At 43.8% G+C, this 72089-nt stretch overlaps 1 long non-coding RNA gene across 2 annotated transcripts; it reads right to left on the bottom strand.

Annotated features, from left to right (window-relative positions):
- Window positions 1-57673: 57673 nt before the first annotated feature.
- LOC140634781 (uncharacterized) lies at window positions 57674-64759 on the bottom strand. Of its 2 annotated transcripts, XR_012032162.1 has the most exons (3): window positions 64551-64759; window positions 59209-59303; window positions 57674-57810 (listed from the first exon to the last, which is right to left on the bottom strand). It is a non-coding gene; the product is annotated as an uncharacterized lncRNA (long non-coding RNA). The 2 variants fall into 2 exon arrangements; XR_012032163.1 differs by lacking the exons at window positions 57674-57810; window positions 59209-59303 and adding an exon at window positions 63387-63607.
- Between the last annotated feature and the right edge of the window lie 7330 nt (window positions 64760-72089).

Raw genomic sequence — 72089 nt, 5'->3', positions numbered from 1 at the left:
CCAAGTTTGCATTTTCCCCAGGTCTCGGGTGTGTCATTAGGCCAGATTGATTGTCCTCCTCCCCTGAACAGCTCCCCCATTAGAGGGTTATTGTATGGAAATTAATGGAAGGTTGGGAACATTTTTTTTGCAGCTGCAGTAGTTGGAGTCAGTTTTGATTAAGCGATAGAAAGCGGGCAGACGGGGGAGATCGCTTGGCGTTAGCGGCCTCCTTCATTATCACTGAGTCAGGCTTCGCGTGCGGATGTTTTGCTGCCTTTTGGCCACTGCTGTATACATTGATCCCTCTCTGGTTTTCAAATGTGTCCCCACTTGATGTCCCCCATCAGGAGGCCAATTGGATGTGAAACTTAACACTACTCTGTTCTTTGCTCACTTTCTGTTTCCCCGGCCCATGACCCTGTCTCCCCACCCCGGGCCCCATCACCAGATGCAGCAGGAAACTGGGAGGCAGGTCCACCCTCCATCCTTCTTGTCTACTCATCTCCTAAGAGAAACTACTGAAGGGGCCTCAACCAGCAATCAGAGCCCCGATGGCCTCGGGGGATTTCAAGGTGCAAATTAAGCGTTGGACGGGCTGCTCAGAGAGCTGACAAGTGAGAACTGACAGTTTGCCTCTCCTCCGGTTCAGTCAGGAGCTTTCAAACATCCCAGGGAAACTGAGGCGCTGGCAGATTAGGGGTTGATCTGCCTGCCATGGGGGGTCAACATCAGATGAAAGCAACTGAGGGCAACAAGACATGATGGAACAGAAAAAGAAAGGGCTAGGTGCAAATTGCCCAGGGAGGGGTAGGGAGGGCCACTGATGGGGGTGGGGTGGTGTGACCTTCGGTGGGTCCCTTCCATCTAAAAATGCTAAACCTCTGTGTGAGCGTCCCACTTGCTACATTCCCCCAAGCATCCATTCATGTTCTCTTCCAATATTTCCTGCGTATCTTTCTGCCAAGTAGCGCAGTAGGTGTTGAAGCTGGGGAAAAAAATGTGGCTGAGGCTGGGTTGCTAGTGGTCTTAGAAAACACCCCCTCCTGATGACCCAGTACACCCCCGTGTGGTGGAGAAGACACATGTGGAGAAGACACATCTGTAAATGCAAAATTACAATGTAGTCTGTACAGCCCGGATTCGTGTTCTAGCAAAATCTGTTGGAAAGGTTTTGGGAGAACAGCAGAGAACAGGGTGAAATCTGCCTGAACGGGGCAGGGCAAGGAGAAGGGTTGGGGAGGGTTACAGAGGAGGTTTCTCCAATGAGCTAGCAGTGGAACTGGTGCCTGAGCAGAGCCAGAGGAGCTGGGATTCTGATTAGACCAGCTGAACAAATGTTTGGAAGAGAGGCACACGGGCACAGAAAAGCAGGTGGCTTCTCGGAGAAGTGACATAAGACAAGGCTGGACAAGAAAGTTGGAACTGGATTGTAAGTAAAGGGAATAGATGTGCTAAGGAATGAGGACGGTAGCAAGGACAGAAATGGAGTGTCTGGTGGTTTTTGAGCAAAGGCCTTTCACACCGCGCTGTTGGAGAAAGCACAGACTGGCGGCTGTGTGGAAGAGGCATTGGTATGGGTGGGGAGGGCTCAGAGGACCAGGCCAGTGGGGTGAGATGGGTACTGTGATGGTCCCGGTGAGGGCCAGTGAAGCCTCTAACCCAACCAGCCAGCCAAAGGCCTGTGTTAGGGCTCCCACCTGTCAGAAAACCCATACTAAGATCCTCTCAGAGCTCACATGCCAAGGAGGAGTTGAAAAAAAAAAAAAAGTTAACTTAGAAAAATTGCCATCTAGTAGTTTAATAAGTTCCCTGACATACCAAATAACATCTCCTGCCTCCAGCAAGTGAGGATGGGGTCAACCTAAAATAGATATTTGCCAATGGTCAAGACTGGACGGCTGGTCCCCGGCTTGATGGATGCTTCCAGGACGGCCTCTGAGTGGGCTGCACGGCCCACACCATTGACCTCATGAATCTTCTCCTTAATCCAGGGAGAAAATTAGCTCCTGCCTTTGAAGAGTGGCGTCTGCCCTGAAGCTGTGTAGTCCCTCTCAGGAACAAGAGCAGGCCTGCTCTTTCCTCCCAGAATTCAGTCACAGAGAAGCAGAAGATCCTTGCATTCCCCAAACCTAACCCACCGACCCCGCACCCCCGGCCCGCCCACTTCACTCCTTTATCATCTTGCCCACATCTGAGGCTCCCACCTTTCACATTCCCCACACCTGGGTTAAGCGTCTGTCGTGAGAGCGCCAGCTGTTATCAGGAAGCAGCAATAACCAATTGGCCATTACTATCTCAAATTCCTCCTGCTTAAATCAGTCTGGGGGATTAACTTTGGACAACTCCAAAATGATATACTAGAAGCCAATTTCTCTCCCTCCCCCTTGGGCAGCCACCTTCCACCTGGTCCAGTAATCCTCTAAACTCATTTGGGAATCCAGCTCATCTTGGTCCCTTTAATAGCCTTAAAGGGACAAGCTGATTCCCTGGGGTTGGTAATTTATAATCCAGATAGCATCCTCCGGGAAGAAAAGAAGGGAGGCTCCATCTGAGGCCTGCCTTCTGCTGAGAGCTTTGACTGCAATTCCTACCTCCCTCTCTCCCTTTTTCTGTGTCTATCTATCCCTCCTGCAAACAGTGAGTACAAGGATGGCGAAAAGTCTTGTGAATGTCTAGCCCCATTTGGAGGTATTATTACAGGAAGGGAGTTGTGATTATTTCAGCTCCTGAAGTGCTTGGGGTCCTTATACTGTTTTTAGTTGCCAGCAAAAGTAAACTGTTGCTGGCTGCTTCGAAAGGCTGGAGTAATGCCAGGTCATGATACCTCATACGCTGGAGAAGCTAGCTCCCGTGTGAGAAGCACTCTAATTACATCATTTTGATGAAACGCTTCATAACTGAAGACCCCATCTCCATTCCCACTTTGGATAGTTTACTTCTACAATACCCTAGTCTAATAAAAGCATCACGGATTCAGGGTATCCTGATTTTTAGGCTTCTACGGCATCGACAGGATAATCTCAAATATATTTTCAACCCAAGATGTCATTACACATGACTTATCTCTTTTTGTGGTTGTTCCGTGCCCTCTGTGTGTGTAATTCTGGAGGAAAGGACTCAGGCCGTTGTTTGGGGAGGCTTCTGTGGATTCCCAAAAATAGATGATCTAAACAGCAAGCACAGACAGCCTATTTGAAAAATTCATGGCGACACTGATAACAGGGACACAGACAGACCAGGAAATGAGCATGACTTGGTGGACTGCCAGGCTGACAAGGGACAGCAGCCACAAAGATTCTAAATCAGTAACACCCAGGCCAAGACAGAGTGCCAGATGTGACCCGTAAGTACGCAGAGCGTTGAGTCCTTTCTTCTAAGAATAATCCTACCTAGGCACCCACATACTTCCAGAACTCAGTAGACTTTGAGACACTAAGAATCATGAATTCTCATGAGTAATAAACCCCGCCCCCCTTGAAAATTCCTAAGATCTACCTTAAAACTAGAAAGGCATAGACTTGTCTGAAAATCCTCAGGGGGAACAAAGCTATATACATAAGCTTCCCTTTCAAAAAACCTCACATATACAGAATCTTTGCTCATAATTTTAAGGGGTTCAGGAGATCTCTGAAGCCACACGACACACACCAGGATAGGAAGTCGCTAGTGTAATAAGCTGCAGTGGTGACACCCATCAGAGAAATGAATCCACACATGCATTCACTCAATGAAGTTGTATTAAATGCCTACGAGGCGCCTCGTCCTATGTTAGATGATATGAGGAGGTAGGGGAGCCTCTTCTCTGCCCCCAATAAAGCGACAGGTCTGAGGGAGCCAAGAGGAGATCCGAGCTGAACTAAACAATGAGAGCTGATGTTTTCCTTCCCCAGTGTTCATTTCCACAGGGCGCTTCATGTGGGAATGGGGACCATCTCCAGAAGAAAAACACCCTCACTTCTCAGTGTTGGGACTTCAGAGAGAAAGACACTTTTCTGAAATTTTGGGATGGGTTTGAGGAAGGAGCTGATGAAGGCCAAGCTGCAAGGGAGGACTATGGGATCCACTCCTGGAATGCAATCTACTCTAAGGGAAGAAAAAAAAATCTGTCTGGCATGACGAGGTGGTTCTAGCAACATGGCGAGGGGACCAGAGAAGAGAACTCAGCCCCCTGGATGCACGGGCATATTCCAAGAAAACAAAAGCTTGTATGTGAACATGGACAGGTGCAAGCAACACCACTGTGGCTAACCTCTGAAACCTCGCAGGTAGTGAGAGGTGACAACTGGAGATCTAGAACAGGGGGTACCGCCAGGGAGCAGCTCAGGGGGTGCAGCAGTGGGCAGAGCCGCTGCATGGACAAGCACTGGCAGCCCACGTGGAACAAGTGCATGCAGCCACAGGAGGAAGGTCAGTGGCAGGGGAATGGGGCACATTAGCTTCGGGCAGACTCCCAGGAAGAATGGCAGGATGGTGGCTGGCCGTGTCTGACTGCAGCAGCAGCAGCAGAGGCAGTCACCCCTGCCCCTGATGGGTGAAGGGAGGAGGGTGGAAACTGAGGAAGGCACCAGCACCAGTAACAATGCACACGCTCGTGGAGCTGTGACTAAGAGGTGAGTGAAGGCTGTGGCATGAGCAGTATGCTGGATGACTGGCTCCTGTGCTCAGAGTGCTCTGGGAGGGGGGGGGGCAAGAGAAATCTAAACAGGTATTGCTGAAATCCAGTAACTTTGTGGGTAGAAAGTCCCAAGTTGGGTGTACATACTAGTCCCATTTCCCTGGCCGCACAGGCTGGTGAGCCCTGCAGCTATTTACATGATGATCACACAACGTCATGACTGTTGTTCAAAATGTCTATTGACCCGAATGCCGGGGACATCGACCAGTAAAAATAAACACCAGCCACAGGACTGGAGTAGGGTTTGGAAGCCTCTTACTGGGCTGGGTGAAAGCCTAATAGCAAGGTGACAAGGAGGTCTGGGAAGGTCCTGGGGTGGGGGGTCAGTACAGCCAGTGGGGGCAAGTCTACTTAGGGATTCAAAGTCACGGTTATTGACACAGCACCACAGAAGCCTTTCGATATATTCACAACCTGTATGACCACGCTGGAACAATGCCAGCTGAACATCAGCTCTGGACAACGTTAACCGAGAATACAGAGCACCGTTTGCTCCAACGTCACTTGAGAATCTAAAAGAAATGAATGCAGGGAAACTGGAGTGGAGGAGTGGTTACCAGGGGCCGGGGACAAGGGAACCGGGGAGATGTTGGTCAAAGGGTGCAACCTGGCAGGGAGAAGATGAGTAGGTTCTGGGGATCGAACACACAGCATGGTGATTATAGTTAACAGCGCGGCAGTATATCCTTGAAAGCTATTAGGAGACTAGACCTTCAATGTTCCCACCACAAAAAAAAAAAAGAAGTGCTAATTATGTAATGTGGTAGAGGTGCTGGTGGGAGTAATCACATTGCAACATATATCAAATCAACCCGTCGTATGCCTTGTACTTATACAGTGTCTATGTCAATAAGAAAGGATAACAAAGGATTTTTTAGGGGAGTACTAGAACTCTTTTGTATCCTAGGTGTGGTGATAGTCACACAAACCTCAACATCTATTAAAATTCTTGGAACTGTCTGATTGCTGAAGCTAGGACTTCCAGTACTATGTTGAATAGCAGTGGTGAGAGTGGACATCCCTGTCTTGTTCCTGATCTTAGGGGAAAGGCTCCCAGTGCTTCCCCATTGAGAATGATATTTGCTGTGGGCTTTTCGTAGATGGCTTTTAAGATGTTGAGGAAAGTTCCCTCTATCCCTACACTCTGGAGAGTTTTGATCAGGAATGGATGCTGTATTTTGTCAAATGCTTTCTCTGCATCTAATGAGAGGATCATATGGTTCTTGGTTTTTCTCTTGCTGATATGATGAATCGCATTGATTGTTTTACGAGTGTTGAACCAGCCTTGTGTCCCGGGGATAAATCCCACTTGGTCATGGTGAATAATTTTCTTAATGTACTGTTGGATCCTATTGGCTAGTATCTTATTGAGAATTTTTGCATCCATGTTCATCAGGGATATTGGTCTGTAATTCTCCTTTCTGGTGGGGTCTTTGTCTGGTTTTGGAATTAAGGTGATGCTGGCCTCATAGAACGAATTTGGAAGTACTCCATCTCTTTCTATCTTTCCAAACAGCTTTAGTAGAATAGGTATGGTTTCTTCTTTAAACGTTTGATAGAATTCCCCTGGGAAGCCATCTGGCCCTGGACTTTTGTGTCTTGGGAGGTTTTTGATGACTGCTTCAATTTCCTCCCTGGTTATTGGCCTGTTCAGGTTTTCTATTTCTTCCTGTTTCAGCTTTGGTAGTTTGTGGCTTTCCAGGAATGCGTCCATTTCTTCTAGATTCCCTAATTTATTGGCGTATAGCTGTTCATAATATGTTTTTAAAATCGTTTGTATTTCCTTGGTGTTGGTAGTGATCTCTCCTTTCTCATTCATGATTTTATTAATTTGAGTCTTCTCTCTCTTCTTTTTAATAAGGCTGGCTAATGGTTCATCTATCTTATTAATTCTTTCAAAGAACCAACTCCTGGTTCTGTTGATCTGTTCCACAGTTCTTCTGGTCTCGATTTCGTTGAGTTCTGCTCGAATCTTTATTAACTCTCTTCTTCTGCTGGGTGTAGGATCTATTTGCTGTTTTTTCTCTAGCTCCTTTATGTGTAAGGTTAGCTTTTGTATTTGAGTTCTTTCCAGTTTTTGAATGGATGCTTGTATTGTGATGTATTTGCAAATGACGTATCAGATAAAGGGCTAGTTTCCAAGATCTATAAAGAACTTATTAAACTCAACACCAAAGAAACAAACAATCTAATCATGAAATGGGCAAAAGACATGAAGAGAAATCTCACAGAGGAAGACATAGACATGGCCAACATGCACATGAGAAAATGCTCCACATCACTTGCCATCAGGGAAATACACATCAAAACCACAATGAGATACCACCTCACACCAGTGAGAATGGGGAAAATTAACAAGGCAGGAAACCACAAATGTTGGAGAGGATGCGGAGAAAAGGGAACCCTCTTACACTGTTGGTGGGAATGTGAACTGGTGCAGCCACTCTGGAAAACTGTGTGGAGCTTCCTCGAAGAGTTAAAAATAGACCTGCCCTACGACCCAGCAATTGCACTGTTGGGGATTTACCCCAAAGATACAGATGAAATGAAACGCCGTGACACCTGTACCCCGATGTTTATAGCAGCAATGTCCACAATAGCCAAACTGTGGAAGGGGCCTCGGTGTCCATCGAAAGATGAATGGATAAAGAAGCTGTGGTCTATGTATACAATGGAATATTCCTCAGCCGTTAGAAATGACAAATACCCACCATTTGCTTCAACGTGGATGGAACTGGAGGGTATTATGCTGAGTGAAGTAAGTCAATCGGAGAAGGACAAACATTATATGTTCTCATTCATTTGGGGAATATAGATAATAGTGAAAGGGAATAGAAGGGAAGGGAAAAGAAATGTGTGGGAAATATCAGAAAGGGAGACAGAACATAAAGACTCCTAACTCTGGGAAACGAACTAGGGGTGGTGGAAGGGGAGGAGGGCGGGGAGTGGGGGTGAATGGGTGACGGGCACTGGGGGTTATTCTGTATGTTGGTAAATTCAACACCAGTAAAAAATAAATTTATTATAAAAAATAAAAAAATAAAATACTTGAAACTGTACACTGGAAGAAAAAGAGGTCAATTGTACTGTATGACCATTGAAAAAAATAAGATTACCTCCTCCCTCAGAAAAAAGCCACAGGAGAGGCCTAGGCAATGCACGCTATAGGATATCATCAGGAAGAGATGTCCCCATGGGCTGCAGAGGAAGGCTGCAGGTAGACCAGATGGTGAAAAGAGACTCACATGGAACAAAAAATCAGAGCCGGGTTCTGGTCCTGACCCAGCTCCTTACCTCGCCCTGCGCTGTGAGTGCCAGGCCAAAAAGTGGGAACTTTAGAGCCATGTCCCGGAGTCCATGTTGCCCAGGGGTTTGGGATAAGAATGACAGAGAGAAGAAAGGCTTCAAGTTTTTCAGCAACATATTTCCTGAGCAGGTGTTTGGCTAGAGATCTGAATGTTGTTATTGTCATGTGGCCAACAAGAAAATGTCAACAGCAACATTTAATAGCTTTTGGTAGGAATAATGTAAGAAATCTATGCAGAAGGAGAAATAGCTGTAGTTTGAGTCCCGTCCAAGCGACTGCCACCTGCCATTAGGCAGAAAAAGAAAACAAGGATGAGAAAACAGCAAGGCGTCAGAGGAAGACGGAATACAAATCAAAGAGATGACAATAGATGGGCTGGTCTGTAGCCTGAGAAATGAACAGAGAGCAGGAGAGGGGAGCGGATGGCCACATTCCCACAAAGCTTCTGGTGCCCGGGTCAGAAGATTGCCGGGCAGATGATCACGACTCATCTTAGTACTGGATCCAAGCAGGGAGTGGCAAAGCATACTTAGTGCCCTGGGACTTGCCTCCTCTTGGCTAGAGGCTGGAAGGAAGGCAGGTCATGTAAAGAGCGTTGCGTGAACAACAGTGACAAGGAAGTGACAGGTCCACCTGGCCCGGCCAAAGGTCTCGTCCTTCCTGGAGCTGCTCCAATACTTAAATCCAGCAACATCTCCCTTCTGAGCACTTCGAAGCCTGCATTCCGACATGTCTTCTCTGAATACTGTCTTGTATTGTTCTTGAGTTTTGTTCCCTGTGCTGCCTTAATTCCCTCACGAAACTGTGAGTTCCTCAATTGGATGTGACTTTTTCGTTGTTAATGTTCTCGTGTTCCACGACACACGCCACTTTGTATTCTCCTGGGCACCTAAGTAGAAAATACATACTACACAATTATGAAACTCGTTTAAATGGAACCATCCATTCCACAAGCATGTATCGAAGACACACTGTGATCCAGATGCTGGATCAAAGCAGGAGAGAATTTAACGCACGGTAGCTACTCCGTAAATATATGCTCTGATCTGAGGAAGCGAAGGCTGCCAAGAAAGTGCGTGCAACTTCCTAGCCAAGACTTCTGGGAAAAGAAGGCAGCAGGTTCTCAAGCTGCCATCACGAGACGTGTCGCCCCAAGAGGCAGTGGTAGCAGAAACCATCACACTACCAGGGAAGCACTGGGGACCACGTCAGTAGAATTCACTGTCTACTGTACCAGAACCAGACGCCTTTGGCTTTACATCTCTGACTTCCTCCAGCCCGGGCCAAACGTCTCCAAAGAGGTTCAGAAAAATACTGGATTTATAAAACAAGGGTAAGATGCTATGAAAAAAGAAGCAATAAGAAAACTATTGGAGGGGTGCTTGGGTGGTTTGGTTGGTTAAGCATCTGCCTTCGGCTCAGGTCATGATCTCGGGGTCCTGGGATCGAGCCCCATGTCAAGCTCCCTGCTTAGCGGGAAGTCTGCTTCTCTCTCTGCCTCCGGCCTCCCCTCCCCACCACCACTCTTGCTCTCTCGGTCTCTCTCAAATAAACTTTTTTTTTTTTTTTTTTTTTTAAGAAAACTATTGGAGGGAGTGCCCAGCTGGCTCTATCAGTAGGTCATACAAATCTTAAATTCAGGGTCATGAGTTCAAGCCCCACATTGGGCATAAGAAAGAAAGAAGAAGGAAGAAGGAAGGAAGGAAGAAGGAAGGAAGGAAGGAAGGAAGGAAGGAAGGAAGGAAGGAAGGAAGGGAGGGAGGGAGGGAGGGAGGGAGGAAGGAAGGAAGGAAGGAAGGAAGGAGAGGACAGGGAGGGAAAGGGAAGGGAGGGGAGGGAAGGGAAGGGAACTATTAGAAATTGAAGGTTGGGACAGTCTCAAAAAATGAAAAAAATGGAAAAAATGGAAAAGATAAGAGACATAGGCATTCAATCCAGGAGGCCCAGCATGGAGTTTCTGAAACTGAAATCTGAAAAACAGAGAAGAGGAGATTGTCAAATAAATAACAGTCGATTTCCCAGAAATGAACAAACACATTCATTTCAAAATTTAGGTGGGAACAAAATCCTAAGAAGTGCCAAATAAAGACTCACGCTTACACAGACCTTTTTTGAAATTTCAGAATACTAAAGCTAAAGAGAAAAGGAAATCTTCCCAAAAGGATGGAGGAGCCAAATAAGATGGGAAAATGATAAACATCAAGAATCAGACTGGCATCAAACTTCTCATCAACAACACTGAAAGCTAGAAGATGATCAAGTAATATTTAAATTGTCCATTATATTTTATTTTCACACAAAACCTTTGAGACACTTTTCCCACTTCTGCACTTTCCTTCCATGTGGAGGAAATTCCGTGTGTAAAACACCCCTAAACTCTCCGCACTTCCCCCCCGCTCCCCAACCTCACAGAGATAGAGCGACTTAATCTGATTTGTGAGTTTGGAAGAAGGAATTGGATGTGTAATCTAGCTCCTTCTTCCGTGTCCCTTTTCTGGGGAATAAGCTTCCCACAGGAAGCATAAGTTTGCTCTGTCTCTACAGAGTATGAAGCACCCAGCTGTTGTTCTCATGGATAAATTGGCTTAGCTATGGTTCAGCTTTTGGAAGCCTTGCTTGCTGCCGGATACATCATATTTCATCTCACGGAAAATATCATCAACTGTAAAGCATTATTTCATGTACCACAAAGAAAGTAAAACACTAACAATTAGGCAATGCAGTCCTTTCTATCACTTTGAATTTTTTAGTACTTATTGAACAAGAGTGTTTCATTTAGACATATTGTAGTGTTTATGACACATCACTCTTTTGTACCCATGAAAAGGAGAAGAAGTTGGCTATCATTTTTCTTAAAAAATTTACATTCCACGTCAAGTTCGTTCAAATCACATTTGACTCAGAGTTATCTACATCTTTAATTTACAGTATAACATTTTCGTCTTTGCCATCAAGATATAGCATGTGACCTCATATTGCTCGGAGAGTGTCTTCCAAGCTGCAGACATCCATTCTGCAGATTTTAATGCTGGCATTTTACCTTTTAGAAGGTGTCAGTGGAAGGTTTCTAGACAACAACCAGGACTTATAGTCCTCCCTTAAATGGTCTTTAATAGTTTATTGACAGAAACATCAGGAGGTTCAGTGGCCTGGTGTTGCCACCAAGAATAACCTAAGTTCATGTGTGGGTAGGCGCCAACAACTCTGTCATGATCGCCACCTGGCCAGCAGCAATTGTAAGATGCCAGTGATTATGAAATGCACCTTTGGTTAAATGATGTTAAGTGTGAACAGAAGGTACATCTTAGAATCAATAAAATACGGTAACAACCATTTTCTTTAGTACCAGCTTAATCACTAAGGAAAGGGATGTTCAGTTTCTCATCTGCTTTATTATTTTGTCATGTATTCCAGTTCATTTAAAGCTTGAGCAGGAAGGAGGACCACCATGTATTAGGTCCCATCAGATGCCAATAATAAGTACTTTCATTATCCCTATTTTGCAAATTAAAAAAAGGGGGGACTCAGCAACGTGAAATAACTGGCTCCAAGGATTCACAGCTCAGGGGCAGAATCAGACTGAATCCTGGTCCGCTGGTGGCTGCAATAACCACTAAGCACATTGGCCTTTGTAAACTACCTGGGGCAAAGAGTTTTAAAGGACAGACAGGAACTGACTTGTGAGAAGGACACACCAGCATAAAAAGGCTCAAAGATATGAGTGAGCTGGGTCCTTTCAGGAACCTCTAAGGATGTTCTCAGGGCTGGGGAGCAGGAGACAAAAGGAAGGGGTGAGGGTGTGGTATGCTACTGGAGAGCTAGCATTGCCCTTTCAAAGGATGATGAGCAATTTTGTGAAATAATCCATTTTTCCCCCCAGCTTCAACACCGTTGCCCTGGGAAGTTTTCTCACACTTGTCTAGCTGGAGAGTCTCTGCTGTTTGCTCCCATGGTTACCTGAACTTCTTCTCCCTTAGAACTGGCCACACTTCACCATAATTGCTAATCTAACTCTCTCCACCCCTAACCATAAGTAAGCTCTGTGAGCAGAAGACTGAGCCCATGTAGGCCATCACTCTATTCCCAGAACTCATCACAGAGGAGGTGCCCCAAAATTCTTGCACATAAATACACAACTCAATTAGTGGGAGACTCCCAGCCCTCACTCTAGTCGAGGCCACTGGAGTAGACTAACAGAGAAGTCTGGTGCTGGCTCACTTTCGGAGACTTGCTAGAGCTTGACAGGAGGGGCCAGGGGCTCTCAGAAGGTGAGTCCCGCTCCATTCACTTGAACAGGCTGAAGAGAATATCTCCATTTCGAAGGTGTGGGCCTAAGAGCAAACCCACTGGGCCCTATCAGGAGTCAAGATCAATCCTCATAAGCCATCCACAGGCTATATGCATAAGGCCTGATCACTGAGTGATTTCACATCCCAACCCCACAAAACGTTTGTGATTTCCAGCACATTTTTGCAAACCATTTGATTTCACTTGGAACAGATTGCTATCAGGAGGAACATTTTCCAGGTGGGGAGTTCCCCTTTGTTTCACCCTTGGCAGCCCTTCATGACATTCCCTGGCACATATCTGCATCCTTATGCTATGAACCTTTTCCCTCTAACCTCTTTCCTGGGCTAATGGACCCCTTTTCAGCAGCAAATCATTCCTTGAGCCTGTGATACATCTCTTCTTCTCCGGGTTTGCTCCATGGGTATAATTGGCTGCATCTAGCTCCCCTCTGTCCATAACACCATAGATCATACAGGCAGAGATGGATCCCCGGTGAACCAAAACAGGCTTATGGTTTCAGGAAGGCATTAAAATATGCATATTTTATTTTAACATCCTTTGGGTATAGGGCAGCCAAAGCTGTGTCTTCCTAAAACAACCTCCCTGGCTAAATAGTCAATGGGTAAAATAATGCGTTGTACAGGTTACATCTAATGAAAACTAGAGGCCACTTATAGGGGCAGACGAGGCCAAAGCCTCCCTTCCTATGACCCCCCTCTTTGAGTGATGGATGAAGTCTGTGCTTCTGTTACAGAACACGAAACTCAATTAAAATAGTTCCCATACATTGCTGCTGGAATCACTTTTGAGTGTTCCCATCCTATAAACATATCATATTATAATATTAATGTGGAACCTACTCACTTTATTGTCTCAGTCCCTTCACAGTTCATTGATTAACCAGATGCCAAGCATACATCCCTTTTATGATGTGTGTGTGTGTGTATGTGTGTGTGTGTGTATTTTATTGTGGAGGACGCATTATCAATCCCATCCAAAGTTCCTCGCTGGGTTTTTCCTATCAATTGTTTCCTTATGGTTCACAGCATATGGACAGTTTATTCTCTCATCAATCCTCAATGGGCCATTCGTGTCCTTGATAATAATAACAGCATTAATGGATGTGTTCCCATTTCAGGATATACCACTCTCTTGAGCTAATTTAATTAAGCTGCACTACAGCATTGTATCCCCGCTTCCTATTGTCCATCATGCTGCTCTCCGACACCCCAAACAAATGTGTTCCTGAGCCAGTGAGGCTCATTTTTCTCCTTTGAGAAGCGTAGAAGGTCCTTGGGTGAGAGTTCAAGGACAGCAGGATTGGTGAATGGGATGGGGATGACAAGGGGGACACAGGAAAAGACCATGAAAGGGAATAAAGATGGCTCTTGTCAAGACTCCCATGGTCTAATAAAATGAGCATTGACAGAGGTTCAAATCACAGCTCTGCCATCTACCGTCTTTCTGACCTTGGAAAATTTTACTTCTTTTAGTTTGATGTCTTCATCTATAAAAGGGACCCAAGAGTAGACTCTTTATATGACTCTTTAGAAGAAATAATAAAATAATGTATCTCCCCGTAGCACATGGTTGGAACTTCATTAATATTAGCTCCTTCAATTTCTTCTTGTTTAAAAAAAAATTTCTTCTTGTTTCTTAACTTGAGTTTCTGCAGCCAATGCTGTTAATATATATTTTGCAGGTGTGTGCTCCTCTAACAAAAGGTGCGTTTCTAAATAAAGGGTGTAAATTGGGTTGGAGAAATGAGTCATATTTTAAATGTAGAGGAGGGTATGGCTGTTTAAAAGTCTCCTGTGTTGCATTTTTTGTGTGTGTGAAGCAAAATCATCTCCCTCCCCAAAAGGAGTATACATAAAACAATAGATTGCTATACAAGATAATTTCTCTGGCTGAGTTATGGCCCCCCTCTTCTATGTGGTCATTGAAATAATAATAATGTCACTGAATAACATTTACTGAGAGCTTACTAGGTATGCTGTGCCTTACACATATTCCTCACATCCTTTATGAAATAAATACCACATTATTTTGCCTTATTGATGAGCAAATCAAGACATAGAAAGGTCAAATGAGGGACGCCTGGGTGGCTCAGCGGTTAAGCATCTGCCTTTGGCTCAGGGCATTATCCTGGAGTCCCAGGATCGAGTCCCACATCGGGCTCCCTGCATGGAGCCTGCTCCTCCCTCTGTCTGCCTCTCTCTCTCTCTCTCTCTCTCTCTGTGTCTCTTATGAATAAATAGATAAAATCTTTAAAAAAAAAAAAGGTCAAATGACATGTTCAAGGTCACATAGTGAGTGGCAAGCCTAGATTTAAACACAGGATCTGCTGCCGGGATCTTCTGAGTCAATTCAGGGGAGAGGCTCACTCTAATAGGAACCAAGGAGTGTTTGGAAAACCTACCTTCTCTAATCCAAGAAGACCTTAAGAAGGACTTAAATTGCACTCTCAGCATTCCCTTTAACACTGCAGTTATCCCTGGTGCCACAAATGAAATCTGCCACCTGGATCCTCATCCCACCTGAGGTGCAAGATTGATGTCATTCAGCTTAAAATTGTACAATTCCTTGGATTCTTCCTAAGGACTAAAAACCTCACTCTTTCCATCCACACATGGACTTGTGCTGGCTGAGACCCTGGTTGGGCATCAGACCTGGAGACCTAGACGAGAGTAGGAAATACTGACAGGCCTGGGGTGGAGCATAAAGGTTAGGGTGTAAATCATCTAATCAATTCCATCAGCTGAAATCAAAGAAGAAGGTCGGACTCTGAATACTGATTATCTACTTCTGTGCCAAACCTCATGCTGGGTATTTTTAACAGGACTGAGAAAAAGAAATTTTGGGTGCAAAATTTGAGGAGGCTCTTAATTCCAGGCTTGTGTGTCAACCCTGGTTTTCACATTCTCATTTCACTTAACCATCATGAAAACTTTGATAGGGCAGTGTTAATAGTTCAAGAATGCTTGCATTCCATCTGGAAAGAGAGATAACAACTCAATTCCAAAGCCAACCTAATTTATCAACCTTATTCTTAGAAATTTATCTTTTTAGGTACACCCTTATGTTACTCCAAATTTAACTCCCCCCCAAAAAAAGTAAATGATTCTTGGCTTTATAAAAAGCTAAGTCATTTATGCCAGGATCCAGCCAAACAGTAAAAGTATCTCTACTGTACCTGTCACTCAAAATGACTCATCCCAACTCTGCTTTATTGGACATGGCTCTCATTTTCAAAGAAGAAAATGCAGCAAGAACAGGCAAGAGTATTATGAGTCCAAAGAGTTGCAAAGATTTACCAGGTTGCGCAGCATTATAAATGCTTGGAGAACCCAACTTGGCATTGAGTCCCTATCCTCAAGAGACATTAGAGAGTCCAGTCCTCAACTTTTAATATCCTGGTCTACAAGAAATGTAAGTCACCCACATGAGCAAGTAAATGACCAATGGGAAATCTGAGACTCCTAGGGGATGGGGGTGTCACAAAACTGTTTTAATCTGGGCCTCAGGAGGAAGACCTCCTCTCAGCCTGATAGCCTTACACCCCCTATCTGTATCTGTTCTCTTGTGACTAGTAGCAAAGGCAGGATTCAAACACATAGTTGGAAAAGCATAACACGAGCGTGGGTTATACTCCGATCCTTAAAAAATCCTTCCCATCACTCTACCTTCCTACTTTTGATGATCTCTTTAAAAATATCGGTTCAGTTATCTACAAAAAACTGGCATATTTTATTTTATCCAAATGGTTTTGAACATGAAGGAATTACCCATACGTTCCCGAAGATCCCAGTGGTTGGGTTTGTGCCTCCTATGTGGCTGGCACCTCTTTTCTCTCTGAAGAAGCTCACTGCTCACCTCAATGTCAGCTATAGTCACATGTCGTTTTCAGTGTGACACACCATGTGTTTTAGTCAGTGCTGGCACTTCACCTGAGGATTGTACTCGTGAATGCTTCTCCCCAGGACCACAGAAGTTCACCATGCTGAGCACTCTGAGCTGGCCAGGGTCGAAAGCCTAGCTCTACAGACAGCTTGAAATTCACATTACAGGGTCCTCAGAAGGCAGGACTACAGCTCAGGAGGCATAACTGAAAGAAGAGAAGGAAGCATTTCTCCTGAGGCAGGTTGGAGAGAAGCATGTGAAGGACAAGTAGGACTTAAACTGGATGGAAGCCGAGGGAACTCCGACTCCACAGAGGTTGCTGTTGTGGGAGCCCCACCAGGGTGCATTTCACTCAGACACCGTTTGAATGGGGACAATGATCCAGCTGGCTTGGTTCTTAAGGTCAGGCACTGTCCTCAGAAGTGGTCAGTTGTCTGAGCCATCCTGGGAATATGTTAACAAAGTGACAGAAGCTGTCATGTCCTGCTTAACAACCTGTATATTCTCATGACAAACCTAATTCATAAAAAGTTATCAAGAAAAGAGGCCATCTTCAGGTATAGACACATATTGCTTGGCCAGGCCTTCTGATGTAAATATATTGGAAGACATATGAGGTCTTTAGCTCTAAGAAATCAGGTCTTAGAAGGTCTACCAGTAGCTTATTTATCCTCCTGGGACCTTTCTAGGATCTGAAGACAAGAGATGCTCAGGGTTAAAATGCAATCTCTTGGCTGCCTAGAACCCAGCATACTTACCATGAATAGTGTCAGTCTGGGACCAGGAATGTTGAGCTAACCCAGCCTACCTTCCCCATTCATGATGCAAGTCATGGTGCCCTCTAGATGAGAAGAATGGGCAACACAACAAAATTTATTACTCATTCTTTTCCTGGTTCTTTGAAATATGCCTGGTATTGCCTTGCAGGTGGCCTGGAAATGAGTCAAATGGCTCCCAAGGGGGCCTGCCTTCAGCCTTAGGTATTCATCTGGGAGAACAGGAGGCAGCCACCTGTACCCCTCGCCTCTTGGCACCAACTGAACTAAATACCTTGGCTTCTGCTTAAAGTAGTTAGCCAAGACGGCAGCTCAGTTTGGACCTGGCTGTTAGTACTTACAGCATGATTTCCCAAGTAATATTTATCCACTGGTCCCACATACTGTAACTAAAGGTAAAAAAAAGAACTTCATATTATCAGACAGGCCTTCCTCTCATATGGCCTGGCCTGATAGAGGAAGAGACATTTACTGAGCAATTACTATTCACCAGTTCTGATTAGGAAATATGACTCCGCCATAGTCTTAGTTTTGAAGATCTTGCACTTTAACTGGGAAACAAGACATGTGATGCACATAATCAATGTTCACAATAGAAGCAAGAATGTATTTACATGCTAAGTTGTGAGGCAAAGACTGGACTCATTAGAAATGTCAAATGAGAAAAGCAGTGAGAGCTGGAAAACTCTATGAAAATGTGTGAGTTTTGGGGGGCTATTCTAACAAAGTACCAGAAACTGGGTGGTTTAAACAACAGAAAGGCTCACAGTTCTGGAGGCCAGAAGTCCAAGATCCAGGTGTGGGCAGGGTTGGCTTGTTCTGAGGATTGTGAGGAGACTCTGTTCCATCTCCCCTTAGCTTTTGGTAGTTTGCTGGAGTCTTTCACATTCCCTGATTCAGAGAAGCATCACCCTGATCCCTGCTTTCATGTTCACCTGGCATTCTCCTTGTGTGTGCATCTGTCTCCCAGTTTCATCTTTTCATGAGAACACCAGTCTTACTGGATGAGGGTCTGCTTTCATAATCTCCTCTCCACTTGATCATCAGCAAAGATCCATTTCCAAATAAGATCACATTCACAGGTATCAGGGGTTGGGACTCGTGCATCTTTTAGAGAGACACAATTCAACACATAGAAGGAAGATGTGCAGTGGATATGAAACTTGAGACGGACACTGAAGGATAGAAAGGATCTGTATGGCTGGAGATCAGGAGAAAGCCTGTTGCACTCTAGAAAGTGCCATTTAAAAATGGCATTTTTAAAAAAGACATGAAGGGAGTGTCTGGGTGGCTCAGTCAATGAAGTGTCTGCCTTTGGCTCAGGCCATAATCCTGGAGTAATAATCCCCCTGATATTAATAATATAGTAATAATATAATATAGTATATTATAGTAATATAGTATAGTATATATATAGTATATAATATAATAATAATATAGTAATAATCCCCCTGCTGGAGCCTGCTTCTCCCCCTCCCCCAGCCATTCCTCATCCCTCTCTGTCCCCCCCCACACACACTCACACCTCCCCTGCTCATGCTTTCACTATCTTTCAAATAAATCATCTTTTTAAAAAAACAAATAAAAAGACATGAGGTTTAGAACAAACAAAAGCATATACAAGGGACAACAAGGAAACCAGCCCATTAAAAAGGATATCTAGAAAATCAAGTTGAATAGGGAGTGTGGATCTACGATGAAGGGTCTTGGCTGACAGGTAGAGGTTTTTTAAGTTGATATAATATGATAAAGGGACCAAAGGATGGACACAGTGAAAGCAGTGTTCTGGGAAGATCAAGAGGTAGAAGGATGAAGTGGAGAGAAGAAATGGAGGGAGTGAGACCAGTTTAGGAAGGTCTTGGGGTGATTACAGTAGAAATGATGAGTATCAGTTAGGATGGTGATGCTGGGAATGAGTCATTCTTCCCTAAACCCTTCTCAAAGTGGGTACGTAGGCATTATCTCCGTGCATGGGAATTCTCTATAAAGCTCTCTGCAGGGCACCATGTGGAGGTCACGAAGCCTTGGTTGTCATAGTCATCACATGAGTAGCACTGTCACCATCACCATCCTAGTGGTCACCATCATTGCCTTCTCATCAATCTTGACCCTGGACAGTTCACTTGCAGACTCAACCAGCCTGCAGCAGGAATATGGGATGAATCCCTTTATTCACCCAGGTCCATACGTCGCCTCATTTTGTAGCCAGTGTAACCACAACAACAGCTTGGGCTCTACCAAGGGAGCCCAGCCACTATTGCTGCCACCACGGCTACAACACACTCGGAAGCCCTTTCCCAGCAGTGATGCCTACACCAGTGGCCTGGACCCGCCACCAAGACACCACCAAGAAGTACAGGGCAGCTCATGCCTCAGGGGTTGAATTTTGAGTAATGGGAGGCAGACCCAAAAGAGACAAAGTTAATATGGAAGGCCTTTCAAGAAAGCCTAGCAAAGACCATCAGTGATGCTGCTTACAAGGCCGTAGCTGGTTGAGCCAATGCTTCCCTGGTATTTGCTCTTCGTCCTTTGACTATTTCAGGTTTCTCTTATCCCAACCGCCATTTCCACTGGAGTGCACTCCCTAATAAAGAGCTATTAAGTTCCTCAGTCGTCCCTAATGCCTAGGGAGCCCAAGGTAAGACAAACAATAAAGATTACATACATTGTTAATCAGCAAATCATGTTCTGGTCAGTTTTAGATGCTGGCCAGAAATTGGTGTTCCATGAAACAAATATAGTCTTTGCTTCATGTTCATGGAATCCTGCCTTCTAAGAATATAATTACGAGTTGAGATAAGTGCTCTGGGGAAGGAGAACACAGCTCTCCAGATTGCCTAACAAAGGAGCCTAAAGTAGACAAGGTCAGGGAAGGCCCACGGAGGAGGGGTGCTTGCCCCAGGAGCCCTGGTGAGTAGGTGGTAAGCAGCAGCAGTTTCATGGGGAGGAAAGGAAAGCAGAGTGAGTAATGGTAGAGGGTGTGGGCCATGTGTTTGTACAGGCCCAGTGGCTGAGTCCTCAGTCGATATCACCCAGTGAGATGTTTAAAAAGTATGAATGCCAGGGCCCTACTGTAGGCTTACTAAATCAGAGTCTTGAGTAGTGCCTAGAAAGGTTCTTTTGGGGTTTTTAAAATTTTTTAAATATTTTATTTATTAATTCAAGACACACACAGAGAGAGGCAGAGACATAGGCAGAAGGAGAAGCAGGCTCGCTACAGGGAGCCCGATGTGGGACTCGATACCAGGATCCTGGGATCAGGACCTGAGCGAAAGGCAGACCCTCAACAACTGAGCCACCCAGATGCCCCACCTGGGAAGGTTCTTAAGTCTGCTTTCTGAACCTTGGTCAGATTGGGAAACCACTGAATTCATGCCCTAAATAAACAAAAAAGGTAAAGTTTGGTTCTGTGTTGGCTTTTCCTTTTGTCGGAGGCCACCAACTTTCTTCAGTTTACCCTTCATATACCCTTTGTTTCCACAATGCATGGCCATCCCGCATATGTGTGGACCCACACATGCACACACACCTGGTGCCCATCTGGGGTTTGCCCAGGGTGCTCCCTGCTGGCCCTGAGCAGAGAGCCTTCCTTCATCCCTTTCTCCAATCACCCTGACCGAAGCATTCCGTAACCCCTCAGGACCCTGCTATCTGCCGATGAATGAAGTCTTCTGTACTTCCACACTGGTGATCACCTTTCTAGCGAATCATAATAGAACCCCCATGTAGGGATATGGCCCTGTCTGGTACCATAGCTCAAAAAGCCATTTGCAATGTCATATCCCATTTAGTATTTCCAGCAGAACTAAACCTTGTGTTGTATTATCCTAAAGAGATGATATATCACCACTGACCAAAGCTAGGCAGCAAACTTGCCACCCTATCCCCAGGGAATATATTTCTATTTCACAGAGGGGCATCTAACCTCCTTCTTAAAGCAAGGGAGTGTCTTTTGGTTGGTTTGTTTTAAATTATTTATTTATTTATTCATGAGAGACACAGAGAGAGAGGCAGGGACACAGGCAGAGGGAGAAGCAGGCTCCCTGCAGGGAGTCCAATGCGGAACCTGGAATTCGATCCCAGGAATCGGGGATCACTCCCTGAGCCAAAGGCAGACGCTCAACCATGGAGCCATCCAGATGCCCCAGCAAGGGCATGTTTAATATTGGGTCTGTCTTAAGGAAAGCCTTAATGGAATATGGGCAGGGATATGGGGTAACGTGGCCCTAGAAAACTTTTAGCACCACCATTCATGAAAGGCACTATACTATAGCAGTTAAGAGCAGCATGTCTAGGTTTGTGAGTGAGTGAAAAGGCTTGAATGCAAGGCCCAGTGCTGCGAGGTCTGACCTATGTAGTTGCCTGATCTCTCACGCTCGGGCTGCCTCACCAGGAAGCTGAGCCCTGAGTTACACCTCAGCAGGGAGGTGCAAGGCCTGAATGAGACAGTACATCCGAAGCACCGAACAAAGTGCCTAGCACATGCAAGCCCACTCTTGGATTGTTACTATGCTGCAGGGGCAGCTGCCCCGCTTTCAGGAGATTGGCCCTAGAGACGGAAAATGAAGGTGAGTATGTTTGTGTTGGTGGGTTGGGGTCGGGGAAGCACAGACAAGAGAGGAGAGGCGAGGGGGCACAGCAAAGAAGAGCCCAGAGCCGTCGGCTGGCCCACAGGGGCCTCTCCTGATTCTCCCGGCCCAGCCAGGCCATCTTCCAGCCCCGCCAGAAGGTGTGGAAATTGAACTGTGATCTGGAGAGCTATCTGTTCTGACCATTAGTCAAACACCGGGAGCCAGTTAGACCTAATTGTCTTTGAAACATCCAAAGACCAAACACTTTTTTGGAGGTCAGGCTGCACGGCCGAAAGGGAGGTAGGAATACCAGGGATGAAAATAAAGGCATAATAGGTTCATATAGTTGGTCTGAAAATTAGCTTTAGGGGTCTCCTTACGTTGGTTTCTTAATGATGTGAAACGCGATAATGGCTTTGGCCATAATAAAGACAAATTACTTTTTTTTTCCCTGAAAATAATGCAACTTTGGTAAACATCCCAGGTTTATCACTTAATTTATCCCCAGCTCATGGGGAGAGTGAGAGACCTCCCCCCAACCCAGCCCCCATTTTTAATATTCCAAGCTATTAGATTTCAATAACCCACTCTCCAGCAACGTGTGTCTCATTTCCCTGGACAGACCAAATAGGCAATAACAGCCTCTCGGTTAGAACACTAATGTTGTAATTTAGAACTTCTGTCAAGATGAAAGATCTTTGCTAGGATCCTCAGAGGGCCCATAGCAACACTTCAACCCAGGCCCGGATAATGAAGTTTTCATTATTAAATAAAGATATTTTAGGAATGTCATAAACCATAAATCCACTCTCCTCTATTGCCCTGCCACCTTATTGTGTTTATTTCTAGCAAAAATGCATCCTCTGTCTAACACCCCTAACTCCTCCAAGCTTGGCGTTCCTTGCTTTTCAACCCTCTGATCCCAGGGTGATGCGCTGAGGTTGCTATGGTGACAGGAAAGCAGCTTCTCCCACTTTAGACCCCCGGGCTATGAAAGCGGAAGGTGTGTATGGAGGAGCTGAGTCTCTGTTCTCTCCCCTTAGCCGCTCCTTCCGCTGCGCCTCATCCCACCAACTGGCTGAGAGGCGGACTCCAGGCAGCTTTAGCTCACCTCGAGGAAATGCTAGCGTGCGCCAGCAGGTCTGGCTGCTCTTAAAAATTATAGGGCAATCAGTTTTTAATGTGAACTTAGTGCTGGTTGGAAGCATTAGACTTCCAACCCGGGGAAATGACTCATCTGTTTGTCCATTTACCAAATGTTGGGGTGCATGTCCTCTGATACCAACCCCAAGAAGACAGCCTTCCTGGAAGAGGTCATGGCAACCTCAGGAACATGCCCCGATGCTGAGCATCTCAACAGAGGGAAAGAGGGCTTGGTACTCCTGTTCCCCAAAGCCATGTGACATGACACAAGAAGTCTCCGTGGGCAAAAGGTGCTCAGACACATGGCAGCAGACTCGACAAATAAAGAGAATCAGGACGTCTAAAATTGGGAACTCATTTAGCCTTCCCCGGCCTGCTGTGGGACCAGACCTGACAAGCCAGCTGTCTTACAAATTTAGAGACAACTTTTTAGGTTATTGCAGTGAAAGGAAGGGCATCTGTTTGCACGTAACCAAATGTCTCTTTGCTGTGAGTTAGGTCCTTATTCAAAGGAGATAAAGACCCACCTGTAATAATACACAACCTTATATTCTTAGAAGGGGGTGTCAGTACACAAGGGATAGGCTTGTGCTTGTGTTTTTGTTTATACCCACCAACCAAACTGAAATGAAAAGAACTATTAATCAAAACATTCTTTGTAGTTAGATATGAGGACAAAGATCATGACCCTGTGGCACCCAGCCATCTCTCCATGTGTGTTTACAACACGGTGCAATTTGAAGTTGAGCAGATTTAGGTGTGAGATATATCAAAAACAAACAAGCAAAAAGAAATCACCTTTTTATCTTCACTGCTCAATGGGCTTCAGGAACAGCGGGTCTCAGCAAAAAACACTCCTCTGAAAACATCTAAGAATCCAAAATAGAAATTACCCATACGCTCACACACACACACACACACACACACACACACACACACATGCATATGTATATATGTATTAAAGTCCTTCTAAAGAACACATCAGTTTAGGATATTTATTGGGGGAGAGGGCACAACAAACCGTAGAACCCTATCAGCACTTGAATTAATTGAAAATAAATTTCCCCTCCCAGCACTAAACAAATGAGGAGCTTTTTGTGGGATAACACTCACACCCTCCTGTAATAGGTTGCTAAGATTCCACTAATTAAAAAAAATCTCATTTGAAGATACTTAATGGTTTCTGCATTTCTACAAAGCACTAGTCAGACTACATTTCTCTGAACTTCAGGGTCTGGACTGATTACTACTCAATTAGTTTTGATTCAATTCACTGAAGAAAAATGTCCATTTCATTAGTGTGGAGAAATAACTATCGGACACAAAATATATTTCCTGGCATTGCCATGGCAACAGGGATGACACAGCTGAGCTCAGAATGTTAATGCTTTCCCTGGGACTGTGTTTTTAAGTCAGAGCATGGCCATTAAGCCTTGCTGGGTGGGGGAGGCAGATGCCGCATCGCAGCTGGGATTGGCAGGCGGAAGAGTCCAGGGGACCCCCAAGAAGGCTCCCTTCCTGCCATTCACCTTCCCTGCCACTCCCCTGAGGGCTCGGCATATCAGCAACCCCATCGACTGCTGCTTGAGCCCCGCTCCATGTGACATGCAAAAGTCCAGCTGGAAAGTGGAAACTGCAGTCCATCATCCAGATGTGTTTTTCTCTCTGTCGCCGGTTTTGTAGATACATGTGACTGTGAGGTGATGGTCTGACTTTTGAGCTCTTCATTAATACATTCCAGCCAGCCTGGGTTGGCCCACAGGGACAGAGGGAGGCGGGGAGCTGGAATTCAGTAAATATGGCAGTCAACTTGGAGAACTCTGCCCCCTTAGGGGTTGGTTCTTACACACACTCCCCAGGCCTATGTATGCAAAGGATGAAAAAGCAAATTCTAGGTTTTGCCATTAAAGCAAATGTATCAGGGATCCCTGGGTGGCGCAGCGGTTTGGCGCCTGCCTTTGGCCCAGGGCGCGATCCTGGAGACGCGGGATCGAATCCCACGTCGGGCTCCCGGTGCATGGAGCCTGCTTCTCCCTCTGCCTGTGTCTCTGCGCCTCTCTCTCTCTGTGACTATCATAAATAAATAAAAATTAAAAAAAATAAAATAAAGCAAATGTATCTGCTTTTTGGGGATGGGGGCAAAAGCACCAATACCAGTCTTCAAGAATGATAGATGTGGCCATTATTTAAGGGTTAATGAGGCAGATAACCAAATCAGACCATAACAAAAATTCCATTTGGGAGACTGAATTTCCCCACTTAAATGGATAATTGCCCATATTGTCCCTTAAGCCATGTCAGTATAATCTTGGATGATCAAACAACAATTAATTGCTGTGTACTATGTTCAAGGCTCCAAGCCTTAGGATACAATGATTAAAGATGAGAGTGCATACCCTCAAAGACCGGTTTAGTTGGGAGATAGCACATGACCTACTCATGAAAGCGACTATTTCCTGAGTACTGACCATGTGCCCAGTAGTGCACTGAGTGCTCTATATGTACTCATTTATTTAGTCTTCATCCCGTCCCTATGAGGACGATGCGAGCCCCATCTTATAATTGAGTGCACTAAGGCTCAAAAAGGTACCTGACTAGCCCATTACTCGTTTAATTACAGCACAAGATTAGTGGAACTGGATTCAAACACAAGTCTGTTGGTGTTAGAACCACCACGCACACAGCCTTTCATGTACACATGAATCGCCAAGCGGTAAATGCTTGGTTCTCTGTGATTGTTGCAGCAGTAAATACCTGATTTGTAAGGAAAGCAGCAAAGTCCTACTGCATTTAATTAATTTAACTTCCCTTTTAAAATTTAGCTTCAAAGGAATAAGCAAAACCAGAACGTCCCATCTCCTCTATTAACCAGATGTTCTATACATCTTCCTCCTCCTCCTCCTGCAGACCACAGGGAGCAGCAAAACGGCTCACATGAGAGCTGCCAGAAGGCAAGGACCAGGAGCTCATTCTCTCACAAGAGCAAACTCACAGTCAATTATCTCATTGTCAGAGTCTCCGTGCCCCTGCCCCACTCCACCCCCTTGGGATCCTGTGCATCTGAGCTTTTTTATTTTGAATCATCATCATGTCACCATCAAAAATATTTATTAAGCTTCTGCATACATATTGTTCTGGTCACCCCATTTATTTTTGCTCTCATGGCATATATATAATTTCCATTCTATCGTTTTGAAGTTGCTTGACATGATTTTATGTCATCCTCATACATCATCGGGTACGGCATTCAAGACACCCAGAACTCAGAATGGGTCCCCAGCCTTCTCTTTGCTCGGCTGCAGCAATAATGCTGGGTCTTGGTGCTGGAGATCTTGAATCAAGGACCAACAGAGTGGCTGCCTTTTCCAAATACAATCCAGAGCAGAATGAATTGACACATGTAGGAGCTTATAATCTAAAATCATACCACAGGTAAAACAAGCAATGGGTCCAGTCTACAGATTGGCTTTGTTGTGGGAGCAGCACTGGTCAAAATGTGACCTAATAAAACCTAGTCTCTTGGGATGTTAAAGTATGTTAATAGAAAAAAAAAAAAGACGAAGCAAGGTTATGTGGTCAATTATGTTTAGGAGACACTGTGTTAAATAAAGTTAATCAGATTTCTTCACTATGAGCGTTCTGAGTTGCTAATGGAGAGTGGGAGAAAGCATTGTCCACAGAACCATTTTTATCCTGGAGCATTGAGGGACTAGAGTTTTGCGAGCTCTGGAAAATACACAGTAGGGGTCATGTGAAGAGCCTACCCTGTGTACCTACTTGAGGAAATCTGGAAAACAGCATAGTTCACTGGGACTTCTTGCATGAAGACTCCTAAGTTTCTTGGACGAAATGTTAGGGACTCTGGAATTGATATTTGAGCCCAGGAAACAGGAAATTAAGAATAGCAAGGAAGCCATAGTGAAAACTATCTGGTCCCAAATTCCAGAAGTTGTGAACCAAATAGTCTACAGCTGCTCAGTCTGAGGGGAGAAAGAGCTGAAGTGGTCACACTTACCTTAGTGCAATGATTTCATTTCTAGAGAAAGCCTCTGTACATAATTAGATACTTTGAGATACAAGTGACGGAAAATCCTACTTGACGAGTCTTAAACTATATGTGCATTAACTATCTCCCCTCATAAGAAGAGACCTGGGCTTGGATCTTTAGATTCTCTGTGATTCTCTGAGCTCACATCACACCTGATGTTTCCTGGACTCCACCTCCTTCCTGATTTGTCTTCAATTTGCTGGAGTAAATAACTTAGGGAGGTTCATAAAAGGTAGATCTTAGTTCTTGAATGTCTAGATAGACCCTTGTTTTACACAACTTTTTGTTTTACACAAAAAGTCGTTTATCACAAACGACTGAGAGTTGGCTATGTACAGATTAAAACCTATGTTGAAAAATGTTCTTCCTCAAAATATTGAAGTCATTGCTCTATTGCCTGTTGGCACACAATGATGCTGCTGAGAACCCCAAAGGCAGTCTAATTCTTTTCCCTTGTGTATAATCTGTTGTTTCATGCATTGACTTTTAAGGTCTTCTTTTTAACCTTAATCTTCTAAAATTTTGCATGTGCATATCTTAAGTTTGGGCTTAGCCAAGCCTCATTGATCCCTTTCAGTCTGAAAACTCAGGCTTTAGCTCTGTGATCTTTTTTTCTAGTATATCTTTGATCATTCTCTCTACAATTTTCTATATTATCTCTTCCTGAAACCCTTTTTAGTGCTTAGAGGTTCTGGATCAATTCCTCATGTCTCCTATATCTTCTCAAGGTTTTTCTTTCTCTCTCTAACTGTTCTAGATTCTAGTGGATTTCTTCAACCTATCATCCCACCCTCCTACTGATTTTTTAAAAATTAAATCTTCTCAGTTGTATTAGCTGGGGCATTATCTGCTGCTGGGATTTGAATGGCTTCCCACAATTCACTTCATGCCCATGGAACTCTTTATACCCGGATGTCCCTATTCATCAGGTACCTCCTCCCCATTGGAAGATTCAAGGATCCTGAATCCTTCCACACTTTGGGATCTTCCATCACCCAAGACCTAACAATCCCTTGATTACAGAAGAAAGAGGGAAAGGAAGCAAAACTGATTCTCAACAGCTTTGACATGCAAATGTCATAAAGCACTTCTAAATTTTTTGGGGGTGAAAATAGTCATTTGGTCTCACCTTGATGCAATCTTAGGGGTTGGTGAGGGGAGCACTGTAAAACGCAGTTCCTAGTTCAACAACTGCTTCCCACAATAACTATATATTTTGGAAGGAGGAACACAAATTTTGTGCTTAGTTGACGACCACCACTGGTCTTGGTTGTAACAATCACATTTTTTATTCCCTTGAGATCAGTCATATTCTCTAATTGTTCCTTTCACAGAGCACATCTATCTCCTTTGTCCATGAAACAATCACCCTCTCTTGGGATCAGCTATTCTTTATTATCTTGGCCATTCTCATTCATGCTCTTGTTTCCTTCATTTCTGGCGATCCTTGTGTGTTTCTCATATTGAGAAAATGAGGAGTAGGCTGATTATTCTGAGTGGACGCAATAGATTTCATGTTCTCCCTACAGGCCTCTCTTGAGGGGAAGGCAGATGTCTTTGTACCTGGGTGGGATCCCCCTCCAGAAGTTTCCCTCCAAGCTATACAGAATGAGAATGGAAGAGTTGGTAGCCAATAGACTATGAGCTCTGTAGCTGCTAGTGTAAGAAAACTCTACCTGGGCCACCACTCTCAACCAAGAAGGCCTGGTTGCCCCAGAAAGTTCAGTGTTAGAGCAGAGCATCTAGATGTTTCCCTAGAGAGTAATACCAGTATGCCTGCCACTCTGTGAACAGGAAAGGAGAGGGGAGGGTAAATGCCCCTGGCATAGCTTTCCATAGATACATCTTGGGGATTCCTGTCTGCAATCACTCTGCCCCTTCCACCCTCCTTTACCTATAAACAGCAAGCTGCAAGTATACCCAGGTTCTAATCAGCAAGCCAATCTCACCTGCACTGCAACCTCATCTAGCAAATGATCAAGTTGAACAGCTTCTCCTACCGTTTCATCTGTCAACATTTGTCCATGTATCCTGTCTAATGCGCTGAAATCTCTCACCCAGAGAACCCTAATTTTTGCTTTTGGGTGTTCCTTGTTTTGTAGACTTTCAAGCTATAATTTTGATGTTATCTTATGAGGAGAAAGGTCTCAGTTTGCTGTCTCGAGCAAGATTAGAAATATACTCATCAATGTCCTTTGGAGAATGTGCGCTAAGTTTTATGAGAAAGGAGAGCTATAAAAAAAAATTAAAGCAGTGGCTAATAGGGTTCTAAGAGAACCTTGATCAGTTTTTGGAGAAAATTACCTCCCCATTTACACAGCCTGACTCAGTGGTTTATTTATTCCTTTTTTCTCAATACACTGAGAGCTTTTTATATACCACTGGCATATAAAAAGTAGCTTTTTATATACCACATAGCAAAGCTATCCATGAACAACATGGTAGTCTGGTCCCTGTCTTCAAAGAACTTATAAGTTATGGGTGGAACTAGCTTTTAAAACTTGAAATATGAGTTTATTCTTTACTGTTAGAAGAAGTTCAGGACACAATGGAAGCACATAAGATAGGCCTGGAAACCACACTTTGTGTGTCATGGAAGGAGTCACCTGAGAAATGAGATTGAAGGAGCCAAGTCAAGGGATGGGGTGTGGGGAGATGAGTGCTCCAAATAAAGGAAACAGCATGTCAGCGTCTCAGCAGCGGCTCCCACTGCTTATATAAATAGCTTCGTATATGTCTACTGACTGCTTGGAATGCCCTTCCAAATACCACTCCAAATCCACCAACAGTGGCAAAATTTTCAACTCAGACACTCATTCATTCTTTGAAGAGCTCATGGAAACTTCCCCACAGATCTAGGCATTTTTCCTCCACTTGTCCTTTATACATTCTGCAATTGTAGTGATAGGCACACTTCGTAAAATGTTTGCTTCCCTCCCTGTATCTACCACCAGTCTGAAATCAGGGGCTGTGTTTCCTTTATACTTATATCACTTACACTGTACACTGGCAAGTGTTAGGTATGCAGTTAATATGTATTGAATGTTGAATGATGAATGCAAAAATGAAATGGAAGAATTGTGATAATATATGGGTTGCCCCTGGTTGTGCCCAAGTTTGAAGTGACTTAGTAAACGAAAGTTGGAAGTTGAATGAAGAATGCACATACTCATACTCACTTTTATAGGACTTTGGTGCAGTACTTATAAGAAATAAGATTATGGAGAACTTCCCACCGATCATGGGTACTCACAATAATACAAGCATAACAAACTCTGAGATTATGATTTTTCTGAACTCACTGTTCTTCTCACTGTTATCAGTGAGTTCATAAAAAAATAATTTTGTTCATAAAAATTGCTTTTGCTACAATGGACACACATGATGTTATGACAACACATGTCAGACGGAAACTTGACCTAAGTGTGAGAAGATGTAAGATCAACTGCAGGAAAGCAATGGGTAAGAGCCCCAGCTCATATCATGCAGGCACCAAATGAAGACTACATATTTACAGGAAAGCGTGAGAATACTGCCTTCTGAGTATTTAAGAAAGCGCAAGTATAGCCAAAGCCATAAACAACTGACCTCAAAGAGCACAGAGGGGCACCTGGGTGGCTCAGTCAGCTAAGCATGCCACTCTTAATTTTGGCTCAGGTCATGATCTCAGGCTCTTGAGACTGAGCCCCACTTCGGGCTGTGCACTCAGTCTGGAGTCTTCTTGAGATTCTCTCTCTCTCCCTCTCCCCCTGCTCTTTCGGCTCTAGAATATTTTTTTTTTAATCTTTGCAAAGTAACACAGAACTGAAGGGCAACCAAGTAAATAGGGCTAGAACTGTAAACGACTGAATAGACTCCAAGAGACCCTACCCTCCTGTCAAAATCCTTGCTTCATAATTATTGCTCACTTGTTTAGTACTCAAATCTGTGTCCTGAGCACAAGTAAATCTGAGAACCACTGAATTCAACTATAACGAGCCTAACATTAGCCTTCTTCTGCTAATTATTAATTTGGGTAGATACAATAACTCCTTACATTTCTAACCCTTTATTTCATCTCCAATGCTGGATAATTATTAAACTTCTACAGTTGAAAATAATCCCTATCATTCGGGTGACCATACTTCCTAGTTTTCTTAGAACACTCTCAGTTTACGTCATCCCAGACTCTGCCTAGTTTAAAAGGTATCCTAGATTTTTTGTTTTTTTTAACAAAGCCTTATGAAAAACTAAGGTGAGTTTGGTCCTTTCTACTTTGTACCTCTAACTTTTGCCACAGTCTCATCTGACAGTATGTAGTCAGTATGAGGTGCATAGAATTCTCATTAACATATCGTGAAATCTGAAAGATGATCTACTTTTCCTTTCCCTTTAGAGACGTATGCTACTAACCCCTTCCCTTCAGAGACAGATTTGGAATATGTGAAATATATGCAAGGATATATAGATTTGTCTGTCCTACCATAGTTTATAGACATAATACTCTGACTACATTTGTTGAGTGGTTTTTATTATTTATCATATGATATAAACCTACAATTATGTATTTATTATTTAGTAAAGCTTTCTTTTATTTGGCCTTTTCAAGGCATTGACTTCAGAAAATGCACATTTAGTGAAATATTAAATACTGAATTTCCATTCCTTAAGAAACTTGGTGATGAAGATGAAAATTGCACAAAATGTTGGTTTACTTTTGCCATCTACCTGAAGATACAAATATCCTGAAGACACAAGTATCCTGAAGAAGCATCAGCAACTACTTAAAAAAAAAAAGATGTCAATATAACAAGTAGAGCTGCAGAAAGTTCATTTACAATACTGGAAAGCATGACTTTTCATTTGGATAAAATGAGTATTCTTCTAAATTAATTTCACTCGATTCCAAGTTTTTCTTGTCAATGTGTGAAAGTCGAGTGATAGCTATTAAAAGTATTGGCTCCATTAGCTAGAGAACTTCACTGAGAGATGATGTCAGTTTTACATTAGTGTCATGAGGTCCTTCAAATAGAAAATCAGTTTTTTTCAATAATGTCTTTCAAATCCAATTCATGAAATCAAAGTAAAACTTTTAGAAGTCCCTTCTGTCTTGGTAAAATACTTAACAGCGTTGGAAATGCTATTATACATCTAGATAAAATGCTCAGCCTTGAAGATAAAGCTACTTGCATTTACAATGATAATATGAAATAAATTTTGGTAGAGCCCAATACCAAGGTAGAAAAAAAAATGTTCTGATTACATTGAGAAACCTTCAGAGCAGAAATCTAGCTGGAATTGGCAGTAGTGCACATATTATTCATGAGTGTGTCCAAACAAGCTTTAATATTCCTCTGTCAAAATAGAAGCTGTATTCAAACCCAACTAAATTATAAACTTTTGTGACAAAATTCTTGTTGAATTTCTTTTAAAAAATGTTTCAGTATGGCAGGGCATGCTTTTATCTTCGAGTTCTATCGTTGTCAGATTTTAGAAATGTTTCAATTTTTAAAGAACATTTGGTAGGTCAATCCAAGAATCCAACGGTGGCACTGAACTTTTTTTTAAAAGCAATCCTCTAAATTGAGTTGCATTTTGCTTGAAAGAAGGGCAAATCTTTAATCAAAATTTTCAGCTGATGGAACACAAACTTCAGCTTTTGAAATGCATAGTAAATTGTAATTATTGAAAGAAAATCTTGAAACCAGAAAGATGGTAAAATGTAATCCCATAAAAGCAAAGGAAAAATAAATAAATAAATGATAGGACACCAAAAGCATAAAACATTGAATTTTGAAATTCTATAATTATACTTTGAAACATCTTTACCTCTGGGGAAAGTCTTCTAATTGAGATCCCTTGTGTTTTGTCTTAATGTTGTTGTGTTTTTTTTTTTTTAAATAAACGTATGTTCTGTACTAGAATAGAACTATAGGGGAATAGACTTCATATGTTTCAGATCATTTATTGATAGGTTTCATAAAAAATTTTTTTGAAGAAATGGAGGCAAAAAGACAGGAGACGTGAAAATAATTGACATAAAATATTTCTATATTGCATATTAAAAATGGAATTAAGAATTACTTCCTGTCAGGTTTTTTTAGTAACTAAATGGAAATGAGACAGCCAAGGCAAGCGAGGGTCCAAGAACAGATTTTATTGCAGGCACCCTCGGGCGAGGTTCCACGACTCACGGGGGAAAGAGAGTGAGTCGAGGAAGTCGCGCCAAGACAAGGTGGTCGGGGGTTTACATAACGTTGTAAGGCAGAACGGTTTCCAATTGGTTGGCTCATATGCAAAGGAAGGATTGCAATTCGACCAGTCAAAGGTGACTTCCTCCTCTGGGGTTTGAAGGGCATTGGGTTCGGTTGGGGAAGTCCAAAGGAGAGGTGTAAGGGTCTGCTCAAGCTGTCGTCCCAAGTGGAGGTGGTGACAGGAACCTCAGCCATTTTGGCGTATCCGCCATCTTGAGGAGTTTCCCTTCCCGCCTGGCCCCAACACTTCCCTTCTAAGAAAAAGCCAAACAACCTGATTTAAAAAAAAATTTTTTTTTAATTTTTATTTATTTATGATAGTCACACACAGATAGAGAGAGAGGCAGAGACACAGGCAGAGGGAGAAGCAGGCTCCATGCACCGGGAGCCCGACGTGGGACTCGATCCCGGGTCTCCAGGATCGCGCCCTGGGCCAAAGGCAGGCGCCAAACCGCTGCGCCACCCAGGGATCCCCAAACAACCTGATTTAAAAAGATGTAGAAGATTTGAACAGAATGATCACAGAACTGGAGATACATGTTAATTTTAAATATATGAGATGATGCTTATAGCTATTCATAATAGAATAAATGCAAAGTAAAACTACATTAAGGTAGCTTTTTTTTAACCTAACAGATTAGAAAAGATCAAAAAGTTTACTCACGTACTGTGTTGGCAATGCCCTCATGCATTGCTGGCCAGAGTGTAAACTATAGAACTGCTTGTAAGGGTGATTTGTCAGCATTTATCAAAGTTAAAAAAGAAAGAGAGAAAGAAAGAAAGAAAGAGAAAAGAAAAGAAAGAAAGAAAGAAAGAAAGAAAGAAAGAAAGAAAGAAAGAAAGAAAGAAAGAAAGAAAGAAAAAGAAACCCTTCCACCTAGCAGAATTTACTCAGAGCTTACCAGATACCTCAATATATAAGGTGTGTTCTCAACTATAAAAATAGTGCTCCTTACAGAGAAGTCAATTGAAGCTATGAACAATTCTAAATATATCAACCACAAAACGTAGCTTTTAAGGAGACTGCAAAAAATCCTATGGGAAAAAATTGATTAGTAAGTCATATTCAAAATTTTACTCTTCAGAAAAATATCCATGTCATAGTATTAGAGACAGATACAACCAAAGACTAAAATATGTAAAGGTATACCAAGAATAATTTTTATACCAAGATATACCAAGAAAAAATGCTTTTTAATGCTTATGTAACCAATATGAAGAAATTTTATTTTACTTTAGCATATATGATATATGTTACTCTTTTTAAAAATGCTTCTAGTTTTGCAGGTAATTTTTAAGTAGGGTTAGTTCATATGTTTATCCATATAATAAACACATTTACAATCTAATAAATAATCCTGGCTACTTTTGTACTTTCACCCTTCTGATTATGCACTTACCTCAGGGACAAGTCTTGCTTTCCAGGGACTAAGTAGTAGGCCACTTCTTTCTCAATATAGCAGAGAAAGCCTTAATCCCAGAGCTCCTGCCCCCAGTGGCTGTATTTTCTTGAAACACTCTTGATTTAGAGAACTCCTCTCCCAAAAATAAGAGACACTAGGTACAATCTTGCCCTAGATTTTAGAACTTGAACACATAGAAACATAGAGATTTCAAGCTGGAAAGAAACTAAAAAGAAAAGGCAACTCAGACCCGTCGTATCTGCACCTCTTGTTCTCGCATCTATAGAGCATGCCAGAAAAATAATCCTCGACTCTTCTTCCAAACAGTAGATCTTAGAAACTAGAGGGAGAGTACTCTCTTCATCAAGGGATCTCAGTAGCAAATGTAATTTTTATGGAGACTCTAGTCTGAAAGTGAGTGCCCCCTTCTTAAAATGTACATTTTGTACATATGCAGATTTTGCAAAAAAATGAGTATTTTTATGTTTTTACTGTTTTTTGAATTTTAATTTCAATGTAGTGAACCTACAGTGTTCTATTAGTTTCAGGTGTACAATATAGCAATTCAACAGTTTCATATATTACTCAGTGCCAGTCAAGATAAGAGTACTATATTTTTTTAAGATTTTATTTATTTATTCATGAGAGACACAGAGAGAGAGGCAGAGACACAGGCAGAGGGAGAGGCTCCTCCTTATGGGGAGCCCAATGTGGGACTCAATCCTGGAACCCCAGGACCATGCCCTGAGCCAAAGGCAGATGCTCAACCGCTGAGCCACCCAGGCGTCCCAAGGTAAGTGTATTCTTAATCCCCTTCACTTATAGAGTCATCTGTAAACTACAGAAACATTTTTAGGTAACTCTAAATATAGTCTCTGAATCAAGTATGGTTAGAAAAATGGGTATCCATCAGCGTGATAAACTTGAATGAAAATCTTCCTTTTTCTATAGATGGGCAAGGAAACAGGTAAGAATGGAAGATGTGGGATTGGCTCAAGTGAGAACATCTTGATTCAGAGCTTTAAAATGATACCCAAAAGTTATATTTAAAATGTCTATTATGGGGATCCCTGGGTGGCTCAGCAGTTTAGCCCCTGCCTTCTGTTCAGGTTGTGATCCTGGAGACCCGTATCGAGTCCCACGTCAGGCTCCCTGCATGGAGCCTGCTTCTCCCTCTGCCTATGTCTCTGCTCTCACTCTCTCTCTCTCTCTCTCTCTCTCTCTCTCTCTTTATCTCATGAATAAATAAAACCTTTAAAAACATAAAATCTTTTTTAAACATGTCTATTAAATTCAGAAATAATAGTTTTTTAAACATGTTTGTAAAATTTAGCAGTGAATGTAAAAATAATGGACTTACCATTTTCAACTCTTTTTATTTGGGACCTTAAACAGTGTGATTGCATTTTTAAACAGACTATTTTTAGATTTTTCTCTTCATTGTGGCATATCCTATCTATCAATTTTTAATTTTTAACAGGACTGCCCTCCTGCAAATGTGTGGGCTTCTGAATCTGGACCTGATTACATGTTAAGAAACTACCAGAAACGATAAGCATTTTCAACATTTTCAAGAGCTATCGGATGGTCTAAACGTTGATTCTTCCACTTTCTGAATAAAGTTAATTGTCAACTCTGACACATACGGAGACAGGAGGAGCAACTGTGGATATCAAAGCTTTGTCCTTTGGAAAGCAATGATCTCTCCATAGCGAACATCTTAATGTAGTGTTGTCTACAAGGCAATCTCTCCATAAGGAAAAAAATAATACGAAGAGCCAACTGCACCGAATGATCCACATACCTAATTTTACTAATTCCTATTGAAAGTTCTCATTTTAAAAATGAGAAAATCTCAGTTTAGTGAGACCGAGTAGCTAGCCTAAACTGTCTGTCGTCTAGTAAGTGACAGAGTCAGAGGGCAAAACCAAATGTACGTGATCCCAGGGCACAACTGCCTTATTTCATGACACTGCCTTCTACTTAGTGTCACTCATATCCATCATTCAACTCTCAACTTGAATGATAGTCTGGTGCGGTGGAAAAGGGAAAAAGAGCCTTTATAATTGGCAGCCTGCAAGATTCAACCGCCCACATTCACTAGCCTGTGATGTGAGCTCAGGGTGAGGCCGCGTCTGGATTATTCACCACTGTATACACACGCCTCATTCTGTACCTGCGGCATACAGAGGCCAAGGATATTTACAGGGACTCAAGAATTTTGGTTAAATGTTGAATTCATGAGTAAAATTTTAGTTGGTGAGGGGAATGGGGAGGAAGATCAACACTGGATACTTTGACCCTAGTGGCTGGTAATCAAGTTAATGTTTCCAGGGTTTTTTGCAATCATTCATATTCAATTCATATCCGCTGGTTAAATAAATATTTTTTTGAGCCCGAGGCATTTGGGATGTGTCAGGGAACATGTTCTTGTCCTCATGAAGCTGACATTCGGACAACCGAGGAATTTCACCATCAGTTTGAGTCCTCACTGCAACCTGTGAAGTGGGTGAGGTGGGTGTTAGGTGTAATCTGCTGGCTCTCCAAATTGTTGCAAAAAATGTCTAATTTGTGCAATTTCATCTAGCAAACTACATTAATGACAGAAATGATATATCCATCTGAACATGTGTTTTTAAATTCCAGATTCCCTTCTGTTCTCAACATAATGTGACAATTTTGTATTATTTTATCAATTTTGCTAACAGTAACACACACACACAACCCATCACCCTATGCCATCTCCTTGCACCTGCCCCCCACACCCCTCCCTCCGTAGTCTTAACAGAGACTTATCACTAAGGTGTATTTTATGTGCTTATCATGTCCTATCCACCTCACTTTATATTATTTCAGATCTTTCCAATAATCCCAAGAAGTAGATATTGCTATCTTCAATTTATAGATAAGAAAATTTTGATTCAAGAGATTTTACCCAAGATCACAGGGCTAGTTATTAGCTCTGTTTAGATGCAGGTGCATACCTGGCTCGCTCCTGTGTTTTCTCACTGTATTATGGCTCTAGCAGCATTTCCTTGATTCCTTTCTCTTCTGCTTTTAAGCCATTCTCCAAGCTCACCAAAGTTAGAGTCACAAAACACAGGCTGGATCATCTAGCTACTTTTACAAAGTATTACTGGACGGCTTTGGCTTTTAGGATAATATGTACAACCCAGTGTGGAATACAGATTCCTTTGCTGGGCTCTCCCAGACTGCCATTGCCGCCAAGCGTTTATTCTCATAACACAGCATGATCTCTCATGGCTGTTGGTCCATATGCTTCATCTCTGCCCTATTTTATTTCTCTCCGTAGCAAAACCTCAGTCTTTTTTTCATCCCTACCCCCACAGGGCGCCTCCTTTGAGAAGCCTTCCTTAGCTTCCCCAGAGAGTCAGTCCCTCCTCCAGGGACCCGTGATGCCCTAGAGTAATCAGAGTCATTTGTCACCTGGGGCTTGTTTACTTGCTATCACCTCTGTTGACCTGTCTTCCCTTCTCCTTGTCCCCCACTATACTATGGACTTCCTGAGGGCAGAGCCAAGGTCTCAATCACCTGTACCCTGGAGCATCATCCTGGGCCTGTCACTTAGTAGGGTTCAAGAATTCTCAACGAACAGTAAATAACTGCCTTCTCCTTCCTGTGCCTTCCCTCCCGAACACAAACCCAACAAGGCAAGAAGATAAACCAAGCTGAAGCATGGCCACGAGGGCTTCCATGCAACCCGCAACTCCAAGGCGGCAGCCACAGCAAACCCACTGTGATATTATCCAGTACAAATGTCATTTTCAGATTGTCTTGATGTGACTCGATAATGCAATAATTGACGAACTGATTTTATAATGTAAAACAGTCTAGCTATGAATAGGCCACTCTCAGAGATGAAACAAAAATGAGTGTCTGCATAATCAGTGTGTAAATGCAAGCAGAGTATTAAGCATTCCTTTTTATTCTTAAGGAGCTGAAATGAGGAGACTTCTCCTCCCCAAAGCAATCTGTCTGTCTCTCTCTTTCCTCTCTCTCTCTCTCATATGCTTTGAGCAATTTGGAGGAAAGGTGTGATATTGCTCTCACAGATAAATAATAGCTAAAAAAAAAAATCATAATGTTGATGTGATTATACCTCACTGACTAAAGGGAATTAAAGGTAGATTCTTTTTTATTAGTTTACTGATCCTGGGCACCCGACTCCTCATAACTGCTCGCTATATCACGCTAGTTAATCATTCTTGTCATTATTTTAATGTCTTATTAGAGGGCTTCATTCATCTGGTTTTTAATCTGTTTCATTGGAAGCAGTTTTAATCTCATCTCGGCGGCTCTGATAAGCCTGTTAGTTTGCACAAATTGGTTTCGGTGACACCGTGTAGATAGCAATAATGTGCGATTTCCAAATGGAAAAGAGAAATCCATACGGATCCCAAAAGGCGGCAGCAGGTGAGAGCCAAGGAGCTGGGGACAGGTGAGGACGGTGATCTGGGCTTCCCAAAGGAAAAACGGAGAAGATGGAAAATAGGGTGGGAGCAAGAAAGGACGCAAGTCAGAGATGAGGGGTTGCAAGCCCCCGCCCCGCCCCGCCCCGCCCCGCCCCGCAGAGAGGACCCGCCAGCGGCGATGCCCCCGTCCCACCACTAGATGGCCCAGGTGAGTCAACACGGTCCCAAGGCCCCGGAGGGAGGAGGTGAGCATCTTTGAGGGGAGAGGGCCCACATCAGGTGCTTTGCTCCTGACACTGGGGTACCCGAGTCTCACACTCCACTGAGTCTGTTCCCAGCACAGCCAGAAATCTTCCTTCGCAGACCTTCTCGCAGGTTCCCTCCTGCTCTAGGGCATTTAATATCAGGCTGTCTTTGGGCCATGACTCTGGCTAATGGAGCAGCATTGATCACTTCCCCCGCCTGAGACTGGCCTGACTCTGGGCTGCTTGGAATAAAGCAGACAATGAGCCCATCAGGCCCAGCGACTCAAAATTGCATTAAGTGTAGATGTTAAGGTAAATACAGTTTCCGTAGGTGCCCCATGTGCTTCTTGTGAGGGCAGAGGGAAGATCAATAGGCTGTGGATCTGAGCAGCCAAGCTGGGGGTGGGTATATGATTGAAGACAGCAGCCTCTTGGATTCCTTGACTCCCCCACTTCTCAGGGCCCTGGCATGAAAGCCGGGAAATGAGGCTTGTCTTTTAGGGCCGTGGCCCGGTTCTGGGGAGCCTTGATCTGGGGGTGGCTGCCTGGAAACATTGAAAACCGAAATCACCCTCCTAATGGACTAAACTCTATCTGATTTATACTTCACACACAAAAATAATAGCAATAAGGGAAAGAAGCATTTCAAGAGAGATGTTGTCTCATAATAGGCTTCAAAAAGCCCTTGTTTCGGAGGCAAACAAATAGCAGCCGAGTAGAGGCAGTCAATTGTCTGGTGGTGTTTGGGGTGGGAGGGTGCTAATAATATTCCGAAATCCCAAACTGCCAAAACACTTTGCAGTTCCATTTTCAGCCCCTCTGCTTTTCTAGGAACGTTTGGTTGATGTTTGTCTGCTTCTTTCTCACAACTCCAAGTGTTGATATAAAGTCTGCTGGTGAAATTCTGAGATTCTTTTTTTTTTTTTTTTTTTTTGAGAAACCCAAGAGGCCATACTTCCCCCAAACCTACCCAAAGTATGAACTCCCCTGTATTTTAGAATCGAAACTCTCCACCAGACATTTCAGACCATCTAAGCTAAAAAGGTTCTTACAATCCTTCTTTATCCCGCTTTCTGGTTTTCCTGGTTTAGAAACATATCCATCTTGTAACTACTCTGTGGAGCAAAGAGGCGAGGATGAAGTTTAATGCCTCGCTTCTGATTTGAACCTCCAGGGTAGAAATGGAATCTCAAGCCCACAGTACAAAGAAACCGATTTCCTGCAACTTCCCTTTCGCAGACCGTGGAGAGAGCTGAGCTTTCCCTCTCGAATGAAGTTGCCATTGAGGGATCTTTGCCAGCAGGAAGGTGAAGAACCCACAAGACAGCCAGCACTGGTTTGTGTTTCTCTTCGACCCTGAGTTGTTCCTCCATATGGAAAGGAAAGATAGGGCAACGGGTGCTTGCCTAGGACCAGATAGGCCCAGTCTCCATAATCGCCCAGTCCTGATGGGGTACAGAATCATTGTGCACATCTGACAAGAGGATGGCCTCTTGAAGCCAGGGTTGGTGGGGACCACCCAGAACCTAATACCTCCACGACGTAACCAGAGAGAGCCCTGGAGCCTGATGTCAGGGTCAGCTGTTCAGGAAGCTCGTGTGGAGATCTAACATATACATGTGTGTCTCTGTTTCTGCTCTAACCCATGCCACTGTCTCTGGAACCGAATGTGCCTCGCTCTAGCGAGGTCCCCCTAACAGCCAGTAGGAACCATCTGTATTCGGATTTGTCGCTTTGTGGTTTTGGAGATGAGCTCAAGGCCTTTCGGTGTCCATCCTCTCCTCCCCCTACCTCTCACTGTGACATCCCACTCCTGCAGGTCGGGGTATGGATCTTTGATTTCTGTCTGCCTCCCCAAACTGCCACAGAATGCACTGCTACGTGCCCACATAGCACCGAGAGCCTTTTGAAGAATCTGCGCCAGCAGCTCCAATGCCGGGCCAAGCCTGCTTTAGGGGGACAGAAGGTCACCCTACTGGCTAGAGTCAGGACCTCGTCCCTTTACTCATTCATGTCCTTATCCTAATAACCAGATAACTGCGTGTGTGAGGACGCATATGTGCGCAAAGTGCCGAGTGCATAGGAGTCAGATCTGTTAATAGCCTGATCCAAGTTAGTAAGGGCTGTTGGAAAACAGGAGCCAGGAAAAGCAGACACGTGGCAAATGGTCCATCTGCCTCGGCCTAGAATCCAAATATTACAGACCTGATGTCAGGAACGCAGATGTAACTGCCGGCTGGGGTTCCTGCCAAACTTCTTCAGAACTTTCCCTGGTGCAGCTGACACCTATTTGAAAGTTTCTCTCTCCTTCTACCCACTGAGATAATGTCCGTTTTCTCTGACTGGTGTGGAGGGGGAAAATAAAAATAAAACTTAGCTGTGTTTCCTAGACTCCATTAGCCTGTTCTAGGGCAGTTACAGAAGAGCATGTCTGTGCCTCTCCCCATGTGCTCACAAACATCTCTCGCACTTCGGGTGGTATCTGCTGACTCTCTCAACCCTTCCAGGGGTAGCTGCTGCTGAGGCCACGGATGCCGGAGACCAAGCTGTCTGGGAAGAGGCCTCAGACCTCCCATCACCTCTGCTGCTGAAGTGGGCTGTGCTGGTCAAGAATTCTTGGATGTTGGGCAGCGCAGGTGGCTCAGCGGTTTGGCACCACCTTCAGCCGGGGCCTGATCCTGGCTGGAGACTCGGGATCGGGTCCCAGATCGGGCTCCCTGCATGGAGCCTGCTTCTCCCTCTGCCTGTGTCTCTGCCCCTCTCTCTCTCTCTCTCTGTGTGTCTCTGATGAATAAATAAATAAAATCTTAAAAAAAAAAAAAGAATTTTCAGGTGTCACCTGGCACTTGGTGACATCCAATGAAGCCAAGGTTTTAGAGCAGCCCCCTCATGCCAGAGTTTGGGCTCATTGTCGGGTGTGGGTCCTGAAGGACAGACTCCAAACTTGCCCTTCCTTCCTCTTTGCTGCATGTCTTTGGCCAACATCATTCCCCTCAGTCTTTTCTCCCCTGGGGCACGTTCTTTCTCCACATATCCTAGGGATCTCAAATGAAGAGACCCCGGGTGCAGTGAGGAAGTCTCCCCAGGTGACTCGCTTTAGTATAAAACAGGATGGGCTCATTGGGGACTTCCCAGAGCCCCTGAACACATACACAGACAGACCCCCACATGTCCACGTCCCAGGGCTTAGGGTACTTAGAGGCTTTTTTTTTCCATTTCCACTTGATAACATCTATTACATCAGATTAAATATTTGGGGAGACACAGGTAACCCAGTTACAACTGAGTCCGAGTCACAGCCCACTCCATAATGAGAATCACAATCAAAGAAGCCCGATCTCCTCACGTTTTTAAAGAAGTTTAATACTTACCAGTGCCTCTTTCAACAAAAAAGTCAAAGGAACTCAATTCACAGGTCCCACTAAGAATTTAAGGTAATCTTTCCCCATTCCTCTGATTCTCAATATCCCCTCACATACCCCAGTGTGTCTGAATCCTTCCCCGGGAAGAGTCCCATAGTCATTTGTGCGAGTTCTCAGCTTTCCTTCCCCCTTCCTATCCATCCATCTCTGTTCTTTCTTCCTTGCCATGAGTGAATGAATCTCTGCTCATTGGATATGCAATGCGTGCATCCTTGCTTCTGTCTGCCTCTCACCGCCCCTCGTTGGAATTCTGCATCACCCAGTCCAAGGATTGAACCTCAGGGAGATTCAGTAACCTGCCTCTCAGGCTAGAATTCTTCACATAAAATGGGAGACAGAGAGAAGTTGAGCATGCCAGACTGTGTTCCCTAAGTGTTTGGGGCTGGGGCCTGCGGGGGACAACTGTGACGCTGTGACTCTCACATTAATACTTTTTGTCTCCAATACACAAAGATCAAGGTTGAGGGTTTGTGGGGTTTTTAAAGATTGTTTATTTATTTGAGAGAGAGAGCATGAGCAGAAAGAGGGGCAGAGGGAGAAGCAGACTCCCTGCTGAGCAGGGCACCTGATATGGGGCTCCATCCCAGGACCTGAGCTGAAGGCAGATGCTTAACCCACTGAGCCACCCAGTCCTCCCCTAAAAGGAGGATTCTAAACCACTTGAGATCTAGGCACTACAGGCTTAGGGAAATCCAAATATGAATTTGTCTGCTGACCAACCTGGATGGCAGGACCGCAGTTTTGTGGTCAAGATCATGCTTCATACTACGTCTTGTCGCACTTAGTCTCAAAGGGCTTGCTCAGATGAGGGAAATGGGGTCTGAAGAGTGGACTTTCTTCTGCCAACCTCCAGGAAGAGCCTGGTCTGCCACATACCTTGCGGAGCTCAGAGGGTTCAGGGGCCCAAGGGACAGATGGATGTCTAGACCTTCCTGCAGGGGATCAGGGTCAGAAGGAAGGAAAGGGATCACCTGAAGAAGGAAGGACTGGGAGTAGGCTTGGCGGGGGCTGAGCTATGCCTGCCCTTCACCTCCTCTCCCCAGTCAGGTGGCAACCTACCCTCATCCGCCAATGCAAAGAGAAAGGTGCAAGACCCCTTCCCAGGACTTACAAGGCTCAACAAAGCCTGCTGGTTGCTAAGCCAAGTCATAAGTATAGAAATAGGAAGAAAATCATCTGCCATAATTAATATGCCATAGTTTCTGTCCACCAAAAGCCCATTCCAGAGATCCATCTTCTAAAAAGATTTCATTGTCTCTCCTTATGAAAAAAACAAAAAGACTTTGTGTGCCTTTTTTACATAAATTAGTAGAAAGAAAAATAGAACAGCAAAGAGTCAGAAAACAGTGTTCTAATTTTGACTCCTCCACAGTTTGGCTCTCAAGTTGGGATTTGTCTGCAAAATTCTGTGTGTCACATACCCAGCAGCCCACTGGCTGGGGCAGCCCCTCCATCCCAGCCTCCAGCCTGATCGCCTAGAGCCTGCCTGGGTTCAGCGGCCCAAGCTCTCAGATGTAGGAAAAGAGGACACTTCCTTCATAGTAGTTTTATTTAAAGAAGAAGAGGAAAAAAGAGGAAGAGGAGGAGGAAGTGCTATAATCTGAGGGCTGACAGTAGTAAAGTGGCTGAATTGTAGAGAGGCGCTCTCAGAACCCCTAGAACACTGACTGTCTCTGTTCCAATCTTGGCAGCCCAACAGCTGAGTGACCTCTGGCCAGTTACTTAACTTCTCAATTTCTTCACCTGCAGTATAGGTGATCTCCAGTGTAAACATTACAGTGTTGTTTTGGGAATCCAATGAGTTAGTGTATGTAAAACACTTGGAAGTGTATCTGGTACATCTCAAGTGACAGGAAGTATTAGGTAGCATTATTACGGTTTAGTAAATTCCAGCATAGAAACAAACAGACCATTATAGCCTCATCACAATAATTTTTTTTTAAGATTTTATTTATTTACTCATGAGAGACACACACAGAGAGAGGCAGAGACACAGGCAGAGAGAGAACCAGGCTCCATGCAGGGAGCCCCATGTGGGACTCAATCCCGGGACTTCAGGATTGCACCCTGAGCCGAAGGCAGGCGCTCAACCACTGAGCCACCCAGGCATCCCTCATCACAATAATTTTATGAACCTTTCTAATGACATGGAAATGCTTTCACCTAATTGCTAGCCCTCAATGTTAGAATTAAAGTGTTTATGTGCCATTTCGAATCACATTTAAAGATTACAGAAAATATATAGAATTACAACAAAATGCTAATTGGCTATCTTTGATAGTCAGATTATGAAATATTTGAATTTTTCCGTACCTAAGTTTTCCATGAGAGCCTGTATTCATTTTAAAGAAAATGTCTATTTTAATTTTTTTTAAATAATTCTAGTGTCTGAGTTGGATGTTACCAGGCAAAGCGTCTCTATCAAAATGTTGCTTTTCCAGTCTGGATATTCCACACATTATACAGTAAATTCTATTTTTGATGGAAGAAAAACATTCTTTTGTCAGCCATAAATTACTCTATCCTTACCCCACCCCACAAAAGTTATAAATGCTTCTCTCCTTGGTAGGTGTTTCTCCTGGGGCTGCATTCCACAACTCCATGGTAGGTATCTAGTTTTGCTATTCCTCTGAGGGTCCATCCATCCTGAAGACAGCTGTTGCTTGAAGCAAGAAGCTTTGTCAACCCCACCTGCTTCTATCACCCAGTCCCGCAGATCATATTTACCAAAGTATTAAGTATTTGATGACAGAATGAGCTAAAGGCCAAAAGATGACAGGTAAGCCTCTCTTCTATTGCCGGTCCATTCCCCCCCTCAAGGTAGAAAACTTCTTGGAATAACAAAACCTGAACAATTCTGGCCCCATGTTTAAGCCTCAGCCTCCCTATCTCCCTATCTGCAATTCTCTAGAACATTCCTGGGATGGAAGCTCCCACTTTGACTCTCATCTTTGAGGTTTATTGCCAGTTTCAAGGAGTTGGAATTTATTCCAGTATTTATGAGTTTACATTTCTGTAGGTCAGAAGAGCTTATCTGCTAAGTATGTCACAGGACTTGATCTCTTAGTTTCAGCATCCAACCCAAGACAAATACCTGAACAAGTGTTGTCATCAGAGGCCTAGGTGATAGCACCATCAGGAACTCACATACTCTCTGAGTCTAGCACCACAGAAGATAGAGTTCAGCTGCAGGCCACTCACACATGAGCTCTACTTTGTCTTGTGCTTCTTGTTCCCCCATTTCTTGGACTTTTTCACTTTCTCTGGACTCATCAAAGTCATGCATTATTATAGCTGGAAAAGAGTTGAGCCCTGTTCAACACCACATAGCTGATATAGCTGGCTAGAAGTAGTAGTAGTAGTAGTAGTAGTAGTAGTAGTAGTAGTAGTAGTTGTAATAGTAGTAGTAACAGCAGCAAATACAGACAGCATTCACTATGGACCAAGCACTGTTCTAAGCTTTTAAATATAGTAAATTATTTAATCTGCACAACAACCTTATAAGATAAATATTATTATGTTCATTTCTTAAGTAAGAAAATCATGACCCAGAGAGGTTAAGTCACTGACAAGGTTCAGAACAAGTCTCTCCAAAACATGCCATTTGGCATGTTGATTATTTTGAGCTTGAGTCAATCAAGTCCCAAAAGACTCAGGAAGAGATTTTACTTTCTACTTAACTGTCTAAAAGAACTTGGATGAATGATCTGCTCCTGGAAGGGAGTTATCAGAAGTAACCACAAAAAATATGGGCTAGGTGTGGTAAGCTGGAGGAGGTCAAATTCTTCTTTGTGGCATGGCAAACACTTGTTTACCAAACATTTGTTCTTCCCAACTTCCCGTGAACTGTGTTCCTCCCTTTTGTAGTCCCAGACCCCTAACTGCTTCTCTTTAGCTAAGAATGGCATATAAATCTCAGAGGCCTCACTGCCTATGGGTCTTATATTCTTAGAGGTCCCCATATGTACATAATTAAATTTGTCTCATATAATTTGTCTTACGTTAATTTGATTTTTGGACCAACTAAAGAATCAGGAAGAGTAGAGGAAAAATTTTTTCCTCTCCGACATAACTTCTCCAAGGTCACACAGAGTCAGAACTCAAGCCCACTTAGGTGATGCCAAGACCCTTGGTCTCTCAATTCACTACTCAGTGTTCTTCCCAAAACACCAGGCTGTTGCCTAGAACTCAAAAGCTAATATCAGCAGCCAAAACTCTCGGAATCTTCCACCTGAGTCAGCTGGGCCAGATGAAAACCAAACAAAATCATCACACAGGTGCAAAAATGAGTCCATTTAACTCTATCTCAATAAAATGTTCTGACCCTCTGTTCTGTGTGCTAGGTGCTGGGACATTTATTCTGAAGTGAATAAAAATAGGGGCACTGCTTTGAAGCAATTTACAAAGTAATAGGGAAAGCTGGAAGAAGCTAAGTGTTGAACATCAAACCACAATGAAACAAAGATTCCTGGTCCTCCACCAAGCTCTCCTTCAGCAGCACTAACTTTCAAGGTTAAGATCTTCAGGTGAGGCTGTAATTAGCAAAAAAGGGGAAGCGAATTAACCTTGGCCCAAAATCTCATCAGGGCTTACAAGAACAAGCCAGTATTAATCCCATTTTAGAGATAAGGTCTCTGAGGCTCAGGATGATCACTGATTTGCCTCTAAGCTCCTATGTTGCCAATATAGAATTTGAAATCCCTTTTGGCCCCAAAGCAGATGCACTACCCACCCAGCATATAGCACTCACTCCTTCCACTCCCTCCATTCCCTAGACTCATCTCCCAGCAGAGCCTTTACCCATGGGTTCCATTTGGGGAGTGATTGATGAGGATTTCTGAGCAATGTCAGCCCCTCCTCCAGGCTGGCCTGGCTGCTTCGCCATTCCAGAACAAACACACGTTTGATCTACGAGGCTACTTTCTTGCCATGAAAGGATGTGTCTCCCAAGTGACCTCTTCCTTGGTAGTTGGAGAGAAAGTGTGATAAAAAGCAAAAGCCATGTCCTTTGAAGATAATTCATACATTGGCCAAGAGATGCGATAAAGTAGCTAGAAATCCAGCACAGGCTACAAACAACTCCACATTAAAGGCACCTATGTTTAATAAAACTAATAAATCAAATGCTGTTAGGTGGCGCCTCCTGGCTCTGTTTTAGGCCTATAATTGGTGCACATGGATAATACAGGAATAAAAGACATTGAGTCAGCAGAGGGACCGCTAACCTCTGGTGTGCTCCTCGAGTATTTCCAGGATTATCTCCATGATTTGTTAGGGGAGGTTTATCGAAAGTAGAGTCCCTTTCTTAGAAAAGTGCCAGGCTACCAATCTATGCCCCTAAATGGGGACGATGCCCTCTCTCCAGGATGTCCAAGTGTCATGAAAAAGTCGGAGAGGAAGTTAAAGGAAAGGTAGGAAAGAGGAAAAAAATAATTTAAGTATATTGCTTTGTTGTGCATCTCATATGTGCACTTCCTGTGCATTTTCTGAGTTAATCCTCACAACAACCCTGCGAGCTATGTGACATTATCCCCTATTACAGAAGAGAAAAGATGTGTCAGTTGTCCAATGGCGGAACTGGCTGACTCCCAAGACAGTGAAAGAAGACACCAAAGAGGCTTGGTGTATTGAGCCTGGAGAAGACGACTATGAGGATAGCTCTACAATTGTAGGTCAGTCTAAGGTTATTCTTTAAAGGATGGGAACCCATTTGCATCAGACCAGAGGAGAACAAAGGATGAGGGCTTGGGTGCAGACAGGAGGAATCAGCAGTAGCCATCCATGGGGGCTGGTGGACCTAAAAGGAAACGGTAGAAATTTCCTTTCCTGGGGAAAACCAAAATCTGCCAGATAGCTTGTTGCAGTAACGGTGTAGAAAGGACATTTGACAAGGTCCATGCCTGGGAGCTGGCACTTACAAGCAGCGTGACTTTCAGCTAGTCCCAACCTCTCTGACCTTCAGTTTGCTTTGTACAACAGAGACAGTAATAACTAATTTGAAGTATTTGGGAAAAGCGGTAAATGAAATGATGTATATAAAATGCTTGGTAAACACTAAAGTGCTCTCAAGCATAAGGATTGTTATGACTATACCTTTCTGGAACTTTTAATACAGAATCCAACCCAGAGACAGAGGGATGGACTAAATGACTTACTGTAGCTTCTTTTTACCACCAGAAGTAGATTATTCAAAGCTTCAGAGTAAAGTCAAGCTGCTTCTAGGGATCATTAGCTTTATAGCTTTCAGAAAACCTCAGCCTAAAATAGAGATTGCTTATTCTTCCCCCTCTCCCCAGTGAAAGGTTTCAACGACATATTCAGCTCCAGCTCCATAGCATAGCAGAGTTGAGAGTTATGGAATGGGTCAAGGTCACCCTCCTTCCACAAGGAAGAGAGGCAATTCGAATCAAGAGTTGGAGGGTTGTAATGCTGAAGGGAATTCATGATTTGGGGGTAGGAAAAAATGGCCTTTTGCCTCAGAAGCCATTTAATGCCATGAGATGCCAGGGCCCTTTTCAGAGGCCAAATTAAAAAAAAAAAAAAAAAAAAAAAGACTGTAGGACTATGGGCTTAATTATTAGACCAGATTGATTAGTCAAGGACAGATGGCTTGAGGTCTATTCCCTACTCTTCCTGAAACGTACCAGATACACAACACGTTCATCTCTTAATCAATATTGTAAATAGTTCTCTCCTTTCATTAAATGAGAGAGTGCATCAATCTTTAGCGATGAGCTATTACGATGTCAGTTGCATGATGTCTATAGAAAGATCTCTACAAGCTGGTGGGGAGGCATCACTGAAAAACTTTAAGAACTGCACAGAGGTAGCATGTAGAAATAGAAATTGGTATAGATACCCTTGGCATGATGAATTCTAATGACAAAGCAGTCCGAGATCTGATCTGTCATCTGTTTCACCAGTGAGAAGCCGCAGGGACTTCCCAACTACATCCTTATTTTCTCAGTACTCCCATCAGAGAGCTTTCTGATTTTTATTTTTTATTTTTTTTACATTCATTTTTATCCAAGTTCGATTTGCCAACGTATAGTATAACACCAGTGCTTATCCCATCACGTGCCCTCTTGAGTGCCCGTCACCCAGTCACCCAAACCGCTTTCTGATTTTTAACAGGAGAATAGTGTTTTGGCTTTTTTTGAAAGAGTTTTGTTATAATTTGGATAAACTGTTCCATACAAGTCACCAAGAATCCTTTACATGACTAGTGAAATCACCAGGAGTGGTTGCATTTATTAATAACTTTGCAGATTTAAGGCTACACTAACATCAATCTGGCAGAGGAAACACCATCCTCTGATGGTGGACTTGAGCTCAGACCACACAGGGGCACTACCCGAGGGTCATTCTCCTACCTGGCTCCTGGCTGTTAGGTAGAGCCTGCAAAGTTGGAAGGGGTGGGCTCACTCAGCCGTCCTTCCCAGTGCCAATGGTCTCTATGGGGTCCTCCCTGTACAAAGCACTGTGCTGAGTAGTGGGTGTCAAATATCTACCTCAACCCCTGCTTCCCCTCGGGGAACAAAGCTATGTTTTAAGGTACAAATGGCAAACCAGATTTGGCTGTTTCAGTGCCATGTGACTTTTTTTCTTAAGATTTTATTTATTTATTCATGAGAGGTACAGACAGAGAGAGGCATCGACATAGGCAGAGGGAGAAGCAGGCTCCTTGAGGAGACTCAATGCGGGACTTGATCCCCGTACTCCAGGATCACGACCTGAGCCAAAGGCAGATGCTCAACCACTGAGCCACCCAGGCAATCCTGCCATGTGACTTTGATGGGTATTAAAAGTTATAAAAGTTTAGATGAGGGAGAAAATCACCTTGACATCAGGGTGATCAAGGTGATTCTGGAAAAGTTGAGGAGAACTCACTGTATTTTGTTAGCTATGGGGAAACGGCCTGCCCATAGAGCAGTATTATGTAGTTAATTTTCTCAGTGTTCTAAGGGATTTCCCATCTGCCTCATGGACCTCTGACCCCAGTTTTAGCAGCAGGAAATTCCAATGCCTACAAAGGCATATTATTTGGTATAGCACTGGATTTTAAACTTGGCCTTACCTGTCTCAATGTAATACTGCCATTCCTTGCATTGTGTGCTTTTCCTCCTTTTTAAAGTGTGTTTCCACTGTGGGACTATTTCGTTCTCATAGGATATTTGAGGTCAAACAGAAATTCTTAAGCTGAAGTAACTGAAGTCCAGAGAAGTTGTTCGGGACCACACAAGAGCAGAGGCAGGCCCAGGACCTGGGGCCTTCCGACCCCCTCTCCAGGTGGGGAGACAAATGCATCAATTGCAGTTATCTGGCACCAAGGCAAGCGAGTGTGATCAATGATTGTTTGCCAAGGGTCCACAGATCCTTGGAGAAAAAGGCACTATCATAGTAAAACATATGAAGCTAATTAGTACCAGGGCAGTTCCTCGAAGATGGCATTTCATCAGAAGGTCTCCTTGAGAGGCTCCTCAAACAGTAGGTGGCTCTGTAAAGCCAGCTTTTCCTGTGGTGCAGAAATCATAACCACAGTGTGGCCATGCATCTCTTTCTCGCAGCAGAGATGAGAAATTGCTCCCTCAGCTTACAGGGAGTTGGGTTGTGGACTGAACACTTGCCTTATACTTGCTCTGTTGCAAATGAAACCAAGCTTTCACTAGAGCTAGCCATTCTGGGCAAGAAAGGTGACATGGAAGGAATCAATGCAGACTTCCAGCAGTGACGGGGGAAGGAGGCAAGCAATATTTATTGAATGTCTACAATGTGCCAGGCCACTCTGCATGTATGCTAGCCTTTAAGACTCATCACACTCTATGAGGTGAGGACAATGGGACCCTTCCAACAGATGAAGAGGACTTGCTGAGGACAACAACAAATGTGCTCCATGGGTGGTAAGTGGCAGGCTCCCAATCAGCATGCAAGGATGTCTGACCAAAAGCCCATGCTTTTGCATTCTCAATTCTAAGTCAAGCCAGTCCCTGAAATGAGGCTGAGAAAATGGAGTCAAGCCTTAGAGAGAAATCTACCTCTGGTCACACTTCTGCACAGGCAAGGACTGGCTACTTCGTGCACGGGGCTCACTGCAAAGTAAAAATGCAGGAGCCCTGTTCAAAAATTATTAAAAATTTTAACCCAGCAATAACAGAGGATTAACCAAAGACAGGAACCTTCTGAGTGCTGGCCCCTGTTCAGTTGAACAGGTTGGGTGTCCATGAAGCTGACCCTGCTCCACTGAGTCCAAGGCATAACAAAGGAAAGGGTCTTAGAGCTGGGGGCAAATTTGGAAATATAGTCAGTCCAGTGGTAGGAAAAATGGACCATGTGGTCCTCAGGAGCCTTACATCCCATTATGGACCAGTTCATCTCTCTCTCTCTCTCTCTCTCTCTCTCTCTCTCTCTCTCACACACACACACACACACACACACACAGAATATGTACATACTACCAGGGGGCTCTCACAGATCAAAACTTAAAAAAAATTACATGGCTAGGCCCTGGGGGCAATTGTAATCCTTTTTCTAATCTCGGGAAGATTCGAAATAGCATCCTGGTGACACAGAGAATGAGAGCACATCACCCCTATTGCAGCTGTCACTTGTATCTGCAATCGGGTGAATTATAGAGATTAGCCACGTCCAAGAATTACTGCACTTTTTGCATGGTTCTGTGCATGGCCCTTCTTAAGGTGGAATGGCTCAGGTTTGCATTCAGACTCTGGAAGGAGTTTAGGAAGTTCCGTGCTGCCACCCAGTGTTGGGAGCGCAAGCCCCGGAGAAACTGCTGAAGGCCCTGCAACCATCCTTCACTGTGTAAGGAACCCAGAACCTTCCCGAAGCTACAGAGAAGGGTGCGGTAAATCTTCCCTAGGCCCCAGGCAAGCCTATTTGAGCAGTCACATTCCATATCCCATTAAAGGTATGAAAATGTACCCACATACCACACTAAATGAATTGACGTGTAACTCAGACTTGAGTTGGTTTCGAGTTGGTTGACGTGTTACGTTCTGCAGAAATTAATTTATTTTGATTTCCCAATTGTGTTTTTGAATTATGGCTCCAACATGGGGGCTTCGGGGGGAAAGAGGAGCTCTTAAACTTTATTCCAAGTCAGAAACTTCTGAAAAGTTCTTAGGCCCCGGGCCCATTGCCTTCAGCACCTGCTACTGTGGGTAGGCATGAAAACAGAGGAATAGCACAGAGGAAGAGAAAAACCCAAGGAGTATTAGATCTGATTACCTCTGACAAGCTGTGCACTACAAGTATTAGTCCTTTTGTTATTTCCATGTCAAATGACAACCTCGGTCTAGTGAATCTATCTAGAAAAGTCATAGGCAAACCACAGTCATAGGCAAACCACAGCCAGGATCTACTCCACTCTAGTGCCAAGATTTCGCTGCTAAAATAACAAAAACAAAAACACTGGTAATCGGGTGTGCTGTCCAGTACAATTCCCAAATAAGGCCCCTGCCCTCCCACAGCGATGGGTGTAGCTGCTAAAAGGCAAGCGGCCAACACAGAGCATCATACTCTTGAGTCCCTGAATCTTCCCGAGGTGTGGCAAGTGGCTTTGATTTTCACAAGACAGTAAGTGGTCAAGCCCCTCGTACAGAGCCCACCCACACCCACACCTCCACCCCCACCCCGTGCCTCCCACCTGGACTGTGTCCCTGGTGAACAGGGTCAGCCAACTCCTTGGTGTGGGAGCAGAGGAGCGAGAGCAGAGGAGGCGGAAATACAGCTTTGTATAAATGAGGCCACATTGGACCAGGAACAGAAGTGACAAATTCAGGCTGGAAGGAGCCATAGATAGAGCTTATTTAATCTATTCCCCTGCTCTCTGGCGGAACTGTAATGAAGCTGTTTTGAACACCTTATGGACTGAACTTCACCATTCTGCACATTTGTGGATTTAGGATTTTTATGGATTTAGCACACAAGGGTTTTTATTCTGTGAAATCATCTCCTTTTATTGTATCCCCTCTTATCCCCTATTCTTTGAACTCTTAAATTTTATCTTCAGCCACACTGGTCAAGACCCTGTCTCCCCCACTAACTACATGAGACTGCGTTTTCCCACAAGCCTGCTTGAACCGGCCTAAATGGCAGGATTAGGGCATCACGTGATTCAGCATGGGCAGAACCTTCGGTAAGAGAATCTAGCTCCAGTCAGAGCTCGTGTCTTCTTTAGAGTATTGCCAGTAAATGTTTTCTGCGACTCTGCTCAATACTTACCACTCAGCAAGGGAGTTGTATCTTTCTGAAGCAGCCCGCTTCCTAAATGTAAGGAGGAAGTGAGACCTGCAAAACCCTTCTTCCTTTTATTATCCCTTGAAAGAATTAAACCATGTGACTCGGTGCTATTGAGCCCAAGAGTCAGCATTTGACACTTCTCTGCCATAGGACACCAGCGGGAGCCCTACGCAACCTCTGGGGACCCCATAGCAAAATGGTGACATTCTATGGAGGGACAACACATGCAACCAGCCCCACTCCTTCTCCTCCAAAGGCCTCCAAGGATCCAAGAATCCTGTGAAAGAAGTTGATCTATTGACTCGAGGGACAATCAAGCAAAGAAGATCATGGGCAAACCTCTTGTACTTTTGTCAGGGTTCAAGCCTGTTCTAGGAAACTGGAATTCTTCTTTGTAGATGTCATCCAACAGCATTCTTTTTTTTTTTTTAAGATTTTATTTATTTATTTATTTATTTATTTATTTATGAGAGAGAGAGAGAGAGAGAGAGAGAACACAGGGAGAGCCATAGGAGAAGAACAAGTAGACTCTCTGCTGAGCACCAAGCCTGATGCCGGGCTCAATCTCACAACCCTGTGATCATGACCTGAACCAAAATCAAGGGTTGGACACTTGACCAAGTGAGCCACCCCGGTGCTCCCAACAGCATTCTTAAAATCAGGATCCTACAGAGGCAGGGTCCCCACACAGGATGGATCTTTAACTACCATTTCCGTGTCATGGTTGTTACTTGTGGCTTGAAATGTGGGTGCGTGTTGGTCCAATTGCTGAAACCTCAGTCTGGGCTTCTGAAATCTAGAAGGAAAACCCATGCAGATGTGAAGGAAAGACCACAAGTGGCTTTAAATTCTATACCGTGGGCATAAAAGAAGAAGGAAGGAAATCAGCTCTGAGTGCCTGCAACAGGTAGAAGGTGTGCTTCAGAGGGTAGACAGTAGCTTTTGGAATTCATCCATTTTTCTGTCCATCTGGGAGCTGGTGACTGTGGCCAAGGAGCCCCTGAGCCATGGGGCTAATGTGAGGGATGTGGGGATAAGTGAAACAAACACACATCCCTGACTTGTCAGAGTTTAAAGGGAAGGTAAAGAGTTACACTACTAAAAATGTTCCTTTTTTTTTTTTTTTTTTTTTTTTACTAAAAATATTCTTGAAGCCAAGTTGAAGGAGGAAGGATCCTTCTTATGGAAAACTTCTCAGTCTACCTGTAATTACATACTTTATTTCACTTTGCCAGCTATGGCCCTTTTGCCATGTAACCTCACATATTCACGAGTTTGGGGAACCAGACCATGGACATTTTGAGAAGGGGCTCTTTATTTTGCCTACCATATGTGTCTTGTCTGTTTTTTAGTACAAATAACCCATGTCCCTTGTAGAAAAATCAGAAGATATAGAACAGTTTAAAATGAGAAAGTACAGAATGCAACTGCTTTTAAAATATCTCCATTTTGTTCCTTAAAGAAAACACTCGACCGAATATTCTTTACCGCGCTTTCTCACTTCACAATATAATGTCACCGTCCTCCCACAGGGAGAGACATAACTGTATATATCAGCATTTTAATGACTCTACGATGTTCTATTATGACATTGTGCTATAATTTCTGAACATGTAGACTGTTTCCAGTTTCCTGTACATACCAATAATGGTGTCATAACATTCTTGTTCATGCACATTTGTATATTTGTCTAGTATTTTCTGAGGGTGAGTTCCCAGAAATGTAATAGCTAAGCCCACGGCTGTGGTTGCTTTCAAGGCTTGAGATACATATGGCCAAAATGCCCTGCAGGATGCTCGTGCCAATTCACACACTCCCCTGCGGAGCAGACTGTTGCTCCACATGCTCAGAACCCCGGCCAGGATCAGGCTTTAAATCCTTTATCAAACTGATAGACTGATTGAAATCCCACAATTGTTTTAATTCATATTCCTTTAATAATCAGTAAGGGTTGAATATTTGTCATATATTCTCTACTTCACAGTTTTTATTTTTTTGTTACTTGCCACTTTATGTCCTTTTTCTACACTAAAGTGCTTATATTTTTTCTTACTAGGCATTGATAAGGCTATATGTGAACCCTATGCCATTTTGCTGCAGATAATTTTCTCAGTTTAGAGCTCTTTTTTTTTGATAATTGACTTTTTCAGGCATAGAGCTGTCGACTTTTTTTTTTTTTTTTTTTTTTTTTTGCAGTTGAATCTACCGGTCTTTTTATTTATAGTGCCTGCCTTTGGTTTCATGCTTTATACCTTGGCATTGGAAGTGTCACGGGCCTCGCCCACCTTAATATTGTATAAATATTCGCTGGTGGGGTTATTAATCCGTCTTGATTGTTCGCCTAAAATATATGTTAGTGCCTTTTGCTAAAAGAATTCTGTTAAGGCAGCCACTTGAAACACAAGGATGCAGCTCCCTGCAGGGTTGACATCAGGCTTTAAATAATGGGCATGTCCTGTGGCTGTATCCAAAGGCTTGGCAGCAGTGTCTCTAATTGGGGTTAGACTTGAGGTCCTAATTCACTGTGATTTTTAAACCAAGTGACGAGCCTTCAGAGAGAGGACCTACCACCTCTTTCTATTCGGTTGAGAAAATATGACTCAGCTCTTGCTCTTCATGGTGGAGCAGTTTAATTTAATTTCCCTTGTTTACTTCCTCTGCTTGTTGGATCACTGAGGTGTGGGCAGAGATTTTACGATATGGGGTCCAAGCCCATGGAGTTCTCAAGCCTGGCTGTCCTGCTTCAGGCTATGACCGAGCAGAATCACGGAGTGAAGAGCTTTAAGAAGGTAGAACTTGGAGAAATTGTTGCAAAAGATCCACGGAATACTGCCCACCGCTCAGGGGAAGATATTTCTTTGTTCTCACCTCACCTGGAGGGGTAGCTGTGGACTCATTCAGCAAGTGTTTCCTCCTGAGTTTGGGCTCATGCCAGATGGAAGCAGGAAACCCAAGCTGGCATGGAGGGGCTTCTACTTACCAGACAGGTTTCACTATCTTCTGTGAACTTAAAGATTTAGATGAAAGTCCTTTCATTGTCCTGAAAATCAAAATGAGTACCAGAACTTTCCACCAAACAGCTTCGCCTCTCCCTGGGTCTGCAAGAGTATGTGGGAGTAGAGCACCCACGGAGGACAAAGCCCCACTTCTTTTTTTTTTTTTTTCTTTTTTTTGATGCAAAGCCCCACTTCTAAGGACGTCCTTGGTTCAGGTAGGAAAGTGACCACGCCCACTATCCAGTCCCTTTGCCCAACAGGCAGCCACTGAGGACCAACTTCCACCACTTTGTTTGTGCTGCACCCCCTGCTTAGCAGACCTTCCTCCACACCCACCTCCTGAAAGCATAATCATCAAGGCCCACCTCAAAATCTGCCTCTAAGTCAAAGCTTTCCTCGACATCTTTCCAACCCTCTAGCCCTCCGACCACTTCCTCCCCCTGCCTCCCCACCCCACCCCCATCACCACCAACCCAACAGTATTGTGTGGTGGCTTTGGAACCAAATAAGCGCGGGTTTGCAATGATTCTCTCACCTAATCACTCCGTGCATTTGGAACCTTTGGAATATTGACTTAAGAGTTCTGAGCCTCGGCTTCTTCATCTGGAGGATGAAATCCACCAACCTTCTCAAGGGTGTTGTTTGGCAGATTACGTGAGATCACACATAAAATGAATACGAGCAGGTCTTTGGCCTTTAGGTGCTTGTATTAAGTGGTGAGAACCATAACATGAGATAATATCACTCTCATAAAAGGGACACAGAATGCTTCAGCAGTACAGAGAAAAAAGAGGTTTTGTCATCTGGGAATGATCTGGGAAAGTAAATGGAAAGAAGGCATTAACCCTCTTGAGGAAGGGGTAAAAGTCCACTGGGTAAAGCTGGGAGCCGAAGATGAACAAGGGTAAGTCAGGCTGTGTCCAGAGAAGAGAAAATAGCAGGCTCTTGCAGAGCTATATTTTTTTTAAAATAGATTTATTAACAATACTGAAGTTAAGATATAACAAAATAGGGTGCCAGAGTGGCTCAGTTGGTTAAGCATTGGGCTTTTGATCTCAGCTCAGGTCTTGCTCTCAGGGTCTTAGTTTCGGGTTCCATGTTGGGCTGTATACTGGGTGTGGAGCCTATAAATAAAATAAATAAATAATAAATAAATAAATAAATAAATAAATAAATAAATAAATAAAGTTGGTGTTTTAGTTTCAGAGCTTCAGATATCAAAGCTTTCTGAGCATAGACTGATAGCATTAGAATTATCTTTAGGAATATCAATTTGGTGACTGTAGGCTGCAGTTTAGAAGAAATCCATTGGCCAGTTGAGTAGACAATGCAATCACCCATATTGAAAAGAACAGCCTTAAATCTGGAGCCAATAAAGCTGACTTAAGAGTTCTGAGCCTCGGCTTCTTCATCTGGAGGATGAAATCCACCAAATTGTGACTTGATTGGATGGGAGACAGGGAACAGACATGACAAAGAGGATTTATTCTTGGTGAATTGGAGTATGGTGGGGCCATTAAAGAAAAAAGAAACACTCAGAGGACCACTTTTGACCTGCTTAGATGGAGATACCAGGAAGAAGGACCATCCCATAGGAATTAGAAGCAAGAGAATGAATGTTAAGAAGAAAATTGTCACCCTAGATCAAACTTAAGGGTACATTCATAAAATGAGATAGTGAAAACTGTGTGGGTGGATGAGATGCCCAAAGACAGCATAGGGAGAAAAGAAAACCAAGGACAGAAGCTTACGTGATATCAAAGTTTAGGGAGTAGAAACATGAAACAAAATCAGGATAGAACAGTCTCATATCTAAATGTGATATTTTCTTTTCATCTGCAATATTCTCTAAGGTCCCCTTCATTTAAATTACCATCATTTTTCAAGATTTAACCAAATTCTTACACAAAACAATTATTAATAAGCTTGAATTTACCGAGCATGTGCCAGATGCCATTCACTGTATTAAAAACTCTGTACATATTATCTCTTGCCCATAAGCATATGATGCAGGTACATCAATGATACCCATTTTACAGATGAGGAATTAAGATTCAGTAAGGCTTAATAGTCATTAAGGCCAAGGCTTAACAGGTAATAAACAAACCTGGATTGTCCGACTCCACAAATGACACTTTAACTTCCTTGTTGTACTGTCATTAAGTCATCTCCAGGATATTTGGAGTGAAAGCCAAACATCTTAATTTTTGAAGCTCCGGAGCACCCCATTGGAGAACCTTGCCGTATATTGTAATAATTAATAGCAAATCTGGCCCTCGTGTTGACAACATGGCTTTGCCTCTTAGGTCTTAGTTACCTCTTCTTCAGAATGGAGATAGCATTTCCCTAGCAGCGTCAGTATAAAGGTCACATACATGAAGCACTAGTATAGTGTTTACATGTTTTACTATTACAGTTATTATTGCTGTTGGGGGTGGTACACACTCCCTTTGAGCTCCAGCCTCTCCCTGAATTTATTCCAAATTTCCCTCTGTAAGTCCAAGTTCCCTGGCATCACTTACCCAGGGTGTTCTTGATTTGAGGTAGTGCCCAGCCCAAGAAAGCAGCATCTCAGAGGGGACTCACTGGTGATGGAATGTCCCGGAGGGTTGAACACCTGAGGAAAGAAGACCTGAGGAGATAAGCCATATAGCTGATCCATGAGATAGGTCTGAGCCCCTGTTCTTTCCTCATAACAACGCCAATGCCTTGATTTCTGCTGTGGGGGGAAGTGAGCTGAGTGACGGACAGCATGCTAACAATTTAGCTTCAAGACACTGGGTCATGCCAGCAGATATTTCCCCCACACCAGCTAGTTCCTGGTCTTCCCCCATCCAGAGCTGGTGCATCTGCTTTGCTCATATTTGGGGCCTATTCCCAAGCAAGAGGCTAAATCCCCTGAAGCACCCCCTCTACCAAGACCTTCCCTTGGATTTTACAGTCACCTACTCCTGCCAAACCTCACTACCGTGCTCCACTTCCAGGAGGGGAAAGCATATGGACCACTATTTGTTGCCAAAACCGATCAGAGAACAAAACTCAGTTCTCATAAAAATTGCACAGTACCTGCTTGCCTCTCTTTGCTGACAATAAAAATGAAGCTCATGCTCAGGAAACTATCTTTCTCGAAGGAAATATTTTTCATTCAGATCCAACTCCTAACTCAGTCATTTCTCACTTGTTCAAACACCCTGATCACCGGAGGAAAGGACTATAAATAACCGAAATGATAATTTTCTTAAGGATTGTGTTTTATACACAGTAAAATCCAGATCTTTCCATTGAAACCCATTGATAATTTTAGAACTTTCCTTGCAGAGGTGGGAAAGAATCCACATTATTTTTTAAATTTTAATTACTCACTGAATGAAATCTAAAAGTATTTAATTATTAGATTTGTGCCTCGAGATAAGTTCAATGGTAATTACAGGATGTCTTTTTTTTTTATTCTAATTCCAAATAATTAAATCCCAAACACGTTGAACCATTATGATTATAATTAGAATAAAGGTGTCTTCTATTTGAAACCAAAGTTTGGCTTTTTGTTTAACCTTTTTGCACCTCATCAAAGGGGGATGCTTTGGAAAGAAATCCATCTCCATCTCTCTAATGCTACTTTAAAACAAAATTAAAAAAAAAAAACATAATTGTCTACAGAAATGCTTTTCCATTACAATAGCGGCACAGAGAAAGCAAGCCCCAAGCTCTCAGCTTGCCCGGAGGCTCAAAGGTGTACTGACTTCTCATTTCCCTTTTGTCATCCTCGGACACAGGGAGCACCCAGAAACCGGGCAAGAAGATGAAGCAGATACAGCGAGATCATCAAGTCCATGGGGTGGGGTGGGGGAAGGATCTGTGAAGTACTCCTCCCCGCCCTCCAGTTTGTCGATCAGTTTTGGGGTCACTTTTCTGAGCTCACCTTCAGTTAAAGGTGAACGAAGGGCCATTTGGGGGATTGAGTAGACACCTCGCAGGGAGGTGTCTGCAGACTAGGAAATACAAAGCAAGATGCACAGAATGAGATCTAAGGAAGATCTAAGATCTAATGAGATCTAAGGATCTAAGGAAGCCTTGGAAGGTATCGAACGGGGGACCAGGCAAGAGTCACGGAGAACAAATGCACCTGTCCTTCCCCTGGGTTGATGGGGCTGCCGAGGAACCCTGGTTAGGGTGGCTCAAACACCCCACAAATGGAGCTTAGGGTCCTGTGCACGTCTCCACCCCGTCGTGCTCTGGGATTTGGGAAGTGGGAAGGTGATGGTTTGTGGTTTCCAGGAGGAGGTGCAGGGTGGGGGTTTAGGAAGGAGAGGAGACGCGTGTCTTTAAAAAGTAAATAAACCCAGCGCAGATGTCCTCTCCTGGCTGGTAGGCAGAGAGGACGGCCCTTGCTCATTGGGGAGCATCTGGAGGCCAGGGGGGTAAGAGCCTGCAAGGAGGGGAAGCAAAAAAAAAAGCTATAAAGAGAAGGCCAGAGAGCAATCATAATACTTAGAAAAATGTCACATTAAAACCTCCGGCTGCCGGCGGCTGGAGGGAAAAAGAGTTCCAGACAATAGCTGAGGGAACAAGTCGAATCTTGTGTTCATTCCTGTGGTTAAGACAAGTCTGTACGACCACACAGAAAATTCCATTCGCCTCCGACCTTAACTCCCTGCTTCCCCGAGCTGCAGACACTCTTCTGTTGGAAGGCCCCTTGAGAGGACCCAGGGCATCTCTCCCACCCGGACCTTGCTCTCATCTTGCACCCTCGCATCGTGCAGATCACCTGCTCTCCTCTCAGGGGCCTCTTACTCCATTGACTCAAGCCTAAGGAATGAAGCAGGATTGGGGAAAAGGACACATTCCCTCACCACCCTCCCTGCTGCCCACCCCCCACCCCAGTGGCATTCATTTTAAACCTTGAGACCCATGGATGTCCCACGAACTTATTCACCAATTGAATAAATGTTTGTTGAATGCCTGCTAGGCCTCAGGCTCCAGACTAGACATTTGGGGAGGACAACCAAGGTCAAGGTATGGCTAAGAACATCCAAGGCAGGGGGCATGAGAAATATGAGCATCCGTGTGCTGCTAATCGTGTGTCCGACTCGGTGACTCTTGTACCTTGCAAACGTGGGGCATCACATTCTCCTTTCCTTCTTTGGGGTTTTCGTGGGTCCAGCTGACAAGTGTCCTGCCTGCTGGAGTCGGTCCTGCCAAGTATCCCTCTTCCTCACCAGTAACCCCAACATCTGCTCCTTTTCTTCCCCCGCCCCCCAAGACAAGCCTAGGTCTGCTTGCTCCAGGAACTGTCCCATTGGAAGAGGAAGGTTATCAATAATAGTCTTGGGTCTAAGGGGCTGAGAGGAAAAAGTTCTCAATTCAGGGAAGTCTCTTTCAATTCAGGGAAGTCTGAGGACCCACTCAGAGAGGAATAGGATGTGGGATCCAACATGTCCCCAAGCGAGAAAGTGTAGCAAGTGATCTAATGCTCCAGGAAGGGGGCAAGGTTGGTAGACTGGGGTACCTAATGGAGATTATACCTTCTTTCTAGTCAAACTGGGAAAGATCTGTCGCTTGGCATATTTTCTGCTGCCCAGCGCCTCCAGGGAGCTTGTGATAGTGGTATGCTTACAATTTAAATAACCATTTCTCCCAAGGGGGGGAGAAAAAAAGCCCTGTTTTCTAGCTTTTGCCAATCTCCATGGTGTAAACACTCCCACAGTGGCTGAGTTTAAGGTACCAATATAAGGAGTTGAGAGGCAATGCCCACAAGCAGCTCTTGCTCGTTGATACAAACTAACACCAGACCACTAGAAGCTTCCAGTCTAACACACATCTACAGATAAACACAGGACATAGTGACAGAGTCTCCTGATCAATTGGCATATTGGCATCAGCAGGAACAGCTTTAAGCAAGCCCCAGAGGGGAGTATGATTTAGGGGTAGCAGGAAAAATGACCACGCAGCCACTGGGCAATAGAAAACAGTACCTACATTTCTCCTTTTGGTCCCTTGGAAGCATAGAAAACCAGGGGATGTCAGAGCCAGCAAAGACCGTGCCAATAATCAAGACCAATCCCCTCATCCAGGCCCTTCCAGAAGAGGAACTAAATCATGCAGGCACGGAATGATCTAGACAGCCTCTGCTTGGGACATACTTCCGTTGACAGGTCAGGTCTCCCTTCCATGACACTGGAGTATTGAGCAGAAATTTAAGAAACTAGGTCATTAAAAAAAAAGAAAAAGAATTAGAAATCTCTGGGGCCTTCTGAGCACACATAGAGGCCAAGTGACTGCCTCTACAGCTGGTGGAAAGTGGATGAAGGTGCCACCAGCAAGGAACCACAGACTCTGTTCAAATTTGTTACTCAGAGACTTGTCCCAGACACAAGATTTTTGCAGCACAGAAATGAACCCCCATGTCTGCCAGGCTCTGTCTGCCTTGGCTTTTGAATCAGAGGTGAGGAATATGCTCTATCTAGGAAGGCCGGAAAAAAAAATTCCCACATGAAGAACCCCAGCAATAATTTTCTGGGCTACATCTCTTGGGCAAACGTAATGGGACGGCAAAGTCTTTGGTGCTGAGGGAGCTCCAGCTCCTTTCTGCCGATAATTCATGATCCCTGAGACAATTATGAGCAATGAAAAGGCGTAAGTCAAAGGAACATCAAGTAAAGCTAGATTTAGGAAAATAACACATTACATTTAAATATCCATATATATTTAATCTGTGTTTAATAATGCAAAGAATACATTAGTCAAGGCTTAGGCAGATTCCACGTTGACGTTAGCTGCAGAACAGCCTGGCCTTCTGAAGTTTCGCAGCCTTGGTGCCATAGGAATGAAAACTTCTGGAGGAATGGAGCATGTCATTGCAAACCTGGGGCCTGCAGAAATGCTAACGGAGGCATTGCAGAGGTCACCACAAAGTCAGGTTTGCTGCAAAAAAATAGAACTCAGGGTGAGCCTAAGAAATCCAAAGCTCCAGTCTCTAGACTGACTGACTGCATTAGCCACCCTCTGCAAGGCAGGGCAGGGAGCAGGAGGTCACTTCATGGGGGGGAGGGGGGGAGGGGAGTGGGCAGAGGGACCAGGATTGCTGTTGCCATTGTTATTTTATACTAGGTCTCCTCTCCTGTCCTCGGGCTTTAATTCTAGACTACCAGATGGGGAATGGCTGCCTGGGTCCCAGGGGAAAATCAGAACATGTCCCCAGTGGGCAATTCCCTGGGCTCCAAGGCCTTGCTGCCATCTGGAGGGGTGAATCAGGTGAGTGTACTCAAGGATGAAGGGGGAATCGCAAGCATGGCCAGCCTTTAGTGTAATCATGCTTCTCCAACAGCTGGAAAGGGAACCAGTGGGGACACCATGCAGTATATGCCAAGTGGCATCTAGGACCTGGAGACAAGAGGCTGGACTGTCAAGAAGTAGGAGAAATCCTCATGCTTTGGTTGACCATCACGCAATTTAACAATCACCAAGGCCCAAGTACTTTGTGTTTATTGCACTTTGGACAACTCCTCCCCTAGACCCAAGAGTCTCTCTCTAGGCCCACAGTTCACTCACCATCTCAACCGAGGCAGTCTCAAGAACAAAGCTACAGCAAGAAGGTATCTCAGAGACTATCTAACCCAATCTTCACAGATAAGAAGACTGAAGCCCAGAGAGGCAATGCGGATCATCCAAGCTTACCCAAGCAGTAACAGGATAGCGAGGAGGGAAGCCCAAGTCTCTGACTCCATGGAAAACACTGCCCCCCTGTTAAGCCCTGTTTCTAGTTCTGATGGTCTGTACTGAAGGAAGGCAAACATGCATTAAATGCCAGGCACTCTACTAAGAGCCTGAATATATATTATCTCCAAAAGAGTAAGCACTAGCCTACCTCAATTAAGGTTTACAGTCAGATAGGAAACTTGGCTCTCGTTCTGGCTCTGCCGTTTTTCAACTGTATGGTGGTTAGATCAGTCATGGCACTTCCCTAGGTGTCCTTCTGCCTCTGGCACCTCGTGTGACCATCCCCGTAGCTTGTAGAACCTCCAAATGTCATTAACCAAATTGCAAAATGAGTTCTAGTCTAGTCCAGAGCACAAAGGAAGCGATGAGGAAAAAAGAAATCGAGCCTGGGAAGTGAATGAATGTGCCTCTCACAAATGCCTGGGGGAAGCAGCATTGTGATCGGGTTCAGATATGACCCAACCTATACTCTTGAGTAAGCCCTGGAACACCCTGATATCCCCCCTGCCTTGTACTCGGGAACTACCCATCCCAACTCCATTCCCTGTGAAGTCATTCCACCAGTAGAAACAGTCCAAGCTTTTTCCCAGCAAAAAGACGGTGGGTGGGGGATGCAAGGACCACCTCCCTAGATTTTGTTGTTTCAACCTTCTTTCCAAGAACTGAGCCCCTAAAGATTTCAATTATCTGAAATTTCCTCATCCCACACGGGACTCCTCCTTTGGAGGGAAAGCCAAATTACCTCTCAGTGTCTCTTCAGGTTAAGCACGACGTTGAGGAGCATGCTCATTCTAGCAGTGGGCACTTGGAAATAACATGAGCACTGACTCACCAGTCTTTCTGAGCCAGGTATTTTGAATTTGCTCAGGGCAGGAAAATGGCCAGGGGGCTGGGCTGGGGAGGGAAGGGGAGGACCCACGCAGATGATGGCTAACAACTATCCAACTCTGTTCCAAAAAGGCGAGTACAGGGGAGACTCTCAGAACATATGCTTCTGCTCTTGTTGTTTCCCTGCCAGGAGTCTCCTAAATCATCATGAAATGGCTGCTTTCTGCCTGCCTCGATCATGTATTATGGGGCATTAATAAATAATGGGAGGTTGTAGGACCAAAAGGCGGGAAAACCCAAAGGGAAGGTGATGGAGAGGCATAATTTAACAAGTAAATGAAAGAAGCTATTAAATCATAGTTAAATTATGCTGGCACCGGCAAAAAAAAAAAAAAAAAAATGGGGTGTGTGTGTTGGAGATTTCTCGCTGCAAAATGCTTTCGATAAAATATTGAAATTTCTCTCCTGGCTGACAGAGGCATCTCCCGATCACAAGGATAGAAGTCTGTGGCCTGTCTGTGGCTCCCATTAGATACTGAGCTCGGGCATGGGCCCGGAAGAGGGAGAGTTTCTAGATGTTTCTCAGTCCATATTTTTCCTAGGATGGGTCCACAGGCACCACTTGATACCCCGTCTGGGACACATTTCTTGCTGGTGGCCTCAGTAGCCAGGTCACTAGTCTTATGCCTATTCTCCATTGGCTCCTTTTGGCATATTTTGGGGTTCCCACCTTAGAGGAGGGGAAATACCGAGTTGTGACTTAAAAATAACTCTTGTTATGGGCAGCTTTATACTTTCTCAAGTACCGTCATAGCCGTGAACACTTTGACATTTACTATAATTCTGTTAGGTAGGAGGTCAACTCTTCCTGTGGGGAAGTCATATTTTGTTCTTATTTGTGTGCTCAAAACCCAGAGAAGTGTGCATTTAATACATACCGAACTGGATGCAGCATGCTTGGAGAGGTGAGGGAACGAATGAACTCCCGTCTTGTAGCTGCGAGGCTCAGAGAGGTTAAGTGACTTGCCCAAGACTGAACTAGACAGTGTGGGAGTTGTAACCAGCAGCAAGGCTTTCCGAATCTCAACCTGTGCTCTTTCAACACAACATGTTGTCTCTCTTCAAGGTCACACAGTAAACTAGATCAAAGCCAGTCTACGGGACCCCTGTAAATTCACACAAGCAAAAGGCAGACTCGATTTTCTCTATTGGGATTGTGTTTTCAACCGGGGTATAGACTGTTGTTGAGCATCTGAAGGACTTTGGGAGTCTCTGTATCTAAAGGAAGTTTCTAGAATCCTCCGGCAGGAGATCCACACAGAAGCCAGAACACTTCACAGTAAGTCTGTCCCTTTCCTTGTTTCCAGGGATGTGTGCTATGGTCTTGGCAGAAAAACTTACTGCCATCCAACTTCTCAAATATGCTTGGGCCCCAAGCCCCAGTGGGAGAAGCATGTGTATCGACATGCCAGGGGAATAAAGTCACAGCAGAGTAGATTTGTTTGGACAGGCGGGCTTAGTGGTCTGACAGGGTGTGCAAGCTCTCCACGCTACCCTGCATTCTAAGATAGAGCTACTTGGCAAACATATCAGAAAGCTACGGGATAAATCTATGTGGGGTCCCTGAATGGTCAGGAGTACAGAGGTTTGTGCAAACATCTTTCAAGACAGCAAAGGGACCTCTGAACCCCTTTTCAGACAGTGGCAGCTCAACCAAACTGTGAATGCTTAGGATCTTTAGACCAGGAGAGGAGATGGGAAGTTCACTTCAGCAGCCGGCGCTCACTAGCAGGATGAGACTCTGAGGTGGGCTTTGGAATCAGAGAGAACCGGACTCGACCACTTACAACTTGCTACCTATGCGACTGTAAGCAAGGTAGCTAAATTCTTTGAGCCTCAGTTTCTTCCTCTTTTGAATGGGAATATTTGAACCTGCTGAATCAATCGTATCGGATTCAGCTACAAGTGACAGACACACTAAAACCCCAAGTGACTTACACAAGTTGTGAAAGGGAAAAAATAATAATCATTTGGTTGCAGGCAGGTTTTGACTAGTAGGGTGGTTCCGCAAAACCTCAGGAATCCAGGCTCCTTCCATCAAGCTGCTTTCCCTTTCCGGAACACAGTGCTGAGATCACATGGGTCAAGATGGTTTTGCAGGTTCCAGAGACTTTGTCCAAAGTCCAGCCACCATGCGTAAGGGGAATGCACTAGGCCTCTTTTAAGGACATTTCTTAGAAGTTCTACATAACCCTTCCTCCCATAGTCTGCTGACCAGAACTGAGTCAGCTGGCCACATCTGTGCACAAAAGGGAGCTGAGAAATTTCGTTTTTATTCCCAGTGTCCGTGTGCCCAGCTGAAACTCAGAGGTTCTGTTTTTTATTAGAAGGGGGGATGAATATTGGGGGACAATCAGTATAGTCTCTCATGTCTCATTTACAGAATAAAATGAGGTGATGGTTGTAAATCATCTACTTTAGGTCCTAGCGCATAGGTAGTGCTTGGGAAATGCTCATGACTGTTATGCTTAGGGTTGATATACCTCTACCCAGGAACAGATTTCTGTGGAAAATCTTGACAATGCCTGACACTTGACTTTATCCCTGAGACACCATGAAATCCTGCCAGGTTTCTTACTGAGTTGAAAGTGAAGGTCCCAATGAAGTTGAATAGTGAGCTTGGAGAGGACTCAGGAAGAGAAATAAGGGTGAGTAAAGCATTACTAAATGGGACCCATGAGGGCGAGAGTATGAAAACTGTGAAGATTTCAACTAGAAAGCAAGTGACTTCCAGGTTGCCATACCTGTTTTGTCCATCATGGTAGCCAAACCGTTTTCCATCACCAACTGCAAGAGCAAACGAACAAGGAACAAAGCAAAAGCGGGATGATATCTGGGGTTCTCATGTATGTAGGTTTTCGTGCAGGGGATGAGATGGAGGTAGAGAGTGTATTGTCAATTTAAAGATTTTTATTGGCACTTTATGGATAGCCTATGAGTATTGCTTGAATAGAAGAAGAAATGGTAATCTTGCTGGAGGAATATCAGTCAGGGTTCTCCAGAGAAATATAATCAATAGGATATACATATAGGAAACACACACACAAAGAAAGAGAGAGAGATGTATTTATGGTAAGGAATTGCGGAGGCTGGCAGGTCCAAAATCTGCAGGGTAGGTCTGCAGGCCGGAGATCCAGGGAAGAGTTGATACTGTGGTTTGAGTCCAAAGGCCATCTGCCACTGCCTGGAGAATTCTCTCTTCCTCAGAATAGGTCAATATTTTTCTTAAAATACTCAGCTGATGAGATGAGACCCAGCTACATACGACAAGATCAGCCCTTGACATTTATGAGCTCCAAGCTATTAGAGTCATGAAGGACCCTTCAGCACACATCCAAATCCTGAGCACAGTTCAGGATGACGCCTCTAAAACCTGGGTATGATCTTGCCTTGCTCAGCTCAGAAGACTCCAGAGGCTTCATGACCAGACAACTTCAGCACTGGCATCTCTTACCCTCACATCAAGGCCCTAACTTTCCTTTCTGGCTTTATCTACCACTCTGCCCCTGCCCATGTCCAGCACTCCAGCCAAACCTTCCTAGACTGGCTGCCTGAATCTTTTCAATGTTTGCCTGCCTCTGTGTTTCCCTTGTGATGCGTCCTCAGCCTTGGAATTCTTCGTCCCAGCCCTCAGTCTATCACAGAACTCTTCAAATGCAGTCTCAGGCTGCCTTCACCAAGAAGTCCTTTCTTTTTCATTCTAATTTGCAAGAAGAATGATTTTTTTTTTTTTGTAAAAATATTTCTTCATGCCAGCAGAGTACAAAGTAAAAGATTTCTCTGTGCCATACCTCCCATCGCCACTACCAGGAACCTGTCTGGTGCCAGGTGTGAGAGTTGTGATGAGTTTGGTGAACACGTAAAGCTCTCCTACCCCCAATTAGATAAGTGGAGAAGATCTTGCCAGCCTCTAAAGTGCCCTGGCACCTGCTCTCCCTCTTCTGATACTTTATCTTGTTCTGCATTGTGTCATATGTGAACTTATCTTTATTGATCTCCACACTTGTCTTTCTTCACTTAAATGTAATTTAGGTGAGGGTCATCTATAGGTATATTAACCTATATTTCCCTACCACAGAGATTAAAACTATTGCTTCCCTATTTGGTTTAATTCATCAAATGTCTATGTGCACTTCTCCCGGGCCTTATTCAGCTAGGGACCGAGGAGGAAACAAACAAACAAACAAACAAAGAAAAGCCACACAAGCCAGGCTTTAAGAAACCTGCAGTTTAAGTGACTTCTCTCTCCCACCAAAAAAACAAATCAAAAAATGTTCGCTGAGAATTGTTACTGTCCACTCAGATACTAACTACACAGAAGCAATAGATCCCAGCTCTGTGGAGGTGATACTCATTTGATCTGAAATTGCTTACCTGAAAGTATTTAAGAGGACTTAACAAAGCAGTCATTAAATCTGAACAAATGGCAGTGACTTCAAAATAGGGAAGGGGGCAGGGAATGAGAAGATGAATCGGTGGGGAGGGGGTTAACATTGCAAAGCTCTCTAGAGGAGTGTGACTGGAGCTGGTAGTTGGAGCACCTGGGATGTTATTTATGATGCATTGAAGGCTGTCAACAGCATTCTTCTGGAGAATTCCGCCTGCAAGGGGGAAGTCATTAAAAGAGGAGGCCTTGCTGCCACACCGGAATGGATAGAGCCTTCCAGCTTCTAGTTTAATCCCTCTGACTCTGGAGATGAATTTCTTTTTCTGTTGATCTTCCCTGATCCACAGTCATCGACCCTTATTTATATTTTCAGCCAGTGTAGCATATATAGTGAAGAGGCTCTGGTACCAGAAAGACCAGGGTTCAAAGGCCAACACTGACAGATCCTCATGGGGGGACAGCTAGAGCAACTGAGAACCCACATTTCTTCATCTGCAAAATGGGAATAACAGCATCTAATACATCGGGCTTTTGTGAGGGTGAAATTTAATTGCATTTGTGAAATGATCTAGTGCAAATGATTGGAGGCAAAACACATGCTCGATGAACAGGAGCTATTTTTGTTGTTTGGCCCATAACCTCTCACTAGAGCATGATCATTTTCAAGAGAGGGAGAGTCCATCTTCTGCTCCTCTGTGTTCCAGAGCTTAGCCAGGTACCCATACACTAAGAGCATTCATTAAATTCTGCCCAGTTTCCTACCCGGGCTTGAAGAACTGGGCTCCCGGAGGAGATGCAAATACACAAGCTTCCACACCAGCCGTGAAGCCAGCAAGGGGGGTGGTGGGCAAAAAGTATGCCATGCAGATCTACAAGATGGTTTAAAAGCCCAGATAAGGATGAAAATAGGGTATCAGTACAAGCCAGAGTGTGAATGCCCACAGGACGTTTCCCATTAGGCTATGCGGGAGCTTGAAATGCCTTGTCCAAGACTTAGCTTTTTTCAGGTTTTGTTTTGTTTTTGTTTTTGTTTTTTCAAGACAAGGTTAAATATGTAAAGAGAGAGTTTACATTTTGTTCTGCGGAAAGAAGATATTTTTGTGAAATATGACATCTTGTGCAAGAGGCCAAAGCTATAGCTCATGAGAAAACATGGCTTTGAGGCAATGATCTGAAATTTTGAGAGAACAAATCTCAAATCCATGTACTGATCCCAAGGAAAGCAAAATGCCCCCAAAGAAGAGATGAATATGGATGATTTGTTCCACTTTCCTTGGGCCTCATGAACACATATTTTCTTACCGAATCTCACTCTATGTACTGTACACAAGATCAAACTTGGAGTAGATGAGATCAATATTGAAGCTCTGTCTGAGATTTCATCTCTTTAATACCCTTCTCATTTCCTTTAGTGGTAGAAATAGAGCTAATCTCTGTCTTTCAAATAGTTGGTTTGTATTTTTTGATTGGGGAGAATTAAATTGAATTAGATGGGTATGGGTTGGTTTTTAGAACCATTAAGTCTGGCATAATGGACATACCTAGAGAAAACATTTACATAAGAAAAATCAAAGCTGGACTCATTTTTTTATCCAGTGCTCTGACCTCTATTGGAGCTCTGACAAGCGGAATTTAGCTGAATATTTCTTAAGATGGTACATATAACAGAAAATGCATCCATCCCCTAAGATACCTATATAAATCAACATTTCCTTTGCTAAAAGGAAAAAAACTACCGAAAAAAAGAGAGAGAGAGTGTGTGAAACAGAGAGAGAGAGAGAGATCTTTTCAAATATTTATGGGCATATTTTCCATTTGGGTCCTTATTTGAATTTTACTCTCATTTAGAATACAATTCTGACAACTCCATCACTTATGCCAGCCCTGGCAATATTCCATGAAAAAACACCAATATAACACAAAATCTAGATGCGAAGAGGATTATGATGTCATATTAAAAGAAGGGAAAGGAGCATTAAAATCAGAGACCTATCTGAAATGATCAGAAATGAAATTCTCTTTAGGATAAAATGGTCTTCCAGCAATGCAGCCATTTAAAATAAGATTAAAGTGATATTTTATAAGAACGAAAGCAGAATGCAAACTGTCTTTCCCTGAATGAACTTAAATTTGCATACAATGAAGGGTAAATGAAAAAGAGAGCATTTTTTAGACTATTAGACTCAAGCTTCTCCACTCTGTTCAGCGATTTCTCCACACAGGCTCCTGCATCACTGACATTCAGGGTCCCTGGTAGTGATGCAAACTCTAGGGCCCCATCACATCAGACTCAGAATGTGTAAGAGGGAGAGGGGTCGTCTACATTTTGAACAAGCCCCCAGGTAATTCTAAAACCCACTGGTGTTGGAGAACCTCTGGTTTGGCAAGTCTCCAGAAAGTACGGGTGGACCA

This window comes from Canis lupus, chromosome 6 (genome assembly GCF_048164855.1).
Source record: "Canis lupus baileyi chromosome 6, mCanLup2.hap1, whole genome shotgun sequence".
In the NCBI taxonomy this organism is placed as follows: domain Eukaryota; kingdom Metazoa; phylum Chordata; class Mammalia; order Carnivora; family Canidae; genus Canis; species Canis lupus.
This window is presented reverse-complemented; position numbering and strand designations above follow the sequence as displayed.